This window comes from Telopea speciosissima, chromosome 1, assembly GCF_018873765.1.
Source record: "Telopea speciosissima isolate NSW1024214 ecotype Mountain lineage chromosome 1, Tspe_v1, whole genome shotgun sequence".
NCBI lineage: Eukaryota > Viridiplantae > Streptophyta > Magnoliopsida > Proteales > Proteaceae > Telopea > Telopea speciosissima.
The window spans coordinates 58,922,667-58,994,755 of NC_057916.1; the positions used below are offsets into that span (position 1 = coordinate 58,922,667).

General features: G+C 41.7%; 1 protein-coding gene across 4 annotated transcripts; it reads right to left on the reverse strand.

The window, feature by feature from the left end:
• Positions 1-22,562: 22,562 nt before the first annotated feature.
• LOC122648204 (serine/threonine-protein kinase prpf4B-like) lies at positions 22,563-47,786 on the reverse strand. 4 transcript variants are annotated; one of them, XR_006331034.1, is made up of 13 exons: positions 47,374-47,786; positions 45,452-46,857; positions 45,181-45,368; positions 44,832-45,049; positions 44,532-44,600; positions 28,614-28,686; positions 28,291-28,447; positions 27,894-28,185; positions 27,699-27,813; positions 24,058-24,221; positions 23,791-23,865; positions 23,178-23,604; positions 22,563-22,768 (listed from the first exon to the last, which is right to left on the reverse strand). XR_006331034.1 is itself a non-coding variant. In XM_043841459.1 (12 exons), the coding sequence occupies exons 1-12, from the start codon at positions 47,731-47,733 to the stop codon at positions 23,416-23,418; spliced, it is 3,306 nt and encodes a 1,101-aa protein (XP_043697394.1). In that variant the 5' UTR covers positions 47,734-47,786; the 3' UTR covers positions 22,895-23,415. The 4 variants fall into 4 exon arrangements, 3 of the variants coding, with proteins under 3 accessions (XP_043697394.1, XP_043697400.1, XP_043697407.1); XM_043841459.1 differs by lacking the exon at positions 22,563-22,768 and having other exon boundaries at positions 22,895-23,604; XM_043841465.1 differs by lacking the exons at positions 22,563-22,768; positions 23,178-23,604 and having other exon boundaries at positions 23,787-23,865; positions 27,730-27,813.
• Between the last annotated feature and the right edge of the window lie 24,303 nt (positions 47,787-72,089).

Here is a 72,089-nt window from a genome sequence, read left to right on the forward strand (position 1 = left end):
AGCAATGGAGGCTACAGGAAAACCAGAAGATTATGGATGGCATCTATAGCAGCGGTTCATAAAGGTAATGGTGCCAACCATCAATATACTCCAAAAACTTCCAGATTTAGCCAACGAAGACCCTATCTACAGCTTTCCTGGCCTGTATTGCTTCTATAGATTCCTTATAATAGCATATGAAAGAACATAAATGAAGAAAAAAGAAAGGTAAGGGGTCTGTATGCTTGCCTAAATTGCATGCATTGAAAGATCAAATTTGTCACAGATTTTTCTCCAGACTTCTAACATTTTAGGAACTTTTTTTCGCTACCTTAAAAATTAAAGGAATCGTTTACTGTAGAAGAAGTTCAAGTAAGAACCATTCTACAGTAGGATCGATTGATCCTCAAAATTGATATTCAATTGCTGGACAGAATAGGAGATCAATCACTTTGTTCAGCAGCAGATTTAATCCTTCAATTAATCTTCAGATCACCAACAGATTTCCATGCACAGATCGATTGAAAAATAAAACAGAAAAGGATAGGAGAAAACAAACTGAGCCCCACACTCTCTCCCTCAGATCTCTCACCCATGGCCTCTCACAGAGTCACAGGAACGGCCTCTCGCAGCCATCGCACAAAGCAATAATCAGATTTCAGTCATCTTTAATCGTTGGGGCTATATCAGCCCTCTTCTTAATTAATAGCTTTCATAAACAACGCCTCTTGCGTGGGAGATGGATCCATTACAAAACACAATCTAATGAAAATAAAAACTTACAGAATTGGAAATAAATAAAATAGTAAGCTGATGCAGATCCAAGCACTAGGAAGAAGAAGCCGAAGTCATGAGTTGGCTGTTCTTTATTTCGTTGGAGCCTTATTTTTCCATACTTAGTTTTTTTTAGTGTTTTAGGGTAAAACAGTCTTTTTATTTACTTAAGTGTTGCTTAGTTATTCCCTCCACGATTTTAGAGGGATAGGTTGTTTTATTTGTTTGTTTTGTTTATTTAAACTTGCACTCCTATTTAGAGTACAAGTATGCTAATTGTAATTAGGAATCAGATTAGGCATCACTAGTCCTCATCTGACTAGGATTGTATCTAGGATTTAGAACTAGGATTCCTAGTTCAAATCTGACTATTTGTAAGGCCCTTTGGCCCCCTCTTTTTATAATAAATACACCTATCGTGGGCAGGCTCCCCCACTACTTTTCTGCATAAAAAAATCCTTGTTTCAATCTGAGATTGCTGCCTGCGTGCTGCTGCCTCTGCTCCTCTGCGAGCTCGTATCCTTGTGGACTCAAGGTGGTGAAGGGTGGGTGGACTCCTGCGACTCCTTGCACTGTGAAGGTCAGGAGGCTCTATCAATCTTCAAGCTGCTGCCTTATCTCTGCATTACAGTAAGTTAACCTGCTGCACTTTGTTTTCTCCTATATAAACCTGATCTATACCCTTTCTCCCATCAACATTCGACCTCCATTAAACCTGCAACTTAATTCTGCCCCCTACAGCAGAATTTGAAAACCTATCCAAACCCTAACCTCTTTGCATCATTAGGATTCCCTAAACCTGCATATTAAAACCCTATAAGCCCCTTTCCTAAAATCTGCCCCCAAACCCTAGATCTCACAAACAGTCCATTTTCATAAGGCATCCTACCCGAAACCCTAGATTTCCAACCTCATCCAAATTCGATCCAACTTATACCATTAGACTTCTAGAAACCTGCACTTCAATACCAAATAAACCCTAGTTCGAAAGCCTAACCCTAACCCTAGTTTTTGGCCTAATTACCTATATCTGTCCATTTGGCCAGCCCTATTACATAACCTTGTTTCCCCTGGTTCCCAGTGGGCTTTGTCCTACCTAGGCTACATTATAGTAATTGAAACCTCAATAGTCTAAATTGCTATTTAATTCCTAGTTACAGAAAATTAGTAACTGAAAACTAAATAAATCTACTTAATATCTCTTAAATATAGAAAAAGAAACTTAAAAGATCTTGGGCATTACTCCTCCTACACAATTGACTTCTTGGCAGCATCTCTCTTCCAATGCAATTGACACAAAATATTTATTAAAGCTTCTGAAAATTCTACTCCACACAAGGCATATTGGGTCCCACAAAGTCTATTAAAAGATCTTCATATCTTGGATTTAATATCCCACGCCAAGCTGACCATGGGTCCCTTAGAATATGCTCCATCGAACTAACAAAACCTCGCCACATCATCAGACCAGGCTGCCTCCCACAGCAGTTTAATCCCACAACTACAATGGGCTGGTTTTGGGGCTTGTTCCTGCGGCTACACATGGACCTGTGATATACATCATTGTTTGCTTCATAGGAACAAAAGTGAAAGTTACTAACTTGACCATTTAGTACCAGTCCTCCGATGGCTTCAATATTAATATACAAGCCGCAAGTTTGGACAATATGAATACTATAGAGCAATCAATCACCAGTACGTTTCTTTACCTGCTTGGTATCATCTTTTGCATTTCATTTCTGAAATGTTTATTGTTTGCCTTGAATCCCTCCAAACTGGTCAGCAAGAGAAGATTCAACTAAAAGATATTTAGCTACCAGCCTGCCACATAAAACTGACTCTATGTTATAGGCACTGAATGGAGCCCAAATTTTATTGGAGGTCCAGTAAGAACTACAATAGTTTTGCCTCTGTTCAATTGATATTTTATGGACAGCTTCATAACAACAACAACAACAACAAACTCAGCCTTATCCCAACTAAATGGGATCAGAAACATGGATCCTCGCAAAACAAAGTAGGGAAAACTGACTAAAAGAAAGAGGAATGAAGAAATGAGAAATGAAAAATGAAAGTAAGAGGAAAGAGGAACATCGCAGGAAGTCAGGAAATCACAGCTAAATGGGATTGGCAACATAGATCCTTGCCCTCCAATAGGCTCTATCTGAGGTCATACTTGGTACAAGACCCAGACTACGCATGTCATTCCTCACAACCTCTCTTATGGTCATTTTAGGCCTACCCCTAACTCTTTTAGCTCCTTCAATCGGGATCAAATCACTCCTCCTTACTAGGGGATCCCCAGGGCTCCGTTGAACATGGCCACACCACTTCAAATGACATTCTCGAAGCTTTTCATTGATTGGGGCAACTCCCCAATCAGCTCTAATAAGCTCATTCCTTACTTTATCCTTTCTAGTTTTTGAGCACATCCATCTTAACATCCTCATCTCTACCATAGTTATCAAGGCGACCAAAGCATTTGAGGGCCTTCCTAAGCGCCTTGGTGATAGGGCGGCGCAAGGTGTCGACTTGGCGAACAAGGAGTTCTAGACTGCTAGTGTTCTTTTTTTTATATAACCCTTTTTACTTGGCACAAATAGCATATTAAGAATTATATAATTCTACTTATATGCTAAATAAATATTAAATAATCATACCAATGCAAGATATTCATCAGAAAAACAAAATCAACAAAATAAGTTCATCATACTATCATAGCAATATAGCATATAAATATGAAAAAACATTATAAATTATTAAATTCAAAGAAAAAAGGATGGTAAAATATGTAAGTATTTATTATACTTACCTCTATGATGCCAAAATGAGTGGCTCGGCCCTAAAGTCATCCACTATATTTCTACTCATGTAACCCTGTAATCAATAGTCAATACATAAACAAAGTGTAAGAACCAAGGTTTAATATTTCGTGATATATCGGTATCTCGGGCCTACCGAGATATCCGAAATATCGTGAAATATGCCCGAAATATTGCATTTTTTCTGCAATATTTCGGGGGTCCATCTCGGGGGGTATTTGGCCATATCTAGGCTTGAAACTTCATGGGCACCCTTATTTAAGCTAAATAAACACATTTAAACCATAAAATTGCAAAAACATGAATTCAAATTGGTGTTTTGGGCTTGCACCCTTGATTGACATACAGTCACCGACCCTAATGTATAAATAGTTAAATACACATTGATTCGGCAGTTAAAGACATAAAAGAAATGTAAACAAACTAATTAAAATTCATAAGACATAATTCATAAATCATATTCTCATAAACTCCATAATAGATTAATAGTCAATAACTCAAAAGTCAAAACTCAATAGCTCAAATGGTTAAAGCCTTAAAGGCAATACACAAAGTGTCAAGGTCACAACTCACAAGTTCACAATTCAGTGAAATCACAACTTACAACTTACAAGTGCTAATAATAGTTGTTGTGCCTCTCTAGATCAATCTCACTCATGCCCCGCTAGAGTCGACGTCCATTGTTCTCTGTTTGAAGGACATATGTGGACCAAGATATAGAATCGGAGAAGAAACGAGTGTAGTCATCCACAAGTGTCATGTAAATGGAGTCATCAACATACTATAGGTAACCTATCCTAGGATATATGCTAGGGTCACCAATCGATCCAGTCTGTGAAGAAAATGATCCAGTGTGATATGATGTCGGCGTCGGCGGAAGAGGCGTTGGCACTGGCTGCATGTATGGCTAGTGAGGTTGGAAGCTAGGCCCACTAGGGTATGCAAAGATGTCATCTACAAAAGATGATCCAGTATGTCCCTGGGACTGGGACTGGGACTGGTAGTCATAGTCCCCTACCCCACTAAACTGCCCATATGATCCATATCTATATCCACCGTAAGGTTGTGATGCACTATAATCCGATGACAATGGAGTGGTATGTGCGTCAAAAGATGGGGCACGCCAATGCCCAGTTGGTCCTCCCTCCCTATCACCCATACTCAAACTGCCAACAGAGCTAGATAGGTCATCAATGTCCATGTAATCAGATTGCAACTGTGTTTGTCGACCCCTACTACAGCTGAGTTGAGACCCTGTTTGTTTCGTCTTCAAATCAGCTAGCTGATATCTTCACCAAGTCGTTGTTTGCCCCTAATTTTCGCATATGTTGTAACAAGCTAAGCATGGGAGACCTATATGCTCCAACTTTAGGGGGAGTGTTGAGAATTAGGGGTAGTTTGGTCATGGTTATTTTGGGTTTTAGGGTTCTATGTTATTTTCTTTCTTTTCTGTCTTTATTTGTTAAGTTGTAATAGGTGGCTTAGGAGTAATTTCATAATAAACCCCTAACCAACTTACCTAAGAGATCTGCCCTTTATTATTAATAGAACCCAGGTCCTACGATAGAACACACAAGTTCTATCGCAGGCTGCCTTCTCTTCTCTCTCGGCAATGTGCTTCTTCTCTCCTTTTCTCTTCTTATTCTTCTCTTCTTCTCCATACTTCTACTGATTAGTTAGTGTCTGATTTGCAACAACTATAAAAGCAAACACTAAAAAAAAAGATGAAAGAAAATTAATCTTTGATCCAATCTTGGTTTGTAGCCTATTTGGCTCGAGTAAGTAAGCCCGAGGGATGTTTTACACCTAATACCTTAAATCCATCTAGTTTGAGAGTGATTGGCCTAAAGCTCGTTACAAGAGCCATCTAGAAAGCTTAAGAGGTCAAGACATTACACAGATTGAAGTAATATGTGTTAAATCTAAACCAAAAAAAAGAGAGAGAATAAAGCATGATAATGGTTGCATATATAGTGGGCTTGTATAACGCTTGGACATTATGGCTTAGCTTGAATGAGTGCACTTAAGTGCATAAGTGGAAATTGGTTGATTGTGGGAGAATTTCTTGTTCTTTGTTCAAGTTTGTGTTGAAATGGATTAGCAATCTTGAGGATCCTTATCGTTATCTCACTAATGAAATATTGTCTATTTTGAAGTGGATGAATTAAGCTGATTTCTTGAGATGGCCGAGTATTTTTTGTTTTCTTTCACTCGAGGACAAGCAAAAGTGCAAGTTAGGGAGTGAAAAGTGTTATCTAATTTATGATTTTAATTTGATATTCATGATTAAAATGATATCACTATGTAATTTTTATTATTATAGGTGAACAATGGCAACCTGGATATTTGAAGCATACTGGCTTAAGCCGTAATCACGTGTTTAAAAATATTTATGAGCCTTCAGAGATTCGGCATCAATGTTGCACGGAGATGATACAAGCTTAGGAAGTCAAATTAATTACGAGCCTGATTATGGGTTTAGAAGATATGAGGGAAGAAAATATAAAAGAATAAATAAATAAGGTTTGAAGGGCAAAAAGGGGATTTAGAAAAGGGCAATATAGTTTAGAAGAGAAGAGGGGAGAGTTAAATGTTACCCACGTCTCTCTCTCTCTCTCTCTCTCTCTCTCTCTCTCTCTTTTTGGTGATTATTTTTTCTCTCCCCCTTATTTTTCTCTTCCGGACAGGTCCCTCCCACCTAGAATCTCTCTCCAGCATCCACAATCCAACATAGCAGCCCCTTCCATCGTTCCACCATTATTCTTCTTTTCTCAATTCCTTTCTTCACGAGTTTTCAGGACAACATTGTGCAAAGATCAACACCATCACTTCATTCCCACCTCACCATTGCAGCACTCCATCAATCATGCATCACCATTCACCAGCATATCACGTTCCATGGGAGATCGTCTTGACTGCTGTGTCATGCTGAATAACACCATGAGTGGCTAAGTCATGTATTGTCTTTAGGTGTAGATGAAACATTGATTCTCTTTTAATTAATTTTCTGGTTTTAGTACACTTGATTGCTTGATGTTTAGATTTTTATTTTGCTGAATGGATTTTTATTGTTAAATCTAGTTCGAGGATTTGTCTTTGTGAATCATATTCTCTATTCAAGCAATGGTTTTTCCTTTCTCTCATTTAGGCTATCTTATAGATAGTTTTTTCCCTTCCTTTGTGTTTAGATTAATATAGAAATCCTCATATTTTTTCGCCCTAGCCATCCCCACAATCTTTTTAGCCTCGTTTCTGGCCTCGTTATACCTCTTTGTATCTTTTGTTTCTTTAGTCCGTTGCCATGTCTAAAAAATCTCTTTCTTGGTCTTGATGGCTGCTTGGACCTCATCATCCCATCACCAAGTCTCCCTAGGGGCCTAATGACTACCCTTCGCTAATGCAAAAGTCGACCTCGAACCAGGGAAACCAGTGGGAGATCGATTGCAGCCAGGATCAACACAATAAGGAAGAACAAATTGAATATAACTGAAACTTTATTGTTTTTTTTTTTTTTTCTGTTTACATATGAAAGAAGATGCATAAAAGGATAAGAAGAAGAATAAAGGGATACAGAAGGGGGGATAGGATCAGCTATCTCAGCCCATCATCCCCTCACCCAGGGCTTCTCACCCAAGGTCTCTCACCGTAGCGGCGTCTCAAAGCTTCAACCATAACTCTTTTCTCTTCAATCTCTGTCTTTCTCTGCTCAGCCTCATACTCTTATTTATGATAACCCAATTACAAAGCAACCCAATCCCAATCTAATTAAGAAACTATAAATCTTGAAAAGGAAACTACTATTTTATAAAACTCATTAAAATAGAAACTTAAGCCTACCTTCTAATTCTGAAATTAGAAACTAATCAAATTAGAAGACCGACAAGAATCTCAGAAATCCTACTCTAAGCCAGCTGTCAAGGTGGGCCATAGCACCATTCACGTGAACAGTACCACATGAAAAGTAACACGTGGTACTGTTCATGTGAACAGTAGTAACTTCCGGGAAAAAAAATTTCCTGCAATTTTCTTCTTTTTGCTTCTATCTACATCACAAACATGTGGATAGTTTGTCTGTTTCAGTTGGGTCGATTGACATTTTATCCTCCTTTTGATCCATCCAAAAGAGTCTTTTAACTGAATTCAACTTGATCTTTTATTTATTCATCATATCTTTTGAAGAACTTGAGTTTACAGTACAATGGTGTTTTGATAGTTGACCCATAAATCATTTGTCACCAATCTCTAGGTTTTGACCCCCCTCATAATTTAGTATCTAAATAAATTCTTAGCCACAAGGGACCAGATTGTAGAGGAATGCTTTTATGGGTATATTAGGATCCTGTGTAGATATCATATATGCACATAGTAGCAATATATTCATCACAATATGTGATCACTTGCTTTTTACTATTTATGATAGATAAATTTTATATTTTCATTATGTAATTATAGATTGCATTTAACACCATAGTTGTCTAGGTGTTGCATAGGCGTCCACGTCCAGGCGCCTACTTGGGTCCAAGGGGACAGCTCACCTTGTTTGATGCAAGAAAGGTGACCGCCTTGGACGCCAGGCATCCAAGGGAATGAGGCAGGCTAGCAACTTCCTTTTTCTATACCTAGATCGATGAATAAGAACCACGATGTTACCTCCTTGGATGCCTAGGCGTTGCCTTGTGACAACACGCTTTATATTTCAATAGTTTTTGGACATTTCACGTTGATTTGTGTTTATTGCTTTGTTTTTTTTATGAATATGCTTATATTATATCTTATGCAAGGTACTAAAACTCGGAACTCGACCCCGACTCGACCCTGTGAAAAACCGAGATCTCGGTCGAGTTCTCGAGATCTCTGTCAAGTTGGTGCTTTTTTTTTTTTTTTTTTTTTTTTTTTTTTAACTCAAAATATGGTTTCGATGGGTTTTAGACATAGTTTGGGTCTGAAACTTGGTATTCAGCCTATTTTAGGCCATTTAAACACAATGGCACTATCAGATTTTACAAAAACAAAGTCCAAATAGGAGTTTCAGTTAGTGTGAAACCAAGACAGACACTTGCTTATGCCAGAAATCAGGACAGACACTTATTATGCCTAATATCATTTACTTAAGATATTATTCATAAATAAGCAAATACCCCCTATTTGAATCCAATAAAAATAGTTAAAAAATCAAATTCCAAAAGGAAAAAAAGTCAACCCCTCCGTTCAATAACAAAAACTGGATTTCCAACGGTAGAGGCAATTTTCAACTTTCTAATGCTCTGGGATTTTTCTCAAATCTAAAAATGCCATAAATCTTAATGTGGTAAAACATTGCTAAAAACCAAAAGTGCGGTAAAATATTCATTTGTTTTGATGTCCAAAAAAACATTTTTCATTCAGAGCGATTTTGACAGCATTCACGCACACCGAATTAAGTTTGACGATACATAACTCCTTCAATATAAATCAGATTTAAGCAATCTTGGACTTGTTGGAAAGCTTAAATCTGATTTATATTGAAGGAGTTATGTACCGGTCAAACTTAATTTGGTGTGCGTGAATGCTTTACCATATTAATGATTTAATTTGGACATCAAAACAAATGAATATTTTATCGCACTTTTGGTTTTTAACAATGCTTTACCATATTAAGATTTATGGAATTTATAGGTTTGAGAAAAACCCCAGCATTAGAAAGTTGAAAATTACACCTACCGCCGAAAATCCAGTTTTTGTTATTAAAGGGGATTGACTTTTTTTCCTTTTGGAATTTGATTTTTAACTATTTTTATCGGATTTAAATAGGGGGTATTTGCTTATTTATGAATAACTTGAGTAAATGTTAAATGATATTAGGCATAAATAAGTGTCTGTCCTGATTTCTGACATAAAAAAGTGTTTGTATACCAAGAGATAGCTGTCTGTATACCAAGATTTCTCAGTATACCAAGATTTCCCACCGAGATCTCACCCAAATCTCGAGATCTGGCACTCATATAAAGGACTTTGGGTCGAGATTTCAAGATCTCGACCGAGATTTTGCACTTTTTTACCTCATATGATAACTTGACTTGACCTCCCAAAAAAACGAAATCGCGGTCGAGATCTCGCAAGTTCTCGAACTATGATCTTATGCTTTGTTTATTATATGTTGGCTTTCTCATATTAAGTCATTACTAGCATAATTATATCATATTGCATTATTATGGCTTTAGAAAAAAAATTTAAACCATTATGAAGCTATCCATCAAACTGGTGTTGGAGAAAAAATGATATTGTGGATGTCAAAAGAAAGGGAGATACGATTATATCCATCAAACTGGTGTTGGAGAAAGAGGTTGCAATATTCTTAGCGCTTATGCACCCCAAATAGGATTGGATGAAAGTAGTGAGTGCCAATTTTGGGATCACATGGATGACTTAGTGCAAGGGTTTGGTCAGGATGAATCAATTATTATTGGAGGTGACCTGAACGGACATGTTAGGAGTGATCGTAAAGGCTATGAAGGTGTCCATGGAGGCTTAAGGGTTGGGGAGAGAAATGAGGAGGGGACCTCAACCTTAGACTTTGCGGTAGCTTATGATCAATCCATTGTGAACACTTTCTTTGAAAAGAAAAAGGAAAAAAATAATAAGAAGCACTTAGTTACCTACAAAAGTGGGAATCATACCAGTCAAATAGATTTCTTCCTAACTAGAGTGACAGACAGAATGTTGTGTAAGGACTGTAAGGTTATCCCTAGGGAGAGTCTAACCGCCCAACATAGATTGGTGGTCCTGGATATGTGTCTCAGTACCATAGTACTATATCTCGCGATATATCGGTATCTCGGGCCTACCGAGATATCCGAAATATCCGAGATATCGCGAAATATGACCGAAATATTGCATTTTTTCTGCAATATTTCGGGGGTCCATCTCAGGGGGTATTTGGCCATATCTAGGCCTGAAACTTCATGGACAGCCTTATTTAAGCTTAATAAACACATTTAAACCATAAAATTGTAAAAATGTGAATTCAAATTGGTGTTTTGGGCTTGCACCCTTGATTGACATACGGTCGCCGACCCTAATGTATAAATAGTTAAAAACACATAGATTAATGAAATCACAACTTAAGTTACAAATTACAAGTGCTAAACTGCTAATAGTAGTTGTTGTGCCTCCCTGGATCAATCCCACTCATGCCTCGCTGGAGTCGACGTCCATTGCTCTCTGTTTGAAGGACATATGTGGACCACGGTATAGAATCGGAGAAGAAACGAGTATAGTCATCCACAAGTGTAACGTAAATGGAATCATCAACATACTGTAGGTAACCTATCCTAGGATATAAACTAGGGTTACCAATCGATCCAATCCGTGAAGAAGATGATCCACTGTGATATAATGTTGGCGCCGGCACAAGAGGCGATGGCATTGGCTGCATGTATGGCTGGTGAGGTTTGTAGCTAGGTCCGCTAGGGTATGCAAAGATGTTATCTACAAAAGATGATCCAAGATGTCCCTCGGGATCGGGATCGTAGTCATAGTCCCCTACCCCACTAAATCGCCCATATGATGATGATCCATATCCATATCCACCGTAAGGTTGTGATGCACCATAATCCGATGTCAATGGAGTGGCATGTGCGTCAAAAGATGGGGCACGCTAATGTCCAGTCGGTCCTCCCTCCCTATCACCCATACTCAAACCACCAACAGAGCTAGATAGGTTATCAATGTCCATGTGATCAGTTGCAATCGTGTTTGTCGACCCCTACGCTTCTGTTGTATGTATGTAGGGGGCCTCTCGAGGGGGTGCGGGGCACGGGGCACGTGGACCGTATCCGTCGTGGCATGATCAAACTGTGTCTCTCCAGTGAATCGGAGCGCTCTACAGTGCCAGATCCGGGCCTCCTGGCCTACCACATAATGCTCTCGCATGCCGTCAAATTCTTCACCAAAGATCACTACCACCAACATCACCACCACCAAGATTACCACCACCAAGATCACCATCACCACCACCAGATCACCATCATCATCATTCGAGGACTTGACCAGTCTTCATCATCAAGAACATTGCCACCAGTGGGCTGGAATGGTATGGGTAGGCTTCCCTTGCATGTATCTCGACCCTCGTCCACCATATACTCGCCCACATCGACCAATCAAGTTATCATAGGGTCGGGCCTACCTCCCTCCTCATCCAACACTGGCTCACCTCTATCCTCACCCAATCCACAATAGGGTCCTCATCGCCTCGAGTCAACTTGAAAGATGTCGCTAGATCAATGGTGCCCTCGTCCCTCATGTCCCATGCGATGGTTGCATTCAGCCTCAAGTCAGAGCGCATATACACCATGTCGGATAAACGTTGAGACCCCAATTTGTTACGCCTCTTGGAGTGGATGAGTGCAAAGGTACTCCAGTTCCTCTCACAACCGGATGCGAGAACATGTTTGGGCAAGGACTTTAATTGCTATTCTTCTTAAGTTTTCAGCCGATTCCCATACAACACCCACCATTCAGCTGCATTACAAGTTTACAACAAAAAAGACATGTGTCAAATGTTGTTTCTACTTTCAACTTTCAAATTTCAATACATATGTAATTTAAAACTCAAAAGAATTACTAGCATCACCCCGTGCTCTGCCTTGTATCACAGCCTCGGTTCCAAAACTTCCCAATGCATCCCTAAATACCTTGATCTACACCTACGTGGAAAATTAGTAAGTACTTCTTCACTACTTATTTGAAAGCATCAATAAGTTGAGTTTCCAAATGAACTCACCTCATTGTTGCAAATTGCTTCAGAGCACCATCCGGCTCCAACTTCTTCACTACTGTTTCACAAAGATCAATAAGTCGAGTTTCCAACCCAAGCCTATTGTTATATGATACTTAGGGTTCAAGTAGTATCTGAAATATGACATATAGAATAAAGGTATTGTCAAATGCATAGGTAATTAGTAAATAATAATACTATGAATTAGTAAACATAAAACAAATTTACTCACCAAATTTATGAATGGATGCATAAGTGATTCTCCCAACGAGCATTTATGATATCTAAGAAGTGTTTCTATCATGAGGAGCCACACTATAGACACTATCTTTCATCAAGTCTATTGCAAGATATAGGACTCGGCATGGTTGGGCCCTTCAGAGCGAGTCGAACATGTAGAACTTTAACCATCGGCTCCAAAACTTTCGCCACTTTGCTTAGTTTGGTCCGTAAGTCCTCGATGACATCGTTGCTTGTGCTTCCCTCCCATTTGCGTCTTGGAACCCTTCCATTCAAACCACTCCTCGAAGCAAACATGCTTCTCAACCCGCCTTCTTTGTCTCAATGCTTTTGAGGGCAATGTAGTTAGTGGTAAATCTTGTGATGTCAGCCTAACCAAGTCACCCCCACATTTTTCCCTCAATAGATTGAGTGCATAGGAGTGGTTGTAGACAAAGTTGGTGACTTGTCTTGCACTTTCAACCACAGCTTCACCAACTTTAACTTTCCCATATCTTTTAGCATTAAGTCAATGCAATGGGCTGCACAAGGAGTCCGAAGAGCCGGTACTTACTATTGTTCATCATCTTCTCACCGCCACTTAAGTTACTTCCATCAGTCTGCTAAACTGACAACATTCTCAATACCCACATCTTTTTCCACTACTTCCTTTAACAATCAGAATATATTTTGCATCCTTTATCTCTTTGGATGCATCCACGCATTTGAGGAACACTGTCCTCCCATCACAATAAACCTGAAATTGATGATGGACTTTCTTGAGACCAGTCCATCCATCTCGCCATTATAGTCACCCCATATGTCTCCCACATATTCCTCATCTCACTAATGTACTCATCAATCTCACTTTTTGTTCGAGGTAGATAAACATTCATTACCTCATATGGGGTGGGGCCCTGAATCCTGGGCCGCCTACCGTAATGGTATCTATCATGGTATCATAATGGGGGCCTTCGCATGTTTTTGGGATGGTATGGTATAGCATCCACTTAGCTATTGATTCTTTAACCAATCCCTTCATCACCTTCCATGCTCCTTTGATTTGGGTTGATCGCTTCCTTTCTTCTTATGCAATTTAGGATCGGATGTTGATGGTGTATCTGCATTGGTAGAGGTGTTGAGGCTGCCTCACACTTTGTGTTCTTTTAAAAGGATTCAAAGTTCTAGGACCTCCGAATCGCCAGCTCCTCCACTACCCCTACTCTTTGTCTCTGTGATCATCTTGAAAACTTACTCTACTCCAAACAGTCCGCTAAAATCCCTAGCCTCCTCTGCTTGTTTGTATGTCATCAGTGCATCGCAATGTCATCATCATCGAGGAGTCATCATCATCATCATCATCATCATTGTATCGTCTTCCTCCTCCCATCGAACTCCTCACCGTATCCTCAGTTGTTCTCTTATCCTTTCGCTTTGCACCTTCCTCTTCTTTCTTCCCCTCAAACTATCACCAATCTCCCTGGCTACTTCAAGAGGGACCATATGACAACCTACAACATCTTTAGATCTTCCACGATGTTGTTTAAGTCTCATCGGACCCACCTCCCATAAATTGCATGTGACAATAGTTACATATAGATTTTCTCTTATCCCCATCAACGGAGTACCATGTAACACGCAATGTCACCCCTATCTTGGCTGGCTGGTCTCTCTTGTTCCTCCGCCCTTTGTTGACTACTTTCCCCACCTTTTGCTTGCCCTTCGCACGTTGTCTATCACGATCCACCATAATGATATTTGTTTACCGAATGTAAGTAACACAAATAATTAAAAAACTTAGTGTAGATGCACTTCAATTGACACTTTTAGATTACTAATACACTTGTATAGTTATTTAATATTTTTCCCCTAACCCTTATATTTTTCACATAATTAAAACCAATTTTTTATATATAATGTTAATATAAGTATTGACCTAACACAACAAAACCAAAAATTAGTAAACATAATATACATGTAATGCATCTCAAAACATATAGAAATAACTTTCATATTTTTTCATTATTTTTTAAACTTAAAACTCATATTTTTCCTTATTTATTTCTGTTTTTTTAATTTTTTATATATTTTTCTTAATTTTCAAAAATTAAAAGAATTATTTAAGAGCAAAAAATAAATCCGACAATTGTGAAGCCGTAGATCGGCCATTGGTGTCTAACATATATTTAATTCATTACCATCTAAGTCATATTACCCCTAATTATTTCCTATTTTAGTTGTAGGAAAATGAATTTTTAAAACCAGAAAAAAATAAAAAAATACATATGGGAAAAATTTCGACACCGTGAGGTCAGAGATCGGCCTCGGTGTCTAACATATATTAATATCATCAACATCCAACAACATTTGTACAAAGTTTTTTTTTAAAAATAGTTTTAGAGAAATAGAATTTACCTTAAATAATGAAAATAGGTTTGGATAATGAGCTTAGATGACCCTCCGATATCTTCCCGGCGACAAGGAGCTTCAACAATGCTTGGATGAGGCTTGGAAGGGAGGAAGAAAAGCAAAAAATGAGGAAGAAGAGAGAAAATTTGATTTTCAGCAGCTCTCGGTCGTAATATCGACCAAAAGCTGCGAAATATGGTATAAAAGGGGCCTTAGTGTGACACTATTTGTCACTTTTTCAATATCTCGCAATATATCGTGAGATCTCGTGATATATCGTGAGATCCACGATATATCGTCGATATATCGTGATATATCGACGAGATATTGTATTTTTTTTGTTTCGGAAGTGTTTCGTATCTCGGACAATTCGAGATTTACGAAATATGGCGATATATCACCGATATATCGCGAGATTTTATACCACGCTCAGTACACAGAAGCATAGGAGGAGGGAACCTATGTAACCTAAGATAAAGTGGTGGAGATTAAAAGGGGATTCCCTAGGCATATTTACTGATAATGTGGTCAAACAAGGAAAGTGGGACTTTAAGGGAGACACCAATGTGATTTGGAACGAGATGATGACCTGCATTAAGAGCAAGGTTTAATATTTCGCGATATCTCGGTATCTCGGGCCTACCGAGATATCCGAGATACCCGAAATATCGCGAAATATGACCGAAATATTGCATTTTTTCTGCAATATTTCGGGGGTCCATCTCGGGGGGTATTTGGTTATATCTAGGCCTGAAACTTCATGGACAGCCTTATTTAAGCTTAATAAATACATTTAAACCATAAAATTGTAAAAATGTGAATTCAAATTGGTGTTTTGAGCTTGCACCTTTGATTGACATACGGTCGCCGACCCTAATGTATAAATAGTTAAATACACAAAGATTAGGCAGTTAATATTTAATAATAGTATTTAATTTCATCACATATCAAGTTAAAGCCAATACACATTGATGAGCACCATGATTCTCATAAACTACATAATATTCAATAACTCGCTTAAAGCCTTAAAAGCAATACACTAAGTGTCAAAGTTAGTAAGTCACAAGACTCGCAACTCGCAAGTCACAACTCACAAGTTCATAGATCAATGAAATCACAACTTAAGTTACAAATTACAAGTGCTAAACTGCTAATAGTAGTTTTTAATAGTTTTCCCCTAACCCTTATATTTTTCACATAATTAAAACCAATTTTTTATATATAATGTTAATATAAGTATTGACCTAACACCACAAAACCAAAAATTAGTAAACATAATATACATGTAATGCATTTCAAAACATATAGAAATAACTTTCATATTTTTTCATTATTTTTTAAACTTAAAACTCATATTTTTCCTTATTTATTTCTGTTTTTTTTTTTTTATATATATTTTTCTTAATTTCCGAAAAAAATAATTATTTAAGAGCAGAAAAATAAATCCGACACCGTGAAGTCGTAGATCGGCCATTGGTGTCTAACATATATTTAATTTATTACCATCTAAGTCATATTACCCCTAATTATTTTCTATTTTAATTGTATGAAAATGAATTTTTAAAACCAGAAAAATAAAAAATAAAAAATACATATGGAAAAAAAAATTCGACACCGTGAGGCTATAGATCGGCCTCCGGTGTCTAACATATATTAATATCATCACCATCCAACAAAATTTGTACATAGTCTTGTCAAAAAAATAGTTTTAGAGGAATAGAATTTACCTTAAATAGTGGAAAAAGGCTTGGATGATGAGCTTAGATGACCCTCCGATGAGTATACCGGCGAAAATCCGACAACAATGTGCTTGAACAATGGCTAGAGTGTTGGATGAGAGCTTGGAAGAGTGGAAGAATAGGCAAAAGACTGAAATTCCTTAGCAAATGCAGCTCTTGGTCGAAATATGGACCAAAATCTGCGAAATATTGTATTAAAGCCCCCCTTCACGTGACACTTTAAGCCAAAATACCATATTTCGTCGATATCTCGTGAGATATCGAGATATATCTCGATATCTCACGAGATATCGACGAAATATGATATTTTTTCATTTCGACCTGATTTCGCATCTCGGTAAGCTCGAGATATACGAAATTAAGCGATATTTCGGCGAAATATCGTGAGATTTTGAACCATGATTAAGAGGGTTGCCAAAGACGTTCTAGGGGAAGCAAATGATGTAGATTAAAGCATAAAGAGAAGCACCAAAATAAAATTCCGGAAAAAAAACTACTGTTCACACATTACTATTAATGTGAACAGTACCCAAGTTACAGTTCACATGAATGGTGTTGTGGGTCCATAAGCCTTGAATGGAGAAGTCCAAGAAAATTATTCTGTTGGCCCTACTGAAGATAGCAAGACCAGGTGATGTAGATCCTAGCCTCCTCGAATTGAAGAAGCCACCCTAAGCCTAGGGTTTTAGTAGGAGCCTTAGCTTAGTTTATTTTAGTTCTATACTTAGTTTTTATTTTGTGTTTTTAATTGAACCGGTTTAAATTGGTTGCATCCAATTGGTTCAATTGGTCTAATTTAAGTGAAGTGATCCTATTTGCTAAGAGGTTCTTATATCCTATTGGCTAGTAGGGAATCTTCTTTTATTTTAAGTAGTTTAAGTTGTTTTTAAGTCATTAGGACTCTATTTTGAGTCTATTTCAGTTCCCTAGTTAGTTTAAGTTACCTAATAGATTAGGGATAAGGTTAGGCCATTCCTTTTTAGTGTCTAAATCTATTTTTGAGTCTTTTATATAAGTTTGTAAGGGAGACCAGCATTACACACGAATTTGATTAATAAAAATTCAGCTTTATGCTTGCTGCCTTTGTTCCATCGTGGGTGTGCTTTGTGAGTAATATCAAGGTTACCTTGTGAGTAATATCAAAGTAAAGGGATTGGTGGATCTCCAATCGACTCCTTGCATCGAGAAGATCGGGAGGGCTGCTACTTATCTCCTTGCATCTTGTAGATCGGGAGACCCCATTATTCATCTTCAAAGCTGCTGCCATTGAAGATCTCTTCAAATCCAATAAGTTTGAATCTGAATTTTGTTTAAACCTTCTCCTCACTCCTACCCTAACTAGGATTCCTCCATAACTTCAAATCTGTCCATTACTTTCAAACCAAACTTTCAGCATACATCCCTTACATCATTATTGACACTCGATCCAAGTTTCATCAAACCCCCACCACCCTAAACCCTAGAATCCCCTACTCCTACTCCATTAGGAATTGTCTCCAATAACCTTATCTTGCTGTCCAACTCATCTAACCTACATCCATTCACTCAAACATCATAAAACCTATACCATTAGACTTCCCTACACCTACCTATCATTACCATATAAGACAACCCTAACCTAAACCTAACTTTCACCCTAGCTTTGCCCTAAATTACTAAACCCTAACCCAAGCCTTTGTGTGTGACCCCATTACCTTGGTTCCTAGTGGGATTACTCCTACCTAGGACTACATTACCAAGCAGAATCTATTGCTGATTAGTTAATTACTAATTTTGTTTTCCTTCCTTTTTAGTAACCTTGCTTGTTAGAAGGCTGGATTATAAAGCCTTAGGTAGTTTCTAATTCCAACTAGTTACTATTTTCATTAGTTGCTCAGTTTTATTAGTTGCTATTTTTTACTTTCTATTTTTGTAAGCTAACCTGAGTCAATAAATAGGCAGCCTTTGTAACTGATTGAGAATGAACTATTGAATGAAATTTTAACGACATTGCTTGCAATTGGTTATGGGAGAAAATCCCCTGTTCAACAGCTGAGATAACTTCGGGTGAGAGACCCAGGACTAAGAAAGTCCAACCCTATCTTTCTATCCTTCTTCTTCTACCCTTTTCTTCTTTATTTTTTAATCAATTATGTGTTTGGTATTTTTCTGCAACCTATCATTGATCGTACTGTAGAGTGATTCTTACTTGAACTTACTTCTACATTTAGTTTGGATTCTGCTGATGTCAGCTTGGAGAATTCTCATTTTACCCAGAAAGTTTAAACCCTCAAAAAGTCAACTAGTGCAACTCGGGGTAAACAATAAATAGATAAAGGCGTACCCAGAGCACAAGGCTCCCGCCACTACGGGGTCTGGGGACGGTCATAACGTACACAGTCTTACCCATGCTTTCGCAAAGAGGCTGTTTCCAGACTTGAACCCGTGACCACTTGGTCACAATGGAGCAACCTTACCGTTGCACCAAGGCCAGCCCTCCCTCCCCCACCCTAGATATCAAAACTAGATAAATCACATTTAAATCGATATCACAACTAGATAATGTTAGACAGTCCCCCCCCCCCCAAATCCTGTTAGACTTATTGGCAGTTGGCAGTGTGTAGCAGTGTGTACAGACTGATGGATGTGTTGTCATTGTTGGCAACAGTCCAGAAATTTTGTGGGAGCAAGTTGGAAAGGTTTGGCAGTGTCAGTACAGAGCAGACAGTGTGTTGGCTTACGTGGCAGTGTATGGCAGTGTTCAAACCTTGTTGTCAGCTTTTGACATCATCTGGCAGTGATTGGCAGTGTTTAGTGTTTGGTTGAGTTTGGTACCATGTGGTGCAGTAGTCAAGGGCATTGAGTGGCATTTATGTAGGTTCATGCAGATGAGGCAACTTCAGGGCCACTTTCAGCAGTCCAAACGGAAGAATTGGATATGCAACTGTGGAGCTGTAGATCAATGAATCATCTTTCCAACGCAACTGGAATCGTGTTGATCCAAGTCCATATGGTAAAGTTATGTTGGCACAGTAGATGGCAGTCAAGTGCCAAAAAATAAATAAATTGGCCACGTGGCATATACCACATGGCATGGTAGCCCAGCCACATGGCCAGCATAGCATGCCAAGCCCGGACACTATGCATGTAGCCTGGCAGCCCAGCAGAGCTAAAGCCACACGACCATGTGGCTAGCACGCAGCCAGCAAGGAGCCATGGCCACACCACACCACAAGCCCACAGGGTCATGGCACCAGGCCAGCACCATGAGTCATGGCACGGCACAAACACAGGAGCAGAGCCCCCGCACACGTGAGTTGCCCAGCCATGCCATGTCATGATGGTTGGGCGATTTTTGTTGTTGAAAATTTTCCAAGTGTTCGAATGAATATCATGTGTTCAACGATTTGCCTCTTAGAAAAATTTAAAATGGTTTCTCTCATGAAGCATTGCAATCTCAGGAAATTAATATCCATTTTTAAAGTTCCAAGTGTTCAGAGCATAGTTGTCCAGGTGTCACCAAGGCATCCAGGCGCCTTGGTCGACTTGGGCGCCTAGTTGGTGTCTCCTTGAATTTAGACCCACTCCAACGCCTTGGGTCGCATAGACGCCGTGACAACTATGGTTCAGAGCCATCGGATCAGAATAATTCCAATCGTGCAGCGCAGGATGTGTTGGGCAGAATTGATTCCAGTGCGGGGTTCATGGTTGGACGAGAACAGGGAGCACCGGTGTGTGGTGCCTTACCGAATTAGGCGTTTGATTGAGTGCAGTTGAGTGTACAGAGAAACGGTGAGAAGATTCTGTTGCCGCCTTCTTCATTGATCATGCAAAGATTGATTCGTGCACAGCGTTTCACAGAGAAAAAAAGCTGCAACACATGGAGTCTTGGTGTGGCGTGGGTGTACTGTATGCCTGCTAGAGATTCGGGTATGTGAGATCCTATTGGTTGAATTTTTCATAAGTTCTGCCAATTACCATGCGCATCTTGATCCGACGGCTGCGGTTTATTTGCCCCTGGAATTTCAAAATGCCATAACTTGGGCGTTTTAACTCCGGTTTTTTCATGAATCAAGTTGCTGTGTGCTCACAAGGACGAGAGGAACACTGTGGGAATGCATTGGACACCAGAAGTAAGATCAAAATTCCCAGAATTCACAAGAAAGTTTCAGCTACTCATTGGGGGCACTGGAACTACTTCAAATGCATTGGTGAGCATGTATTGAGCTAGTACGGAGCCCTAGAAGGTTGAGGCTTGGATGGTGGAGTTCTTCAAGTGATTAAGTCACTTTGGTAAACCCTAATCTCTCCCATGTATTTGACTAGGTATGGTTGAAATGTGCTGTACTACCTAGCTATGGTATTGAAATTGAGTGGGGGGTTACATATTATATCATTTTATCATTGTAAGGGATCTTGGAGTTGGGGCTCACAAGGTTTTTGATAATTTGTTTAGTAGAGAGCTAGACACAGTTGTAGCTGTGAGTGTTGGGAGTCGTAGCTGTGAGTCTTTGTATGATCAAAGACAGAAAGGGGAGAAGTCCTTGCTGTAGTTGCAGGTGGAACTCAGCAGAGTATTGATTATGTACTGTACCCTAAGGGGTATTGCTCCACGGATGTAGGCAGTTTGCCAAACTAAGTAAAAATTGTGTCATGGTTGTTGTTGGCTTACATAGACTAGCATTTGGTTTTGTAGGATGGGTATGTATCTCCTGGTAGGCCTGACCACTCTTGGTTGAAAGTTGGGAGTACATGTGAACTGTAACTGACAAGATTGGACAGCTCCAGCCAGTGGTGTTTACAATACAGTGATCCAAGTACAGCTTTGAGTACGTTACAGCGTCAGCCAAGCTTGCACAATATCAGCATTGCACAAAATTCATAGTGTGGGTTAAAATTTGAAAAACATTGAGATTCACCCCCACCCCCCCCCCCCCCTCTCAATGTGTTGAAGCCAGTTCAACACACCCCACCCCAAGGGGTGAAAAGACAAGTTATTGACAGGCATTAAGTTCAATAAAATCATTTGGATTAAGCAGAGTGAAGATTGCCAATTCTAATTCAAAAGACCAACTATATAGCTTAATTGAGCCAAGTAATGTGTGTCAAAGGATATTGAGTGGACATAAGCTTAGCTATATTAATCCAAAAGTATGCAAGATAACTAGAAACTAGAACCACTAGAAGCATTTATCTTCATGCGTAAAGCCTCCACAGTGAAAAATATATTGCATTTATGATACTGGGGAGAAGATTGACATTCTACAGATAAATTAAAAATCTAGCATGAAAAAATATCAGAAACAACCAGACCCATGACAAAATATGGTAAGTACTAAGATCAGAGAAGAGGAACTTACTGGAATTTCATGAACTGAGTATAAATGACCTAGAAAAACCAAAAAAACATTGTTATACACCACAGTTCAAAGGGACAACCCTCAATCTATGATAACCACTAGGAAAACAATGATAAAGTAATAAATCACAGATTATGTTAAAGAAAGAAAAAAAAAATGAAGTCAAATGCAACAACTAACCAAGGTGAAAAGTTCCACTGCAACAATGCAACTTCTCATCGCCAGTGCAAAAGCCTCCAGAACCACCAAACCATGGATCAGATGTAATGAAGTATAACAAAATAAGAACACATAGAACAAATATATTTATAAATTAGCCACTACATGAATATGAATGGTGACTAATCACCTTTAGAATTAGCCCTCCCCCACTCCTAATTTGGGATGGAGTAACAAGACGAAAAAAAACTTCATAATATGAAAAAATAAACCTCTATTTCTACACATACATGTACACATAATTCTAGAATGTGTACATGTAAACAGACATGGAGATTCTGATAGGCACAGATAAATGAACCTTTTGACTTCAATAAGTACAATTTTGCTGGTTAATTCCTATAACTAAGTCTGAAGACAGTTCAAGAACCTAATATTATAGTTTAAAACATGCAATATAGTTCCAAGCGTTTCACATTAAGCTGCCTAATAAACAAACCAGGGTACCTTCTTTTGGTAGCCTTCTAAGCATCTAAAACACTGATTGGTTGCGTCATAGCACTGGATCAAACCCTGAATCAAAGATAGAATTAGACTCTAGGACACAAGTGATTTGGTTAATTGAAAAGAATATAGACACAGAAATGCAATGTCCAAGAATCCAGTAAACCTTGAAAATATGAAATTAAAAGTAACTGCTCAGAAGGAAAGATGGAAGCTATCTGAAGGGATAACATTCTGTCCAGGCTATCTTTTCCAAAAGTAAAAGGAACAATTCTTACAGCCTCACAAAGTTTAGTTTAATAGGTAGCATTGTTAGGAATTTTCTAATGCACATAAAGCCTATGAAATTTTGCAGGAGACTGTTTTCAAACTTGGAACGAAAATTTCAGGGGGGGGGGGGTAAGATACAAATCTTCACAAGACCCATCATCAAGAGTGATTTACAAGAGATGAAAACGCCATTGGCGAGTTGTCTTACAATAGAAACAGAACCCATCCCACTGAAAGAACCGCCAAGAAGGAAGGTCTTCAGACCACAAAAATCATCTTCTTTGCATTTCATCACGCCAATAACTGTGTCGATCCTTTTGGGCCATCATAGAGAGATAAAGACAGAGAAACGCCCAATGATTAGAGAGCTGAATATAAATTGAGATCATACTGTACATGTATCTAGCTCAACAGCATTTCTGGGGTCATAAAACCAGCATCTTTGTTCACTTGCCCGTGATGAATGGATGAGTCAGTGCTTGAGATACTGTCATCCTCTTTTCTGGATCTAAGACAAATATCTTTTCCAGAAGATCTTTGAAATTCACCAACATCTTTGGATCCTCACCAGGAGAGCTTGTAATTAAGGAACCAATCTCCTTTGGCCTAATATTGAGAAGCAACCGATTTACAGTCTGCAAACATTACAAGGCTATATTCAGGTGAGGGCAATGATCCTTCTGTTTTCTTCTAGCTCTTTTTTTTTTCTTCTTTTTCTTTTATTTTATTTTTTCCAGGGGGGGGAGGGGTGTTGTAGCAAGAACAGCAGATAGTCACTGAAACATGGTAACTTTAGCTGTATTTGACAGGTGAATTCTCACCTTCTTTGTAACAGGATCTTCTTCAGTAGCATGAAAATTCAAATCTTGGTCAAAATGCTGATTGGTAAATGCACCCTGTAGAAAAAACGAGGCTGAAATCAGCACAAGCAATAAAAGAAAAATGTAATACTGTGTTTCTATTCAATAACCTAAGATAATAGGTAAAAGACACTAATAACAATGGAACCAAAACTGCTATGACGAAGGGTTCAAACACCCTCAATAGGGTTGCAAGGAATTTAACGATTAAAAAAATTAAATTTCAACCTTGCGAAGCATTTTCTTTGGAAAAGGACCCTTCAACTCCATGTGGAGACGCAACATGTCATTGTTTGACGGGCCTGGAAAAAGTACTTTACCAGAATAAAGCTCATACAAACAGCAACCAACAGACCACATATCCATGGGATGATCATATGGCAAGCCAAGAACTGCAGCAGGAAAAGGAATCTTATATGTTAAAATAATGGGAACCAATAAAAAAAAACAAAAGCAAAACATCTACACACACACACACACAACCCTCCTCTCTCCCCCCCCCCCCGGTCGGTGACGCACAACCTAGGCACCGGCAGCAGTGCCAAGGAAAGAATCAGAAGGAAACACCACAATTGGGTCTTCAAAACAGCCTGCGGTTCCAGATTCCCTGTGGCTGCTAGTTTCTTTGCTTTCTTAAATTCCGTCTTTTTTGTTGAATGCTATTCTGCTAGATCCCATCCTGTTCTAATTTATTTCAGTTTAGTATTCTGATTTCTTGCTTCTATTTATAGTATCAGTTCTGTTTCAAAACCTGAAATTTCTAATCGATTTTCAAATCCTGGTTATACTCAACTTCTAAAAATTATGATATTCTGAATCTGAATTTCTGTTACTGGTTTCTGGTTCCAAGTACTTGTCTGATAAGCCAATTAACACCTCAACTGAATACTGATTGGACACCCTAAAGTCTGCCCACCGATTCTGCAGTATTGTTGATGCAGTGCAAGACCAGCTTCAATAAAGAAAGGGCCATCGGACAGCACACGGTAGGGCATTTAAAAAGCCCATGATGGGCCTCTTAAGTCTATATTCTCAGCCTGTTTTGGGCTAATATGGGTTAAGTTATGTTAAGTCACTCAAGCTCATAACAGGCCCATTTATTTGAGTCATCAACTTAAGCACATAAGAGCCTACCGCCAGCCTAATGATGTCATTTTGTTCAAGATTTTGTGGGCCCCAGTTGTTGACTAGTTTGTTGCTTGGAGACCAAAGAGTAGTAGGTTTTTATTTATGTAATAAGCTACGTAGCCCATTAAGAAAGGTAAGAAGTTTTTTCTCTTTATTTGTTTTCCATCTAATTACTTTCTATTTCTTGTAATGCCTTTGGGATGTTATAAAGAGAAGGGAGAGATGGGTCCCATGACAAAGAAAAACAGTGTCTTCTCTTACGAAGCTTCGCTCCTATGGTGATGTAGCAGCAGCCAAAGGTGGTAAATCCTTTGAAGAGGTTGGTGGTGAAGCCAAGCCTAGGTCCTGGTGGTGAAGCCGGATCACATCCCTGTTTCTCTTATTCTTCTGTCCTATTACATATTCTGTCAACCAGTTTCCAGCAAGGTAAACCGTGACCGTCTCCTTTGAGTTTCAATTTTAACTATTTGATTTGGGTGACCTGTTACTACTTATATATTGCTATAACCATTCCTGCAGGTTTTCCTTTGTTGTTAGTCAACCACGGTTTTGCAGATCAGTTTCTTTACCCGATCTGTTGGTACTTTTATCAGTCCACAATATCAGTGTGTTATTGATCTTCCAACTATCATCCCTTATTGTTCGGTCCATTCACTCCATTGATTGTTCATTGATGTCCATTGTTCTCGCAGGTTTTTTGGTACTCTTCTGTTAACTTTCTATTTTGGCTGCAGGGAATTAACTTCATATTTCGGACAATCCAGCCCTTGGATTGAATCCTTTACCCTCCTCTTAGTAATTGTTCCTCCCTGTTAGTGCTTTGTGCGTCTTTAATTTGGTAATCATCAGGCCAGCCGATTGGAAGTTATGTCGGTTTTTGTTAGTTGTTAACTTCTGTCAATGGCTAAGTTTCTATTTCTGCTACGTGTAATTACAGCAGATCCCACACTTGGATCTGTTTGATTTTCGGAGGGACTTATCACCCTAGTAAGAGGATTATCTGATCTAAACTTCAGCCCCATTCAACTGTTGGATTTAGTTTTATTTGATTTTTCCTATTCTGCCATATTGTGTCTGGCATGGATCATTGTGTTTCTGTCCTGTGGGCATTGTGTTCTATTAACCTCATCTTATCAACCCCGAACACATCATTTGTTCAATCCTACCTGCAGAAAGATTCCTTAATGTAGTCCTAGGTAGGAGTAATCCCACTAGGAGCCAGGGTAATGGGTTCACCTAACAAGGCTGGCCGATTGGGACAGCTTAGGCTAATTAGGGCAGAATGAGGGTTAGGGTTAGGGTTTCGAGCTAGGGTTTTATTTGGTAATGATGTGCAGGTTTTTATGAGTCTATTGGTGTAGGTTTGGATCAATTTGGATGAAGTTGGAAATCTAGGGTTTCGGGTTAAAGGCCTTATGAAAATGGACTGTTTGTGAGATCTAGGGTTTAGGGGCAGATTTTAGGAAAGAGGTTTATAGGGTATTAATGGGCAGGTCTAGGGGGTTATTTTGGTATAAAGAAGTTAGGGTTTGGGAAGGTTTTAAAATTCTGCAATTTAGGGCAGAATTGAGTTGCAGGTTTTAGGGTTTAATGGAGTGGGGGAATGGAGGGGTTAGAGTGAATACTAAAGGCTAGGGTTAAGGTCGAGTGCGGGGGGAGTGATGTAGGGAATGTGGGCTGGAAGTAGGGTTTGAGGGTGAAGGCTAAATCTGGAATTATAAGGGAGTCCTAGTTGAGGAAGGAGTTGCAAGTTTAATGGAGTTTAGGTTAGAGGATTAGAAGAAGAAGGTTAAATGCTGAATTAATAAACTACTTACTTGAAAGATTAAATCTTCAATGGTAGCAGCTTTGAAGAACTAGAAGAAGGACCTCCCGATCTACAAGATGCAAGGAGTCGATCGGAGTCCACCAATCCCTTCACCTTGATATTACCCACATGGTAGCCTTGATATTACTCACAAGGTTCACTCAACAGAGCAGAGCAGCAGCTATGGCAGCAAACAAAAGCTTTTTCATTAATCAAATTCGTATTCAATGCTGGCCTCCCTTACAAACTTATATAGAAGACTCAAAAAATAGACTTAAGACACTAAAAAGGAATGGCCTAACCCAATCCTTAACCTATTAGCTAACTTAAACTGACTAGGAAACTGAAATAGACTCAAAATAGAGTCTTAATCCAGCCCAACTAAACAACTAAAACAAAAACTAATAAAATCACTTAAATTGAACCATTGGTTGAACCGGTTCAATTTAAAACACTAAATAAAAAGCTAAGTATGACATTAAAACTAAATATGGGAGCTAATCCCGTATGCAACCTATTTACTCATATTTTAGGCCCATAAAAGTGGCCTATTACATTAGAAACCCATGGGATCAAAGGCCCAACATATATGTAACCCAACCCTAGACTTATTCCTAATAAAAGAAGCCCAGTTTGGTGATAAATCTACATCATTCCTATTCCTCGATATTTTATTGGCCTGTTTTCCCTATCTATAATCTACTTGAGGCTTCGACCAAAATATCAGGTCAATCAGACTGGTTTGACAAAATTATAGAATTTCTACCAATCTGATTTGTTCCTTATTCCAACAGTTCCAGAAATCTTCTGGGTTTTCTAACCCTAATCCCTTAGGTGATTAGAAACCTCATTACCACCCCCCCCCCCCCAAAAAAAATTTTATATAAAATAAAAATAAAAAAAAAAATCAACGGATATGAAACAAACAACTTACTTATTTCGGGAGCACGGTAGAAGCGGCTCACAAGATATGGTGTGATCTCATTTTTTCCGGCAAACATGGCATTGCCAAAATCACAAAGCTTCAACACATTTTTTGCCTCATTAACCTGAAAGGGGACAATGAAGCTCTGTTAAAAAGTCACAAAAGAAAACACCACAATAGCAGAAAAAATAATTTAAAACTCACCACCATATTATCTGGCTTTATGTCGCAATGCAGGACTCCACAGTTCCGAAGATGCTTTAAGGCAATAAAAAGCTGTTTGGCATATTCTCTTACAGCTGTCAGATTAAGGCCAATATTACGACCAAATTTCTTTAGTACCTCACGAAGATTCATATGAAGAGATTCAAAAACTAAACAAAGATGATGCCGGTACTTGAAACTTGAGATAAATCGAACACAATGACGTCTACTCTCAGGATCTGCACCAGCTAGCTTCTTCGATACTATCAGCTCTTCTAAACCTGCCTTGTACCTGTGTATTGAAATAAAATTAACGGGAATTTGCACTATCCAGTTAATTTCAATATTTAGCAAGAACTGAAACAATCAAGATGCAGAAAAGGTAGCATTGACTCACATAGTGTCATTATTGCGTATGATTTTTATGGCCACCTCTTCAGGATCACACTTCCCAGCCTTGAGGTCCTTTGCACGAACTACAGTTGAAAAGACGCCTTTCCCATGAGCTGCAGTAACTTCATACCTTCCGTCAAGTATTTCTCCAAATCGGTAGCCTACACAAAAAAAATGTGAATACCATGACCAGAAGATGATAAAGTACAGTTGACGCAAAAGATAGATCAACTTGAAATCCAGTTGAAACGTGAAAACAAGGGACATAATAATTCTCCTGCCCACATCAGATGAAAGATAACAAACATATGTAGATAAAGGACGTACTGTAATAACCATCTGCATCATCCCAATTGTCATGAAGACCACTCCTTTCAATATGCAAACCATCTCCTTTTCCCTGCAAAAAATGTAAAGCATGAGGATAACTGTCTATGACATCAAATAAAAAGCATAGGGGGAGGAAGGAAGGGAGAGAGGGTGGGAGTGTAATGCAGTGCTAAACTGCTAATCTTGAACCAGCGAGATCCAATGAGAAAGCAGTTTACAACGGATTGCAGGTAAGGAATGAAACCAGATTTCCAAAGAATTTTAACAACAAAGGATAAAGGGACCAGATTCAGCCAAAATTCTAGTCAAAAGCTCTAATTGGATAGAGAAATATATCATATCAGAAATCAGGCTTGATCCAATAGTCAGATTTTTAGGATCTCAAGATTTCTACATAAAGAAGAAATTACCAAATCTGGGAAACGACGGAGATTTCAGAAAATCCAATTTAGAAATCAGTTTCAGAACACCATAACAGTTCTAGTGATAACCAGAAATAAGAAATCAGAGAATGAAAACAGAATTTGAAAATCAAGTTGACTGATGTCAGACTTGAATTAGGAAAACAGAAATCTGTCAAAAGATGAAATCTTGAAATTGTGGGATACTTTAGAACAGAAACCAATTGCAAAGTATAGAAGCAGCATTGAAATCCAATGGTTAGATTTGAAGTTTCAGAAATTTCTAGTTGGAGTAGGATTCAAGGGCCGCCTGGCATGCCCTTGCTAGCTGCCTTCCTACCCAAGCCTTCCTTATTTATCGGCATATTCAGGTCCATCCCAACTGCTGTCTCTGTTGGAATGGGACTGAAGATGTCGATCACCTATTCTTCACTTGCCCCTTTGCCTCCTCCATCTGGTCCCGTGTCCTTCGCCATTGTTGGCCTGGTCGGCGCACTCCTCTTCCCCTTAGCCGGGAATGGATTTGGATTGACATGACTTCCGGAGGGAAATCGATTTGCGACTCGGTTGGCAAGATTGCCTTTTGTGCCACCATCTCCCACATTTGGATGGAACGCAACCTTAGACGATGGACATCCAACTCCCACTCTTTCGACACGATTTGGAAGGCCATTTTTTTTATGTTTCATCTAAAGTTAGCTCCCTCCCCCTTTGTGATGTGAAGGATTCCCCAAGGAACAGGCTCATTGTTGTCTCCTGGGGCCTCCCTACATCTATTTTGCGCCCTAACTAGTCCCTAGTTAGGCTTTGTTGCCCTTGGACTTGTATATTCCCTCTTTTTTCTTCGTAATTATTTTCTTATTCATCCAAAAAAAAAAAAAAAAGAAAGGATTTTTATGGTAAGAATAGAATCATCCGTACTAGGTCAACTAAATGTTGCTACGCTCAGTCACAATCCACGGTAGCACGCACTAACAACGAATTCGCTCCAAAGCCAGCTTTTGTTCTATACCCATGGTCAGCCTAACTAAAATGATTCAGACAATCCCCCCCCCCCCCAGCGAAGGAAATCAACCAAAGGTAAGGGGTTTAATGCAGATTTTTCTCCCACTCATCTATCATAAATGGATCGGCAGGGGTGAGGGAGCGATCCCTTCTGGAAAGGGACGGAACACGGACATGTCGCACCTAAACATCGAAGATGGGATTCAAGCAGAGAAGGATTGGAGATGTCTTTTTGTGACAATAAAACCAAAACTCTTAACAATTGGGCGCTAACGCCCCGCTATATAGGGTGGTCTACGATCAGCTTTTCTTGCTGCATTAACGCGCAGTAGTTTGATTGCTTAGAGTGACATCATGGGTAGCAAGATCTTGAAAGAAGAGTTATGTCTTCCTTCCGACTTTGAACCTGAAGGAGGAGTGGCAAGAGTTTAGTTAGGCAGCAGTACTTCCTCATTGAGTTTCAAACCGCCTGAGAGAGAGAGAGAGAGAGAGAGAGAGTTGGTCATAGAACGAGGTCCTCTAAGCGACTAGCTGGCTTGTTTCCTAAGTTCGTAGTTCAAGTTTACCTTAAAAGCAGCAAACCTTACTTAGCTAGCGCTACCTTTAGAAAGCAAGTTAGCTACAGCTGAGCTGCCTTACTTGAACTAGAAATTGGTATGAAGAGAGAACAATTGTAGAAAAGACCTTGTTATCAATGGCAGAGAAGAGAAGAAACCAGGTCTGGGATACCAATCCCGTATACCAAGCTCAACAGCTCCAAAACTCTTACTAAAAATTCATATTCTTTACTCAAATTATCTCCAATTAATGGGGGTGTATTACATATATAAAAGCTTCTAAAATTCCTTTAATCACTCTCTTATGGGGCGTACCAAGTGCATGGGACTCCCGCAACTGCTGGGTCTGGGGAGGGTCATAATGTACGCAGCCTTGCCTCTGCTTTCGCAGAGAGGCTGTGTCCAGACTCGAACCTGTGACCACTTGATCATAATTGAGCAACCTTACTGTTGCACCAAGGCCCACCCTCTCTGATCACTGTCTTATACTGACTTAAAATGAATAGACTCAAAACAAAACTCTTAAAAGCTATTAAGTATCCTAATCTAACTCAAACACTTAACCACTAATCTCGTGTACTAACTTTAACCCCACTTTACGGACTAATAAATTAAGCTCATTACATAAATAAACCCAGAAATAAAAAGTTCAAGGCCCATAAAATCCAACCATAAGCCAAAATAAAGTCTTTTGAGGCCTAATTAGACACCCTTAACTGCATCAGAGTGAGTGAGAGAGGGAGAGAGAGGGGGAAAGAGCGAGCATTCACAATATAAGATAGACGAAGAGTTGAAATATAAAACAAATGGGGGGACAATAACTCCACTTCCACACTATTATGTTGTTGACAGCAAAAGCCAGAAAATTACCACCAACCCAAGGATAAGTAACAAGAAATTTTACAAATAGGCAAATAGCAAAAAGAAGTGAGCCAACGCGAGCAAAGCAGAATAACCCCTCAAAATTATGAAAGAAAAAAAAATGTAAACCAACAAAGGACTAAAATTTCAACAGACAGCTTAATCCTAGATATACCATTTTCAATTCTTGCTAGGGAATTGATGCAGTTCAGAAGAACATGAAGACCAACAGCAAACCAGGCCACTGGACTGGACCAAAAATGGACCAATATGTTTAATGAGGCTAATGAGGTTACCACGAAATATTTACTCATGGGTGGGGCAAGCTCTTCTATTCTGGTTCATGGTTTCTCTTGGCTATATGGTTCATCTGGGGGAGAGATCGAGCTTCAAGAAATAATGAATGGTCTGATTAATACACAAATGTATAACTCCCCAGGAATTTCAATTGCGCTTATATTCATCATTGTAGGAATTGAGTTCAAGCTTTCCCCCAGCCCCTTCTCATCAATGGACTCCTGACGTATACAAAGGAGTGCAGTTCGTTCCAGAAATTCCTACCTCTATATCTATCTCTGAGATGTTTGGATTTTCAAAATCCATGGACATGCAGAAGAGAAATGCTATCCCCACTCGAACCAAGGCATAAGTTGACCAATATGTTTAATTTTGTGTGTCCAAAGGGTTATATGGGCCATGGGCTTAGTATTTTTGGGTTTAATATTGTAATGGGCCAACTCTATGAGCCCAAATATGAGGGATTTGAGTCCTATAAGAGATTAGTGCTAGTTTCTATTTTAGTAAGTTGTATTCGTTATTTTAGTAGTGTTTTTTTTTGGGGGGGTGAACAAAAATTTCATTACTAAAGAGGAAAAGAAAGAACAGCCCTCAAATAGGAGGGAGGAAAACCAAAAGCCAAGAGCAGAAGCTCAAACAAGGGAGCCCGCGGCTATAAAGGAGATAGAGGAAAGACCCCTAGATACAACAATGAGTCTGTTCCTTGGGTGTCATTACAAGAAGAGGGAGCAACCAAACTAAGTTTGGTTTTAATTTCAAAAGAGATGGAATCCCAAATCTGGTTGATAGATCTAGATTTGGAGGTCCATTTCCGAAGATTATGCTCCATCCAAATATGATTGATGACAGCAGACAAAGCCAGCTTTCCAACCACATCGAAAAGGGTAGAACCTCCGAAGGTCATATTAACCCAAATCCATTCTTGATCAAATGGAAGGATCCTTCGATTTCTTGGCCACCATTTAGAAAGGATGCCTTTCCAGATAGAGCATGAGAAAGGGCACTCGAAGAAAAGATGATTTGCATCCTCAATCCCATTCCAACAAAGACCACAATTAGGAGGAACCATGATGTGCCGATACCTAAGGAAAGCTTGCGTTGGAAGGCAGTTGGAGAAGACTCTCCAGACCGTAAAGTTGTGCCTTGGAATGTGATGCTTGAACCAAACAAGTTTCCTCCAAGGAACAAGAGGATGGCGAGACCTAACAAGATCCCAAGCAGATTTGGAGCTGAAATTACCCGAAGAACTTGGCAGCCAAGAGACACAGTCATCCCTAAGGAAGGGTCTTCTGGGAATAGAGGGCAATAAGTTCCAGATACAAGTAAGCACTGGGTTTGAGGAACCAATGGGATCCCATCCATTAGCATTTAGAATACCAGCTACCAAGGCATTTCTAGGCAGCCCAGAGCCATAGATAGTTCTAGGGCTGACATGATGAAGGAGGATTCCCATAGGATGCCAATGATCTAACCACAAGGAGGTGGAATTCCCATTACCAATGTGAGATTGGATAGATCCAAGAACCAAGGAGCAAGATTCAAGAATTTTGTGCTAGACCCAGGAAGCATCCGAAGATATGTGAACAATCCAAATAGAATCCGAACAAAGGAGACCAAAATAGATCCAATCTACCCAAATACTTTTTGCTCCAGACACAATCTTCCAGAACAACTTGATGATGCCAGCCAAATTCACACCCTTGATCCTTCTGATACCCAAACCTCCTTTCACTAATGGAAGGCAAACTGAATCCCAACTGGCAGGTCGAAGAAATCCAGAAGCATCAGTACCTTTCCAAAGGAAAGAAGACATGAGGGATTCCAAAGACTTGATGGTGGACTAAGGCAATCCATAAATTCCAAACCAGTAGATGTAGGAGGCTTGCAGCATAGACTTTACAAGCACCAAGCGACCTGCATAAGAGAGAAGCTTGCCTTTCCAAAGTTGGAAGCCGTTTCCTCCAGCATAAGAGTGCAATGATGAGCCGATAATCTGGTCGGGATAAAAGGAAGACCCAAATATTTAACTGGGGGTTGACGATAGAGAAACCACATATTCCCTTCAAAGCAGCTTTGACCTCATCAGGAACCCCGGTTAGGCAAAGAAGGGACTTGAAGGGATTGCTCTGGAGCCCTGATAAAGATTGAAAATGCTGCAAACAGTTCATGATAGACTCAAAGGAGCTAATGTAAGCCTTGGAGAAGATCATGAGATCATCCGCGAATGCCAAATGGGATAGCCTGAGGGCTTTACATATGGGGATGGGGGAGATGAGCTGTTGAACAGTGCATAATTGGATTTCCCGAGAGAGGATTTCCATAGCTAAGGTGAAGAGATAAGGGGATAGAGGGCAGCCTTGGTGCACACCAACAGTAGAAGCAAAGTAGCCAGCCGGACTACCATTAACAAGCACAGAGAATCTGGGGGAGGAGATGCAACAATGAATCCAATGTATGAAGACCAGAGGGAACCTCATCTTGACCAAGACTTTAGCAATGAAATCCCATCTCAGAGAATCGAAAGCTTTGTGGATATCAATCTTCATAAGAGCAGCGGGGGAATGATTTTTTCTCTCAAAACCTCTAACTATCTCATTGCACCAGAGGATATTGTCCGAAATGCTCCTATTAGAGATGAAGGCAGACTAGTTTTCACTGACAAGGAGATCCACAACAATCTTGAGCCTGGTAGCAAGGATCTTGGCAATGAACTTGTAAATCAGGTTGCAGAGGACAATGGGCCTGAATTCCGACATCACAGAAGCTCCCTCCTTCTTTGGAATGAGACAAAGAAAAGTATGGTTCACCCCTGAGATCTGACTAGGGTTGAAGAAAAAACTTCTGATAGCTTTAATAAGATCTTCCTTTATGATATCCCAATCAGCTAAGAAGAACCCCATACTAAACCCATCTGGCCCAGGAACCTGGTTCAACTTGATAGAGTGAATAGCAGCAATAATTTCCTCCTCTAGGGGAATGGTACTAAGGGGCTGAATGAGCTCATTAGGAATGAACTTGTTGAGCAAATTATCAGGGATTTGACCAGCAGCATCCAAAGGGCCCGAAAAAAGATCCTTGAAATAATTCACAACCATGTCTTTGATCTCTTTCACATTAGTAATAGGAGAACCATCGGGAGCATCCAGCTGTAAAATGGAGTTGGAGTTGGATCTAGATTTGAAAGAGCGGTGGAAGTAGGCTGAGTTAGAGTCCCCCAGGTCTAACCACTTGATCCTGGACTTTTGCCTTAAAAAACTTTCCTCTTGGTTGAGAAGCAAGGATAACTCAAGGGCAGCAGCTTTTTCATCGGCAGCAAGTTGACTATTGAGATTATCCACTTGGATTTGCAACTGAATGGTAGCAAGCTTGTCTTTGCAGTTCTAGACATTCTGAGAAATATTGCCAAATGTGTTGGTATTCCAGACTTTGAGAGCAGATTTCACATTCCTAAGCTTCCTGGCCAAGGGAAGAAGGGGGGAGGAGAAAGCTTGAACAGGCTTGCCCCAAGCATCCTTGACAATGGTGAGAAAAGAGGGATGAGAGGACCACATGTCAAAGTATCTAAAAGGTTTGGGACCAAAGGAGTTATAAGGTTGAATGGATAAGGCTATGGGGCTGTGATCAGATATTCCAGGGGTGTCAAAATTGGCAAAGAAAGAGGGAAAGGTAGTCAGCCAGGTTTCATTCACTAAAACACGATCAAGCTTGCAATCAATTCTAGAAGTACTAGCCCTTTTATTGCTCCAGGAGAATGAAGGGCCAGTCCAACGGAGATCATCCAGTTATTGATCCAAATGGTTACCTCCCTGTTTTTCAAACCCAAATCTGATCACATTGAAATCTCCACCAATGCCCCCAAGGGAGAGGGCCTATAAGGCCAGCTATGTTATGGAGATCATTCCAAAGAGACTGCCTCAGGACAGAGCAGTTGAAAGCATAGGTAACAGTGAAAAAGAAGGAGAATTGGTTTAGACAGTCCGAGAAGCTTAAATGGATGAATTGGGCCAAAGAGGAAACCAAGGAGATTTTGATTTTTCAGGGATCCCACATCACCCATATATGGCTATCAGGGTGGTGGGGGTAGTTTGATAAAAAAGACCAGCCGGGGTAGCAATGGAGTTAGAGATCCTGGCAGCATTTTAGTAGTGTTTCTACAAGGGTTTTATAGATACGCTACAATCCGGTCATAGTTTCTATTTTGTGGAAAACTTAGATTGTAAGGGATTCCTCCTCCTATGCATGGGGGGTTTTCCAATTAAGCTTATTTTACTGAAGTTACAAATAAAGAATAGGGGATCACACTAAGCTAAACGATTTGAGAAATAATTAGCCTTAAGCTTGTCAGTTATGTGAGAGACGGAGCATGGTTTTGTGGGATCCAGAACTGCTCTACTATGGGATAAAGTAGGAAAACCTTACCGGGATGCCAATGTTGGAGTTGGTGGGATTCCTTCTCCACCATTAGGTGAGAGGCCTGACATATCCTTCCTTCATTCTATCTTCTTATTTTCTTCTAGTTTATATTCCTATACTCTCATATTACTATGTTCCTTAGTTGCTATTTTCATTCTCCTACTTGGCTACTTTCTATTTTGTTTACACTTGCTATTTCATCACTTTAGTTACTGTTTTCTGTTGTTTCTAATCCTAAGTTTCTATTTTAGTCAATTTCTATTTTCATAACCTCTTGATTTTTCCAATCTAAACTTCTAATTTTGGTAACCCATTCCTCACACCTAATAGGCCTTGTGGTCAAAGTTGCAACCAGATCTGATCATCCTTTGACCATGTTTCTGATATTGCTCTTTTGAAGGTTTATTGAGAAACATCCTTCTGATATCCTTTTTGCATGGATCCTAATATTTTTTTATTATCTCTTATCTTGTCTTATATCATGTCTTTCAGTCTAATCTTGTTCATAAGCATAGGATTAGATTTGCATCCTAGAACATCGGATCTTTGACGGGTAAGAGTATGGAGCTAATAGATGTTATGCGGCGAAGAAGGATTAATGTTGCATCCATTCAAGAAACAAGATGGAAGGATCACAAAGCCAAGGCGTAGATGACTTCAAACTATGGTACTTGGGAGACGAAAGCGGGAGAGGTGGAGTGGGCACAGTGGTGGATAAAGACCTTTAGAACGAAGTAGTGGATGTTAAAAGAATTGGAGATAGGATCATATCTATCAAGCTGGTGCCAAACAATGCGGTTATCAACATAGTTAATGCATACGTACTCCAGGCAGGTTTGGATGAGAGTGTTAAAATGCAATTCTGGAAACATATGGATGGATTAGCGCAAGGTTTTGATCAGGGAGAGACAATTATTATTGGAGGTGATCTTAACGGACATGTGGGCAGAGATCATAGAGGCTATGAATAGATTCACGGAGGATTCAGAGTTGGAGAGAGGAATGAAGAGGGGATCTCTGTATTAGATTTGTGATAGTGTTTGACCTGTGCATTGCAAATACCTTTTTTAAAATGAGAGATGAACATTTAGTTACCTACAAAAGTGGGCAGCATGCAAGCCAAATTGATTTTTTTCCTAACTCGAAGGACTGACACACTTTTATGAAAGGATTGTAAGGTTATACCCAGAGAGAGCTTAACCACTCAACATAGACTGGTGGTCTTGGATATGTACCTCAGTACGAGGTAACATAAGAAGGTGAAACAGGTTTGCCTTAAGATAAGATGGGGGCGACTACAAGGAGTTCTCCTAGAATCATTTACCGATAAAGTAGCTCTATAAGGAAAGTGGGATTTTAAAGGAGATACCAACGAGATGTGGACTGAGATGATGACTTGTATTAAGAAGGTTGCTAAAGAAGTCCTAAGGATTTCAAAAGGTATGTGTCCGGCCCCTAGAGAGACTTGGTGGTGGGATGACGAGGTTCAAGCAGCCATTAAGACTAAGAAAGATCGTTTTAAGAACTGGCAAAGGACTAACAAGGCAGAGGATAAAGTGAGATATTATGCGGCCAAAAAAGAAGCTAAGAAAATTGTGGGGAAAGCAAGAGCAAAGAAATATGATGGCCTCTATGAAAAACTTAATACAAAGGAAGGGGAAAATGCAATTTATCGAATAGCTAAAATAAGAGAAAGGAAGAGCAGAGATTTGGACCATGTTAGATGCATTAAGAGCGATGATGGTAGAATACTAACACAAGATGAGGACATTATGAAGAGATGAGGTGAATATTTTTACAACCTACTAAATGGAGCTACCGTGACTGATAGGATGGATTCGGAAGCAGAGAGGAATAGTCTTGTAGCCAACGCACATCATGGACATCTACAACGAGTTGGCTAGGCCGAAGTTAAAGAGGCCCTACAAAAGATGAAGGTAGGTAAAACACCAGGACCGGATGAGATCTCAATTGAAGTGTGGAAGAACTTAGGAGTTCGGTGGTATCTTGGCTAACCAAGCTGTTTAACAAGATTCTGAGTACAAAGAAAATGCCAGATAAGTGGAGGAAAAGCACTATAGTTTTGATTTATAAGAATAAAGGTGATATCCAGAATTGCGATAACTATAGAAGCATAAAACTAATGAGTCATACCATGGAACTTCGGGAAAAAATCATTGAAGCCCACCTAAGAAGAGAAACTGATGTCTCGGAGAACCAATTTGGTTTTATACTAGGGAGATCCACGACAGAAGCTATTTACCTTCTAAGGAGGCTTATGGAAATATTTAGAGCTTACAAAAGGAACCTCCATATGATCTTTATCGACCTAGAAAAGGCCTATAATAGAGTCCCTAGAGAGCTCATTTGGCATGTCCTAGGGAAGAGAAGGAGCTCCAGTAACTATGTGGATATAATTAAGAACATGTATGAGGACGTGGTGACAAGTGTCAGAACTACAGAGTGCCAAAGTAATGAATTCCCTATTACAATTGGGTTACACCAAGGATCAACTCTAAGCCCTTATATGTTTGCACTAATCATGGATGATTTAACCTGACACATCCAAGATGAGGTCCCTTGCTGTATGTTTTTCGCTGATGATATTGTTTTAATAGATGAGACAGTGGAAGGGATTAATGCAAAGTTGGAGTTATGGAGATCAAGCTCGGAATCATGAAGTTTTAAGTTAAGCAGAACAAAGATAAAATATATGATGTGTAACTTTAGTAAAACCAGTAGAGGTGATGAAGTGGTGAAACTCAAAGAGCGAGAGTTACCACAAAGCGAATGCTTTAAATACCTGGGATCAACCATTAACAAAGAGGGTGATATAGAGGATGATGTTTCGCACAGAATTAAAGTAGGATGGCTGAAGTGGAGAGGTACTTCGGGAGTGTTATGTGACAAACGCACGTCTGTTAAGCTTAAGGGGAAATTCTACAGGAAAGTAATAAGACCAGCCATGACTTATGGGGGCGGAATGTTGGATGCCTCCAAAGGTGTTGAGGTAGAGATTGTGAGTGGAAGGAAGCAAGGAGAAGCATCTTATCATAGGTAACCTTTCAATTTGTGTATTCTCTATGATAAGGGTATTAGACTGCAGGCAAGGTGCTTTTAACAAAACGCCATAGTCAATATATTGGGCTAATTGGGGTCATTTGCATATGCCATTTGACTGTATCATTTTGAGCTATCAAGTAGGTGCTTGATAGAGGGGCTGTAGCTCCTTTGTGGTGGGCGCCACATAAAGTTGGGGGCCAGTGCTCCTTTATAGCAGGTGCTACATAAAGGTGGGGGTTGGTGCTCCTTTGTGATGGGTGCCACATCAATCGGGGGTCGGTGCTCATTGCAGCGGGTATCGCAAAAAATGATTTGTATTATGCATTATATTTAGCTTAGATTTGGGATGTAGCCAAACAATGATTTGCACCGTGGATTTAGCCACTGGTGAACCATGTTTACTCTATGTTGTGGATGTTTCTGTGATTTGCTCTTTGTGCTTTGAATGTGGTCGTGTGGATGTGGATGAATCATGAATGTGTGCCAGCTCAACATGTGAGATTCCTCAAGGTGGTAAGAAGTTGTGTCACTGATTGATGTAGAACCCATGACTGGCCAGCATTACCAAAGGAAGGAGAAGAAGAAGAAGAAGAACCAACCCCACAATTTTGACAAGGCTGGTCTTTGACCAGTCAAACTCCTAGCTGCCTAGTTTCTAATTTAGTTGTCCATGCATGTTTAGAAGGCTGGATTATAAAGCCTTTATTAGTTTCTATTTCTAATTAGTTTCAAATTCCAACTAGATACTATTTTCATTAGTTGATAAGTTTAATAGTTACTAGTTTTTACTTTCTATTTTTGTAAGCTAGACTGAGTCAACAAATAGGCAACCTTTGTAAGAGATTGACAATGAAATATTGACAGAATTTTTTAGACCAATTGTTGCACTGGGAATTCCCTGTTCAACAGCTGAGATCGCTGTGGGTGAGAGACCCAGGGCTGAGAAAGCCCAACCTCCACCCACCTCTATCTCGAGCTCTCTTCCTTCTCTGATTTCTTTGTTCTTGCTGCTGCTATTTGAATACTTCTGCTCCATTGAGTTTGACTGCTGCTAGTCCTTGTTGCTGTGCAAGAAAACTCCTTATTTGCTGCTGGAGATCAAATCATATCTGAGTTTAGTCCAATCGAACCCTGCTGCAACTTGGTCTCCTCTGCAGAACTCGATCCCCCTTTGGAGCCTATTCTAAGATCTATTCCCTGCAGTGTTTTAGGGTTTTGTTCAACCCTTAGGGAAGACCACTCGATCTCTGTTGTGGCCCCTTTCACTTGCTATTGTTGCTGCTTCTGCAACCCCTTATTCGAACCAGGTTTGGGCACCCAGTTATGGTCTGCTGCTGCTTCTCCTATAATTCCCCTGTGACAACTACGTTTCTCTCTATCACAGCCTATTGTTTGAGACTTGCATTTGTTGCTGCTACTTCTGAATCACTACTAGGACTAGTCTAAACTCTCTTCCTGTTCAAGCTTTATTCTCAGATTTAATTGCTTATTTCCTTCTACCTAGCCTGAGTTTATCCACCCACTCAGTGACAGCCTGAGTTCAACATAGGTGAGAGAAAAACTGGGGGAAGAGTACTTTTGAAGAAGTTTATCCACAGTTGTGTCTCACCCATTATGTGGGAAAACACAAGGAAAAGAAAGTTGGGAGAAAATTGGTCATAATTGGCTTCTCCACTCTAATGTAGAAGGGGTTCAGCAAAGAACCATTCCAGTAAGATCGATGACAGGTTGCAGCAGAACATCAAAATAGCAATAAAACCAGAATAAGTAACTTAGGAGGTAAAGATCAAACCGGCCAACAGATGGCTACCAAACTTAGGTTGAGTGGAGGTGATGCTGATCAGGTCCTTCACTCCAAATTACAGCCAATTCTGATGGCTGAATGTTGAGTTATGAAGAGGACTTGAAATTAGAAACCAACCTTCAAAATAGAAGGTTAATGGAGAAACCAATCTGGCCAGCAGTTGGAGAAACCAAACAAAGTTGATTGGTGAGCAGGTTGTACTCTCCAGACGCTTCGATATGGCCCCAATAGGTTCAGTAGCTGAAGAAATCTAAAGTCTTTTGAAGTTGCAGCAAAATCAGCAGAGAAACAGAGCCTCGGGGTGCAATAGTCTTTCACTTGATTGTGTAAACAGCAGCCGCAATACTTGGTGTTAGATTATGGAATCGATTCAGGTCTTCAAGGACTCTCCAGCAGCAATAGTTGCAGACACAATAGACAGCAGCAAGCACACTCGATTGGGAGCAGACGAATAATAAAGAAGAGAAAATAGAATAGCCGGAAAGAATAAGGAGATTTGGCTCTCTCAGCCAGGCCCCCAGCCCTTCATGTCACACACATGGACAAGAGAAAACTTGCTCAAAACAATAATAATCAACTTCATTAAATCAATCTGAAGGCTACTAAGAGCCATTACATATATAGGCAGCAATACCTTGCCCCCATTGTTCAAAAACTCGTCTCAAACAGCCATCTTGACCAGATTGAGTTTTCTGAGTTCTCAAGATCTCGGCGAGACTGTGTACTTTTTTTTTTTTTTTTTGGAACCATGTTTTGGTGGACTAATGGCCACAGTTGGCTCCAAAACTTTAAGGGAAGCTTGTTTTAGTCTTAATAAACATTTTTAAAGCTTCAAATTGGGAAAAAAAAACAACCACCTGAGTTGAGGTTTTGGATTTGCATCCTTGGATGGCAGTAAAGGCCGAACCCTTAATGTAATATTGCCTATTCTACACATTGTTTGAATGATATGAGACATAATTGGCAAGTAAAACAAATAAATTATGCAATAATGGATGAAGACACATAATATTGAATAATTATTTAAGAAATAGTAAAAGATTTAAAGTTTCTATTACATTACTACAAACCACAAGATACAGTGAAGTGTTCACAATGCATTTTACCTAGACATCCAACCCAAGTACAATGAATAATAAATTGTTCACAATGCATATTACATAGTCCCAAGTCCCAACAATACAATACTATGACTCTGAGAGTACTGAGGAGGTCGAGATTCTCGAAATATTCGAGATTTCTCAAAATATTCGAAATCTCGGTCGAGTTTTTTGAAACATTGCATTCTTTTATTTTGCATGCTATCTTGTCTCGACCAGGTCGAGTTTTTCGAGTTTTCCGAGATCTCGGCGAGTTTTAGAACTATGCTTGCCCCTCAAGTAAATAGAAAATAGAAAGTAACTCGCTACCAAGTAGCTCACAACCAAAATAGAAACTACCTAAAAATCTAGCTGCCTTATCTCAAAATAGAAACTCCCATTTTAGAGAACCAAACAAAAATAGTAACAAACTGAAATTAGAAACTACCTAATATACTTTCTAAAACTGAAAATAGAAACTAAGGGTGTTTTTGGTATCATTTTCATTTTGTTTTTGGCCTATTTTTTTAAAAAGAATTCATTATTGAAAACCATTTTGATCAAAAAATAAAAACTGTTTGGTAACTACTAAACACAATAGATTGTAGAATGAAAAATAAGTTTGGCAACTACTAATGCAAATAATTTCAAGTGGCTGAAGGGATTCCCCCCTTCACCCATCTTCCTCCTTTTTTTTTATGTAACAGATCTGAGCACTAAGGCATAAACCTCAACAGCAAGATGAAAAAGAAACTCTAACACCCTCTCCGAAGCGAAGAAAAGCTCCATTAACAAACCAAAAAAAATTAATTTAGCTCATGTAACAATACATCAACTAATGGCAACCCCACTAAACTAAAAAAATTTGCCCCATCTCGTCCTGTTGGTTTTCCTTCTATAAGGAAAATGAGTGAGAACAGTATGTGATCTTCTACCGATCCAGATAAGAAATTGCAAGCAAGGTCTTCGATCATACAGAGTAAAAACCCAAAAAAAAACAAAAAAATTAAAACAAACCCCCTGAATCAACTTAATAGGATATAATCTGAGCCTCCAACAAAAAAAAATCGCAAATCCATCTCCAGAATCCCCAAATCAGCACAGAAATCATTCAAAGCCAGTGATTTTGAACAGTGGTGTAAAATGTAAACATGGACAGACTATTTGCACGAAATCAGAATTAACCTAAAGATCACCCGCTTAAGATCGAAATCAACAAATTCCAGGTCATTGAAACTTAGCAAAAGGGTTTGTTACCTTTGAAAAGCTTCACAGAGGGAACAAATTGAGACAAAGAGAGTGAGAGGGGAAGAACAGAAGTAGCCTCATACCAACACGCAAAATGAGGTCTGAAAGGTCGAGGAGAGACAATTTTCAAAACCTCAGGAAAAATTGTGGTTCCTCGTGTATCAAAAAGAAAATGAAACAATGGATCATGTACCACTGAGGCTTGTCGCTAACATCGATCAAGCGCACCTCACATGCAATTTTCTTCTCCTCCAGAGCTGTCTCTCATCACCACCAATAAGTAACATAATCAATCGATAAACATTACACAAGATTATACATTAGAGATGGGAGAAGGAAGGCTCCTGCAAACGAAAGAAAAGATGGGGACCAGCCACTCGGGAAAGTAGGAGAGGAGATGGAGAACAGCGAAGATGAGAGAAGGAGGTCGCAGGGCTTTGCAGGTAGAAGAAGAAGAAAAGAGGGGGCGGGAGCATGCCTTTCTAATAATAAAAGCAAATGACGCTTTTACCCTCGATTCTGAGGGCTTAAGAGCACGTGCTCATTAGACTAGCGAAAAAAATGAAAGAAAAACGTTTTTTGCCATAATCCATAATAGACTCTTGAGTCTATTATGATTTTGGGGGTGTTTTCATTGATTTTAAATAAAAACAAGTTTCAAAAATGATACCAAACACATGAAAAAAATTTAGAAAATGAAAATGAAAAATGATACCAAGAAGACCTTAAACTATAGCAACATTAGGATAGAATCTATCTCCACTTAATGGGCCCACAAAATCTTCTAAAAAATATCCCCACACAAGGGCTGTGACACTGTTCACGTGAACAGTGTTTTGGCCTCTTCTTCTTCATGTTTTGTCCTACATCACACTTCCTCTCACAAAGTGGGGAATATAACTGCAAATCTTGGACAACCAAACAACAATGATGAAATTTGTCAAATATGTTCTCTTGATTTTCCTGGTACAACCAAAACCTTTTTTCTTTTTTTTTCCCATTTCATTTCTTTTTCTTTTTTATCTTCTTTCATCCAAGAAAGCAACCAAACACAGCCTGAAAAAATCCTAGCCAAAGGCTCAAATATGCATGTAAAAACTACAAGAAAACCTCCAGCCAACCTTCTGAATGTAAAACAAAAAGAACTGGATGCAATTAGAGGGAAGCGGACATAAAAGGATGCTTACCATTTTACGAACTCCAGCAGGTGATTCTCCAAAAATATCATCGCAGAACATATCTGCTGATCTCTCACTCTGCACAAATTGGTGAAAATTGTGACCATGAAACACCAGAAATTAACATCTTAAAGTAATCTTAGTTATTATATTCAAGCTCAAAATTAAAAAGTAAACTATCTAAGGTCAGATGAGGAATCAAAAGAAGCAGGTCAGACAAACTTGGGATTGAGATTCAAAAAAATCAAGCTTATCCATGCACACAGGAGAATTAGAAAATATCCAATGTTTGAAGGGTCATTTACAAACCTTTGGAGTCCCATCCCCTAAAGCCCCAGCACTGGATGTACTCCCACAAACCAAAGTTCCATTATGCGGAAGCGATTTCCATACAGAAAATGTAGGCTCAGGAAAATCAGCATCTGGACTACCATTCCTACCCTCAGGAACGTCAGAAGTGGAATTAACCACTTTTGGAGGAAGTGACTGTTCTGCTGCCTTGTCAACATTGAGAGAGCCAGTCTCCTCTGATCCAAAGCATTTATGGGTTAGTATGAACAATGAATAAAAGCCACTAAGAAAACACTCATAAACTAAAAGAAAGCTCCTAAACTTCAAAATACAGAAAACACCATTAGCTTGGAAAAGTGGAAAACACCTTTATTTGAGGCTTGAACAGGAGGTTCAACCTGTTGTGGTGACTGATGTTGCTGTTGTTTATATTTTTCTAATATGGCTTGCCTTCTTTTTCTGCTCTCCTCCTTAATTCTGTCAACGTCATCTTCTTCTTGTTCTGCTAATTGTAATGAAACCCTATCTTCATAGTCTTCTTCTGCTTCTTCATCTCTAAAAATAAAAGGCAGCATATAAAAAAAAAGGAATTGTATATGCTCAGATACTACATCCAATGATTACATGACATTGTATACCTTTGTGATTTCTTTTCACGTCTTTCCAGATCGTCATCCATGATACAAGACACCTTTATTGGACCTTTTATTCCTTTCCTGTCATGGTAATCCTTCTCATCATGTTTTGAACGCCTAGATTCTTTAGACCTATCTCGACCACCATATGCACCTTCAAGACCATCATATCTATGTCTGCCCAATCTATCATTCTCAGTCTCCCTACTCCTATCCTTACCCCTAACTCTCTCCTCCTTCTCTCTCTCCTTCTCCCTCTCCCTCTCCCTCTCTCTGTCCTTGTCCCTGTCCCTCTCCCTGTCTCTGTCCTCCTCCCTAACCCTCTCCCTCTCCCTCTCCCTCTCCCTCTCCCTGTCCTTCTCCCAATCCTTGTCCCTATTCCTATCTCTGTCTCTCTCCTTATCACTCTCCCTCCCCCTTACTCTTTTCCTATCTCTGTCCCAAGTCTCTCGACTGCCATGCCTAACCTCTCTATCACTGCATCTGCTATAGCTCTGCTCTATCTCACCATCCCTCACCCAGTCTCTACTACCATGCCTGTCCTCCCGACTGTTTCTTACTCTTGCACGATCAGAATTATTTGTTTCCTTCTCTCGTGAATCAAATAGTTGAATTCGGTCATCATCTCGATGTGATTGCACACTTTGGGACCGAGATCTCCTGTCTCCCATGCTATCACGTGACCTGGACCTGTTTCTGCGGGCCTTATCATAATACTTCTCATGATATAAGGAGTATGACAACGTTTTGTACTTGCCAGGAGAAACTAATTTATTCTCATCCCCTGAACCATTTCTCACACCATCAATTGATTCTGAAGGCAGCCTGGACTCGTATCTTATAGAATTATGTAATTCTGTTTCCCTATTACTATTGATGATTCCACCACCACTGTCATTAGTCTTTCTATTTCTTCTTTGACGAACATTTTCTCTAGCAGCTGGTGATCCAGATCCTTTGTGTCGCCTTCTTTCCTCCTTACGGGATTTGTGACCAATATTCCCATTTTCACAGCTCACCCCACCAACCCTGGGAGATATATCACCTGGCATTTCCCCCTTCTTCTCCCTAGACCTGATATTTTCAGAGCCGGCATTCATCCTATCAATTTCCCTCACATTATGCTCCTTGTCCCTGTATGGCGAATGTTCAGTCCTTGAATCCCTTAGATACGAATCCTTGAAACTTTTCATTTCAACATCCTCTCCATCAGAGAGTACAGTCAGATAACTGTCAGAGTTGTTTCTCACATTCACTGCCAAATCGCATGCCACATCATCACTCCCCTGATAAACATTTAATGTCTCTGATCTTTGAGCATTTTTTTCTATACCATCACCAGGCAGTGAATTGAGGTTTGGCTCAAGTTCTCCAGATTTTCCAGGAGAGCTTCTCCCACCATGAATTCCCTGCCAGACAAATTAATAATAACAAAATCAATAGATTGTAAGTGAAATGTTCCCTAAACACACAACATGTTGCACATGAAAGCAGTTCTTAGAGATTCACAAATCATAATACCCCACTTCATTTTTAAGTTATGCCTACAGAAACCCCCACCTGAGTATGTACAAAACCCTAATGGATTCGGTTTAATTGGTATCCGTGAACCGCATCTTGGTGTAATTAATTTGTTAGCAAATACCAATAGGATAGCAAACTAATCATCAAAAACTGCAATAGCGGATATGCATTGGACGTAGTGAGGGTTGCCGGGAATCTTAGAGGGCATATAACATTCTTAAAAACCATTACAAAGGTCTCAAAAAATACCCAGATACTTTACAACAAATTCATGAGAACTTATGACATAATGAAACGAAAATAGTGCAAAAAGAAACAAAATTTAAGATTTCAAAACCCCCCATAAAAAACGAATTTCGATATGAGATGAAAAGAAACAGAAGGGGAATCGAAAAGCTCACCGGATCGCGATTACCCGATCTGCCAACGACTTCTTCCAGCTTAATCTCACCAGACTCAACATCGGAGTCTATTTTCTTTTTCAACACCTCCTCAGGACCGGCGCCGCGATCTTCTTCCTCTTCTTCTAGAATCTCCCCCTCTTCCTTCTCGTCGTCGGGACGTGAATTAGGGAAAGCAGTGTCGTCATCTTCGTACTTGCTATCGTCCCCATGTTTGCTGCTGCGATGTCGATGCCGACGTCGATGATGACTGCTGTTGCGGCGATGGTGGCTATGCTTCCGGCGCTTTGAATCCTCCTCTGCTCCTTCATCAGGAGACCTTCGATGCTTCTTTCGAGTGTCTAGTTCGTCTGTAGCCATGACAGTTGCAGAGAGTAAGGGGTTCGCTAACCGAAATGAACAACGGAAGGGCACAGATAGAAAACAAAATCGAAGTTGAGGCAAGCAATCGACTGTGCCGTTGTTTTATTCAGAAGCATAAGACGATGATGCCTATCCCGATTTATCCCCGAATTGGGAAATTCGTCCCGAGGATTGAAGTTGGGACCATTTCACAAACGAGACGTTAATTACGTTACTGAGGAAAAGTTTTCCTTCCGCCTGCAGGGGAGTAAGAATCTCTTCACCACTTTTTTAGGTAGTTTTATTAAAAATCTGTGAGAAAGTTTTCTGTGGGGCGTGTGTGCCCTATGCTTATACACATAATGGGGTCGGAATATGATTGGCCCACCCCCATGAAGGGCAGTCATGACCATTTGGTTGATGTTGTTGTGCGCACTCACATTGGCTTCACGCATGCAAGAATTCTTGCCCTAAAGATTATAATGGGGTTGGATAAACACTTATCTGTGTTAGCAATAATTGTTTCAACAACAACAACAACAACAACCATAACCTTATCCCAACTAAATGGGGTCGGCTACATGGATCCTATAGAGGCTAAGATAGTAGAAGAGATAACAGAAGTAAAAGAAAGTAGAAGGAAGTAAAAAAAAGTAAAAGGAAGAAGAATGAAAAATAGGAAAGGAAAAAGTCGAAGCAGTAGTCAAAGCAGCATCCCAATGAACATTCCCCTACAAGGGGTCGACTACACGGGTCTTTGTCTTCCAAACAACTCTATCTACGGTCACACTAGGGTCGAACCCTACCACATGCATATCCTTTCTTACCACTTCTCCAATAGTCATTTTAGGCATGCCCCTACTTCTTTTAGCTCCGTCAAACTAAACTGGTCACTCTTTCTTATCGATGCATCCCAAGGTCTCCGTTGGGCGTGACCATACCACCTCAAGTGGCTCTCACGAAGCTTGTCTTGGATTGGTGCAACTCCCAAAGTGGTTCTAATACAAGTATTCCTTACTCTATCTCTCCTAGTCTTGCCACACATTCTCCTCAACATCCTCATCTCCGCTATACTTATCTTATCTATGTTATTCTTCTTAACAATCCAACATTCTGCTCCATAAGTCATGGTTGGTCTTATTACTGTTCTGTAGAATTTCCCTTTAAGCTTAATAGGCATGCGTTTATCGCATAACACTCCCGATGCACCTCTCCACTTCATCCATCCTACTTTGATTCTATGGAAAACATCATCTTCTATATCACCCTCTTTGTTAATGGTTGATCCCAGGTATCTAAAACACTCACTTTGTGGTAGCTGTCGCTCCTCAAGTTTCACCACTTCATCACTTCTCGTGGTTTGACTGAAGTTACACATCATATACTCCGTCTTTGTTCTGCTTAGCTTAAATCCTCGTGATTCCAAGCTTGATCTCCATAACTCCAACTTTGCATTAATCTCTTCTACTGTCTTATCTACCAAAACAATATCATCTACGAATAGCATACACCAAGGGACCTCATCTTGGATGTGTATGGTTAAATCATCCATGATGAGTGCAAACAAAAAAGGGCTTAGAGCTGATCCTGTGTAATCCAATTGTAATAGGGAATTCACTACTTTGGCCCTCTGCAGTTTTGACACTCGTCACTACACCCCCATACATGTCCTTGATTATATCCACATAGTTACTTGAGGTCCTTCTCTTCCCTAGGACCTGCCAAATGAGCTCTCTAGGGACTCTGTCATAGGTCTTTTCTAAGTCGATAAAGATCATATGGAGATTCTTTCTGAAGGCTCTAAATATTTCCATAAGTCTTCTTAAAAGGTAAATAGCTTTTGTCGTGGATTTTCCTGACATAAAGTCAAATTGGTTCTCCGATATATCAGTTTCTCTTCTTAAGTGTGCTTCAATGATTTTTTCCCAAAGTTTCATAGTATGACTCATTAGTTTTATACCTCTATAATTATTGTAGTTATGGATATCACCTTTATTCTTAAAAACCGAAACTATAGTGCTTCTTTTCCATTCATCTGGCATTTTCTTTGTACACAAAATTTTGTTAAACAACTTGGTTAGCCAAGATACCCCCCCGTGCTCCTAAGCTCTTCCACACTTCAATTGGGATCTCATCCGGTCCCGATGCTTTACCTACCTTCATCTTTCGTAAGGTCTCTTTAACTTCGGCCTCGCCAACTCGTTGTAGATGTCCATGTCGTTAGCAATAATGGATTTTGATTTTGAAACGAACGCACCAGAGCCAAGGCAAGAGCCATCTTCAATGGATTACAACGATCAAAAGAGCTTGGTGCATCAATCATCAACGCTTGGACTGAGTGTAACAATTTAATGGGGTGGTTGACAGAAGGGATTGAGGATTTGTCGTGAGAAAGATTTTTCCATTTTGTGGGACGTCAGGAAATTGACTAAACTTTTCTCCAAAGTCGGTTATATTATAAAAGGGAAAGAGATCATTGTTTGGTCGTGTAGCGCTCTTAGTTAGTAAATTCGGGAACGGCAATTGCATGGGAATGGACACGTATGGCAATTAAACGAACTAGACGACAATAATACTTTAAAAAAATCCGACGTAATAAAACGCATACGGCAATAATATGATACATGTTTAATAAGTGTTTAATATGAACACTCTATACGCAAAAATACGTGCATATATTCACTATTAGGTGCAATAACATTTCTTTCTTCTCTTTTCTTTTCTTTTCTTTTCTTTTCTCATTCATATGGTCGCTCCCACAGGCATCCAACACCTTAAACCCTGTTGGCAAGGGTGCGTAGCACGGGTGATGAAACTCTAGCCCAATGCATATATATGGCATCGTATGAGTCGGGTGGTGTCGACCGCATCCCATTCTACGGGCTACCATAGGCCTCATTTCCAAATCGACTACGGCATATAGTCTAACAATCCACATACAACATTCAATGTTCATTCACAGATTCTAGCAGTCAACATATATTTGTTTCAGATTTCAAAGTTTATGCAATAAGTAAACAACATAATATTATTATATTATAATTTGTTTAAGCATATTAGTTATGTTACATTTACATACATGGTGTAATTTCACTCACCTTGGTCTAGTCCTACTAATTCAGTTGTTGGTTCAGTTCCTGTCGGTATCTGACTGTACACCTCGAGCACGGGATCAAATCCTAATTCATTAGATTAGAAATGCATGTCAATTTATATTTCAAGCTGTTTTGATAACTTAGCGTTGGTCTAGACTCACTGGTCTGACTCGGTGTTTAGTCTGGTGTTACTTGGAATTCTCCGAATCTTACACTAGGCTTTCGAATCCAAGTCCCGGTGTATAGCAGTATGGTCAGTTGTACATGGTCTAGATAGTCATATAAAACAATACCCAGGTCAATAGTTTAGCTAGACCAACCCTGGCATGGTTGTTTGGCCCTGTGGGGCCCACTTGGGTACCCAAGGTATGGATATCATTAAACATATGTGAAGAAGGGTATTTTGATCATTTACCACCTCCACACACAGTATATGGTCCATTGGTGAAGGCCCACAGAGGCTGGACAGCAGTACAACCCAAAATAAATCTCTAGGCGTTTCACTAGGTGATTGGGCCAATCGCCCAGAGCTTGTTTGAGACGAGTTCTGGACTATTTTCTTGGATTTTGCTGCATGGGCAGCCAGGGATCGACCATGGATGCACGTGGGATGGTTATGGACCACATTTGGAGTGGAATCCAATGGTTCCAATGGTTCTTGGCTTGGTTCCCCCATTTGGAAACCAAGAACTGTCCAGACAGCTCAGAGAACAGCAACCCAGACTGTGTTCTAGCTCAGAGCCACATTTTGGCCTGCTTGCAAGGGTAGTTCTACGACTACATTCATGGTAGGATGCTATCCCAACACTTATCTAAGTAAGGGCCAGTCTGCATATACAGATCCATGCCCAAACTGCCTGTTCTGGGTGCAACTGGGCAGTGTAGTCTGGCACAGAGATTGATTTCAGTTTCAGCAGTATATCAATAGTAAAATCATATGTAAAATGCTCAAATCTTACATACAACAGCTTTGCATGTGAGATCTGATGCATCCCAAGGCAGCCGCATGGTGTTCTAGGCTTTACTTAGCTAGATACACCATCTCAGAGCAGGGATCAACAAAGAAATGCAGAAGGCAGCAGCACAAGGTGGTAAGGTTCATTACCTGAGGATGGATGTGTTGCAGAGATAGAGTGCAGGCAGCAGCTCAGTGCTCCCCTTCTCCCTTTCCTCTTCTTCTTCTTTTCTTCTTTCTCTTTCCTCTCTTTCCTCTCTTTCTCTCCTCTCCTTTTCTGTTTTCAGTTGGGCAGTAAACGAATTATGTACTGCTCCCCTTCTATTTAAAGTGCTGGCCCCTACTGGGGGTCTATTTGGTTTTGGGCCCCAACTTTCAGAATGCATTTTTAACTAAATTCTAAGCCATTCTGGCTGCTCAGGTGGGGTCCACATAGTTCCAGAAGTGGGTTATGGTTCCTAAAATTCCTAAAATTCCCATCTACCCCTAGGGTGTGTTCATGGTCTGTATGGGTGGTCCCCACATGTCTGGAGTTTAAAATACACAATTCAGCTACTTTGGGCGATTCTCTGGGTGATTGGGCGCATCGCCCAGAGAATACAACAATGTTGTATAGGCCCTGTGCTTGCATAGGTGCTTGGCCCAGGGCTTGGGCTTTGCCCCAACACCTCACCCAAGGTTTAATATACATCTGTATAGGTGTGGGCCCCACATTTATGGGTAGGAGAGAGAATACTTGGGGTTGATATAGTACATCATGCTGTGGCAGTGCAACTACATGGGTCTGCAATCCATCTTCTGGCAAGTATATAGGAGGACATCCTCGGGGGTTCAACCACTGGAGCGATGCTCCACAGTGTGTTTGGGTGACTGGCCAGAGGTCCCTATCCTTCATTCAAAATTTTCAGTTAGTTAGGGGCAGGTTTGACATATACAATTACAATTATGCAGGTGTGTGTATGGGTATGTGCATATGAGCATCTTCAACTTGATTTCTTCTTCACGAGATGTTCTTCAATCTTCAAATAGTTTTTTCTTCAAAAGCTATTTATCTTGGAAATTCTTTACATGCTAGATCTCTTTAGGACTTGTGTTACACCCGCACCCCAAATATACCCCTATACCCTGGGGTAGTTTAGACCTTTACCAAGGGCAATGCCACGATGGCACTAGCTAACACCTGTAACCTCTGACTTAAAATATTATTAGGAGAGACCCCTCGAAGTCCTGGAAGTGCGGGTCAAATCCCACAACTTTCCTTGAAGTTTGGGCCCTGACTGTAGCATCGGAGTCACGAATGGACTCACTCATATAGAATCCACTCGAGGATCCGCCTGTGCTATTACTTGCCCTTTTGGATTATTTTCCTGTGGGACCCACACCCCCATGTCCGGACACCCTAATTGAACATTTGGGCCATATGGACCCCTGCCCTTACCATGAATTGGTTGAGTGGGCCATGAAAATGGGCCCACAAGGCCTAACTTAAAGAATTAATGGGTTTTATACACCCTAACCTGAAACCAAACAGACCTTAGAGGACAAATAGGTCCTATGGACTTAGACCCAACCCAAACACACCCTAATTAACTAATTGGACCTAATGGTCTAAGACTTGGACCAAACATGGCCTAAGACCTAACCCAAAACCCATTTAAGCCTAAGGGCTTAACTACATTCTATGGGCACCTAACCAAACACAACCTAAGGCCCATCTAACCCCTTAAAGGATAAGGAAACCCCTCTCATTTACTTATCTTTCCCCCTCCCAAGCAAACCGTGGAGGAGAAGAGACAAGAGAAGAAGAAGAAGGAGGAAGGAAGAAGAAGAAGAAGAATAAGAAGTAGAAGTAGGAGAGAATAGGAGGGGAAGGGAAGAGGATGGAAGCCATACCAAGGTGGCTGGCTACCCCACATCTCCTCCCTAAGCTGACCGGACCAAAGGGAGAAGAGAAAGACGAGGAGAAGAGATGGAGAGGATGGTTGGAAGGAGGATCTCACCAAGGTAAGACTTCAAACTTGGTTCTTCTCCACTCTCATTTCTATTTTGGTTAATTTCTTGAGCTTGGGCTAACCTAGGGTTCCATTTGAGACTCAAGGTAAAGCTCAACCCTAATTTGGGAGCCCTAATAATGCAGACCAAAACCTATTTGAGACCTAAATGTGCTGCATTGCAGCCATGGTTGGTGAAGCTTTGGTTTGAACCTTGAAACCTAACCCTTGGACCAAATTGAGACCAATCCTTGTAGGATCTTAGATCCATAAGGTGAGCCTAGGATATAATGACCTTAGGAAGGCTTAGACACCCCTCCCCTGTCCCTAAGAGCTAAGGGAGCTCCAAGCTTCAAGCTGGAGCAAAAGCCCTTTGAAATCTCAGAAGAGATTACCAGTGGTGGAACGACCGGATCCACCAATCGTGGCACCGTCCGTCAGTCCGCCCAGTATAAACCCTGTGAAATGGCCTGAGCAGACGAAGGCATGGATTCACTCTATTTGCCTCCGCCCGAGGCCAGTTGCTCTTGGATTTGTCTCAGGGATCGATCGGATGCAGGGGCAGACCCAAGAAGCACATCCGCCCGTTGATCCGCTCCCTTAGATGTGTCTCAGAAGTCGAATGGATGTACGACTGGATCCAAGTATGATGTTTCCTCCGTGGGTCCGCTCGCTCTATTTTTACTTTTGGCCTGAATGGAACCAGAGGTGGATTCACCTCTGCTGAAACCGTCCGTGAGTCCGCTCGTGCTGTCTTGGTTGAAACTTGATTTTAACCTTGGGGGCCTAACATGGGACCTTTCTATACATGCTTTAATGATTTCTTTTGTATGTCTAGGTTGGTGCACCGGTGAGATTCATGTAAACCATGCTGAATGGCACCCAATGCTTGGTGAGATTCATATCAATCACGCCGAGTGACACTCGACTTCGGTGAGTGGGTTCTGGGTGACTTTGTTGGATTTAAATATATATATATTTGACAATCTTAAGCATGCTATTATATAATTATAAGCATTATGCGCATTGCATTGTTATCCAAATGTGAACTGTTATGAATATGATAGTATGCTCACCATTGTATCGGGCTATGGTGTCGGGTGTGCAGGTGTCGAAACCCCAATTTATTTAATTATGAAATTGCTATATGTCATCCTGATTTGTATGTGCCATGCCGTGCTGGTACCCGGGTACTAGATGGAATGGGACGTTGATGCACCCGGAATATCTCTCAAGACGATAGGACCTGCATATAGTATATCTATGGCTAGGATGCTTGTTCCCTTATGATACGACCCTTGCCACAGGGATTTACATGTTGGATAGTCTGAGCACTTGTGGTCTATGGAGGTGGGAGAGGCCTGGACAGGGGTAGTGATGGCTATCGGGGTCTGCTACTAGGTAACGGGATGGTTTCTACCGGCGTAGGTCCCCATGTGATAGTTGAGGTTTCACTGGGGCGATAAGTTAAGTGACCCTTAGTGTCTCCCGAGTTATCATAGTAGCAAATACTTGATCGATAGAATTGTGTGCTAGGTGAAAAATGAATCTAACATTAGCATGCATCATTCTAATTGTATTGATTATGTGGTGTATGTGCATTCCCCTTTGCTCTCTCACTAGCTGGTGTAGCTAACCCCATTGTGCAACCCCTTTTTAGCTGTTATGCAGGAGGTACTACTTTGATGAGCACCATTAGATGCGAATCAAGTGGAGCCGGTGGATGTGACTTGGATGTAGATGTACACCCAAGATTGGGCAATTATTTATTATTTAATTTCTGTATTCATTCCACAATCATATATAAACTGTATGTTTAATTATTAGGAGAGATTGTATCGGTACAAACATTGATATTGTACTATGTTTTATCATTAGAGAATCGATGCTCTATAATTTCACATGATTTGATTTATTTTCGCTTTCGCTAACTCTATAATTGGAACGGTTTATTTCATTTGGTACGTTTATTTTTGTTGTCATAATGTGATGACAGGGTGGACTGTGGCTCAGGACCTGTGATTATCCCAGTTATACCCCTATGTGGCAAAATATCTTACATCTGGATGAGGGTGTGACGCCTTATCTTGAGCTTCCTTGTGAATTAAGCCTTGACACATTCGTCTTTACTATTACATTAAATCTGTTGACATATAGAACACAATGGCTTGTGCCAACTTGTTTATTATCATCAAAACATTTATAGAGGGAGGGAAGAATTTTCCCAACAATTCCTATTTTCCTTGTTTCGAGGCTCTTCTCTGACCCAATTTCGGGCCTTTGAGCCTAGTCCCTCTATCTAAAAATTGGGTCCCCCAAATCCACCTTCCCCGACCATTTTTCGCCCAAGCCCCAGAAGTCCTCTATAGCCTAATCACTCTACCCGACTTCCAAATACCCGCTTTACGAAGCTTTCCAACACCGTTATTCTGTCCAAGATCCTAGTACATGGCACTTGTGAGCTGTTACTCTACCCGATACCCGAGTGTCTGGGTTCCAAAACTATCCAACGCCATTATTCTGTCTGAGGTCATAGCATATGACATCCGTAAGCTGTTACTCTGTCTGACGAATGACAAAGCCAGTCTTTTGCCTCCACCTGAGTTGGAGGACACCATCAATCTTGTATAATCGCTTTGGTTAAAAACATACATGTATCCATTTCTTTTATTGAACTTTAAGTTTCATGACAATGTAGGCTTTTAAATTATTCTTGTGTAGTGTATATTAGTTAATGTAGAATAGTTTAATTTTATTTGACCAGTTTGTGCATCATTTTAGCCATACATGTGGGAATAGGACATTTAAAAATGGAAAATATTCGAAAACAAGCATCTAGTAGAAAGACCAGTTTACTCGGGTAAGGTGGGTGCCTAACACCTTCCCACTCTCGTAACCTGACCACTTACCCCGAATCTCTGACCAAACCAAACGAAGTCTTGTAACCTTTCACAGGACTACACCAATGGGTTATAGGGCGTAATCCTAGGTGGTGACTCCATTTATTTTAATTGTATGACCTCTATACCCCTATAAATCATAATCCAGAGAAGATGTATTCCTTCTCTCCCTCCAACCGACGAGCATAACATAACTCCCCGAGCCACGGAGATCGCATGCAGCCCCCAAACGGGAATGGATCCTCACAATAGGGAGTACTCTCGTCGTTTGATTTCACTTCAAACATGATGCATAATGCAGTTAGTACAACAAAATGGGTTAGCAAAACATGTTACCAATCAAATAATGCATGAGGGAGAAAATTCTTACATTCAACAGTAACATCTAGTATTGAAAGCTTGACCATCAATCCCCAGTGGACTTGCCACTGTGAGGATCCGTTCCTGTGGCGCACGTGATGCACACGGAGGGTATGTTGCTCCTTGATGGAGAGAGAAGGAAGGCGTCCTTTCAAGGTTATGATTATCAGGGGATGTGGGTCATACAATTCATATGAAATATATAAAATGGAGTTGCTACCTAGGATTAAGACCTAGGCCCCATTGGTGTAACCCAGTGAATGGCTACACGATTCCGTTTGGTCTGATCAAAGATTCGGGGTAAGTGGTTAGGTTACGAAAGTGGGAAGGTGTTAGGCCCCCACCTCGCCCGGGTAAACCGATCTTTCTACTAGATGCTTGTTTTCAAATATTCTCCCTATCTGAATGTCCTATACCCACATGCATGGGTAAATAATGATGCACAAACTGCTTAAATAAATTAAATTAAGAGTCTACATCATGCTGAAATAAAAGATTAACGGTAAAAATGTATACATGTGCGCTTTAAATCAATGCAATGCGAAAGACGTCCCTCGGCTCAGGTGGAGATAAATGACTGACTTTGTCCTTTATTGGACAGAGTAACGGCTTACAAGTGTGGAATCTTTGAGTCTTGGGAAGGATAATGGTCTCACGAGGTTTTGAGAGATGGGTCCCTGATTCTCGAACAAAGTGGCTATGCCATAGAGGATTCCTGGGACTCTGGTGAAAAAAGAGTCAAAAAAGTTGGGTACGAATAACCCGGACTTGGACAAGGGGACAATGCTTGAAAGCTTGGAAACGGGTTGGGGAAGAGCCCCGAAGTAAGAAAACTAGAAAATGGCGAATAATGGGCTCTATAAGGCTCCCCTCTCCTAGAAACTTGGAATGTGCAAATGAGGGGTGAAGGGGCTATTTATAGGCAAAAATGGGCTCTATGGTGCCGCAGTACAGTGTGTGGCACCACATGGCAGGGCCGCGAAAGATGGAGATAATGGAACCGAATGCTTGCGGGGCCGCCTGCCAGGCCACACAAGGTGCGTGATGTTGCACGGCAGAGCCGTGCAGGGCATGCAGTGCCACAAAGTAGGCCACTTAGGCTGCGATGCTACATGGCAGGGCCGCGCCTTGTATGCGGGGCCCTGCTTTATGTGGCTATGCCTTGTGTGCAAGGTCACACCCATTATGGAGCCGCATAGCGGGGCTGCGCCTATTGCGGTGCCGCGCTTGTTGTGCATACACGCTTTACAAGACGAATGGAGGTGTTTTTTGGACTTTTTTTTTGTATTTATGGGGGTGTTGGAGAAAGGGTTCCAGGGGACATTGTCAGTCATTCGTATCCATTTGTCATCATTGCTAGGAGTACTGACAAAATTCAGCATCTCCATGTACTGTTGTGTATGTTAAGGTACGATGGGGAAATCACACGCTCGAGGAAGCATCTTGGGAGAGTGAGGAAGAGATGAGCGAGAGATATCCTCATCTCTTTGATCTACAAGGTATGCCAATTTCGAGGACAAAATTTCTGTTAGGAGGGGGGATTGTTATACCTGCACCCAAACCTAACCTAAACCATGATTGTAGGTCCTAAACCTGAGATCATAACCACCCGTACCTTGTGGTGCATTGATCCAGTGGTCGAGTTTAATGATGTAACCCCACTGATGATATCTTACACACCAGCGAGGAGGCACATACCATCGCCATGCAACTGCACAGTACACTATTAGATGTATAGCCCATGGTAAGTACTAATTCTATTAAATTCTAAAGCCTTACTTAAACACATGACACAATAGGCCCAAGAAACATGTGGGAGAGGCTAATACGGGAAGACAATAACATTCAGAGTGACTTGACACAAAAATAGCAAGGGAACACACTCTGGTCGATTTGGATCGACCATTCCTATCGACCAAAGCTGCTGTACTGAGTCATTGGAGTCCCAGAAGTGTGGGGCCTAGTGTCACACATCGGGGATCTCCTCGCCATGTCCCAAATACCTAGTAGAGGTATTCCTCCGATGATTTGACTAAGCGGGACTTGCGTATCGGCCCATGTACATAAGAATTGGAAAAATAATGGGTTTTACAATAAAACACCCCTAGCCAAATGGACCCTAAAACCACTACCTATTTAAACCCACTTATTTCGAAAACCCATCCAACTGTTCAAAACGTTGAAGTAAGAAAGGGGAGGACAGAAGAGGAAGAAGGAATTGAAGGTGAAGGATGGTGGTTTAAGTGTCAATTCTAGAATTTTATAAGGGTATCCCTCATCCTCTCTCTCACTTCCATCTAAATTGAGTTCTACACAGACCCTTACTAAATCAAAAAATTCTTCCTTTTGATTAGCATGTTTGAAGAAAATCCAATTTGTGAAACTCACCAAATACATCTTAGTTCAAGCTAGTCTTCAACCTAACCATACTCCTATCTTCAATTTCTTTTCCTGGAATTAAAACCATGTATAATTTTGATCTAAGCTAGAGTTTGTACAATTAATTATCATGCATGTTAGTGTATTCAATTTAAGAGCCAAATCCCTCCATGCATGTTCAATCCAAGCCTAAATCTAATATTGTTTTAGCCTAATTTTTACCATTCCTCATCTGTTTTGGTGTTTGATGCATGTTGGAAATAAAGTTTTAATAAAATATGAACTCAACCCATCATGCATGCTCAATTCCCATTTTAAATCATGAAATCCCATCATCTAGACCTTGTGTAAAATACCAATTGTGTAAATTAGTCCTCTAATCAAATCCCCAGAACCAATTGGGAAGAATCAAGTAGAAACCCCCCAAAAACCATTCGAATACAGGTCGATCTGGATTGACCAATCCCATTGACTTGAGTTGGTCCTTAAATCAAGAAATAGGGTTTGATCATTTTGAGACCTTTGGCATTGTTCTTGAGGATAATTAGGATGGAACCACATAAAATTACCAAAAATTCCTTCAATTTTGTTGCAACCACTAAGTCAAGTTGATCCACTTTGGTCGATCTGAATCGACCAATCCCATCAACCTGAGTTGATGTCTACTCTATTTGAGGTTAACCTGAGTTGATGTCTATCCTATTTGAGGTTTGAACAAGCCTAAAGGTATCCTAAAACTCTCACTCAAACACTATTAAACATATATGATTGGTTTAATTAACTTTGGGCATAACTCTTTGCGTGACACAGCTTACTGAAGTACAATTGGAACCGATAATCTATTGCATAACTAAGTTCTAATCAAAGTGAGTGGAAATACGCCATTCATGTATGTGTAATACGTCTATTATGTTTTGTTGTTAGAGTTTAATGTGTTATTTCATTACTAAATTCTTGTTTTGTTTATATGGTGCAATTAAGTGAGAATGTTGAGATATTATGATGTGTTTGGATTGCAAGATAATTGATAGATTAATGTTGTAGCCGGCTTGGAAATGAAGATTATGGTGGCCCGTAGTTATAGGATGCGTGTGACACCATTCAATTCATATGATGTCATATAGAAAGCATGTGGTTAGGATGGACATATCCCCTATGCTACGACCCTTACCAACATGGTTGTAGGTGTTGGGTAACCATAGCTCTTTCTTGACTGAGGAGTTGTCATCTGCCCAAGAGAGGGTAGACTATGGTTATCAGGGGTCTACAAATGGGTGGTGTGCGACGCCATGATCTGTGCAGGTCCCATTGCAACAATTGAGGTCGCAACCGAAGTGATGAAGTGAAGAAGCGGAGGAAGTTAACCGAGTTGTTGTAGTAGCATCAACTTAGTGACTTAGACTGTCATGTTAGGTGGACTAGAGAATAAAACTGAATCTCATGCATTTAGGATTATTGTGTTGCATCTGCATGCATGGTTTATTATTCACTCATTGGGCTCAGCGAAGCTCACCCCCGTAGAATCTTTCTTTTTAGATGATCTTGTAGGTGAATGTGTCCCTGAATGGGAGGGTTCTTTCGAGGTGGAGGCTGGTGGTGATTGTAACCATCCTGATATGGACCTCGAGGGAGGTGATCCCTCTTATGCGGATGATTATGGTGTTTCTTCGGGATGAGACTTGATGATTTAAACTCTTTTTTTAATCTTTGAGAACATTATTTTTTAGTAGATAGGTTCTATTTTCTTTCTTTTTGTAAAGCTTATGAGGTTCTTTTGTAAGGATAACCCCACTGTATAAATGTAAAGCTTAAAGATGTTATGTTTACATAGAACAACACAAAACAGGATGTAAGAGCATTGATGGTCATGTAAATATAAGCCCTTTGGGGATAAACTTTAGCTTTCTGCTACACTCTGTTAAATTATTATTTCTTTATTTTGACTGTATGATTTTATGAGTATAATTATCGCTTCTTGATCTTAGAGATTTGGCGGATGTCGAACGATATATGGTCACTTACCAAAACCCTCGTAGGGGGTTGCTTTGGTGTGTGATGAACCCAAGATCATACAAGACCAATCATGGACGGCCACGTGTCCCCAGTCCAAAGAGAGAGAGCCAACTCAGACGCGGCCTCACAGGCGCGGCCTCCACTTTGGGCTCGACCTGCACCATGGGCGCGACCTCTCCACCATGGGTGCGACCTCTCCACCATGGGCACGACCTTTCCACGGGCGTGGCCTCTCCACGGACGCGGCCTCATAGGCACGACCTCCCTAGACAGGACCTACGCGGATGTTGAGGCACCTAGCCTATGATCCAGGCATCACTATAGACATACGCCACCTCCAGGACTCTAGGCTACTGCCTAGAGGTCACGTCACCCAAACGGACTCAAACACCAGAGGCGCTATGACCACACGCAAGTGTCTATCCACCAAGGATCCTAACACCGCCAGGACACTCCCTCCCATAGGGAGAGGGCCAACCAAGGAAGAGCCCTGCTACCCAAGGTCTCTATCCATTTTACGGCTCACTCGCCATCAAACTGGGACTCTCCACACCGCCATGCTCCGCTATAAAAAGGAAGGTATGCGACTCCATCAACCATCTTGAATTCTAATCACTCATCTGTTTACTTAGGAGATTTGACTTTGGCATCGGAGAGTCCTAGGATGGAACCACATCGGTTCTCCTTTGTCATCCCCTGGTTCTTTTGCAGGTTATGGTACTCAAAAGGACCACTAATGATTTTCTGACGCAACAGATTGGCGCCGTCTGTGGGAACGACGCTAGCCTTCACCTCTACTAGCTTATTTCCATAACTGATCAATAATGGCACCGCGAGGTAAGAAGACCGCTCCCTCCACTAACAATGCCTCGAGGGAGGGGAACGAATCACCTCCTCCAGAGAGCTCACATTGCAGGGTTAATGACCACATCTCCCACGAGGAGGAGATCCTAGAGAACCAGCAGGTTGAGGTAGTCAACCTCAACCCCGAAGCAACTGCTGAAACCGCCATGGAACCAATACCTAATCCCAATGCATCAGCCACAGTGGATCAGATCAATGACCTACAGCGCCAGATCCTCCACGACCAATAACTCTTCCTTGACTACCTAAGGCAACGTACGACATCCCACCGTCACTGGGTGGATCCCGACAAAAACAGAGCCCCAGGAGGTCACCTCTCGGCGGTGATAGGTCAGGGAGGCGCACCAGGCAGCGGGGAGAGCCCTCCCAACCTCTAAGGAGAACGGAGGACCTTCCGGCACGGTCAGATCAAGGGAGAACACCATCACACCGATCCATGGTATGTAACCCTGAAGGGTCCATTCGAAGGTCAGTGTTCGATGGACGACTCGGAGGAAGGTATGTACCAGAATGAAGCCGAACTTACCGCGAAGAAAGCCCCTCGTGTTCACGACAAGATTCATCACGGCGTGACTCTTCACCACCATGCCAACAGTCGAGGCAGGAGGGGACTTCCAGGAGAGGATGCGAACGAGGTCTCAGTGAACGACCAGTCAGACGTGAGGGATTAACACAGGATGAAGAGCTAGACAAGAGACTCCGAGAGTTAGATGAGAAACTGGAAGGGTTGAAGAAGCAGACCAAGGGAGAAACACACTCGGTCCTTGGACAGCACCCATTCTCAGAAGAGATCATGTCCGTCTCACTGCCATCCAGGTTCAGGTTATCTACCTTTGAACTCTACAGTGGTACCACCGATCCTAATGACCATATCAACTACTTAAATGGGATGATGACCCTATACGGTGGATTGGACGTGGTATCCTATCGAGCATTCCTTGCATCCCTCAAGGGTGCAGCGACCTCATGGTTTTCCAGACTACGACCACGGTCGATTGGATCGTTTACAGAGCTATGCAAATAGTTCATGACCCACTTCCAGAGTAGTGCCACGGTCAATCTACTGAACGTGGTATAGAACCCTAGGGAGTCCATCAGGGAATATGTTAGCAGGTTCACCAAGGAATCCTTAGAAGTCAGAGACCTGGACGACCAGACTCAGCAAGCAGCCTTAGCTGGGGGCATCAGAGACCTTGACTTAATCAATGACCTAGCGTATCATGAGACCAGGACCATGAAAGAGTTCCTAGAGCGATGTAATGAGTTCGCCAACATGGCTGAAGTACTGCAGGCTCGAAAGAAAGCGATTGAAGCACCGCAAGATAACAAGAGGTCAACACCAGATGACAGCAAAGACAGTAAGAGATCGAGGACCGAGCGTCGACAGGAGAAAGGCGATCCCCCGTCAGGCAGAAGCGACCGCCGCTCAGAGAGGAGTGAGAAAGCAAGCAGTCCAGAGTTCATGGCATTAAACACCACTAGGTCACAGATCCTTATGCAGATACAAGATCGTGACCTAATCCAATGGCCACGACCTATGCTAGCAGGACCTGAGAAGCTCAACCCTAACAAATACTGTCTCTTCCACAAGGACTATGGGTATGACACAGAAGACTGCTACCAACTAAAGAGGGAGATAGAAAGCCTTGTGAGAGCAGGGAGTTTGGACAAATACGTGAAGGGAAGACGTAATGGACATTCAGGCCAAGGAGACCGAGGTCGAGATCGAGAAAGAGAAGAACCAAGAAGGGAAGAAAGTAGAATGGATCGAGATAGAGAGAGAGGCCACACTGACGAGAGGAAAGATGTAGCAGAGCCAAGGGGCACCACGGGACCCCCCATCCTCACCATACTTGGAGGACCGGGGCAAGAATCAACCAGGAAGGCCAAAGCCCATGCCAAGTTCATGGGAGTAGCAGAGAAGCCTAGCAAGATAACAAAGATCGAGGCGGTGATCTCCTTCTCGGATGCAGACCTAGAAGGTGTGAGCTTTCCACATGAGGACGCTCTAGTAGTGCAGGTAGAGATAGCCAACTGACCCGTACACAGGGTACTAATAGACACAGGGGCGTCTATGGACGTGCTCTCACTCGAAGCCTACAGTCAGTTCGGGTTCAGAGACGATCAACTGAAGCCAGAGCCCACCTACCTCCATGGATTCTCGGGCACCACGGTCTCCATCAGAGGCACCATAGAACTGCCCGTCACCTTTGGAGAGCACCCGCTATAGGTGACCATCATGGTGAACTTTATGGTCGTCAGGTCCGTGGTGTCATTCAATGGCCTCTTTGGGCGACCGTCTCTGATAGCCCTTAGAGGTGTTGTGTCACCACTCCACCTGAAGATGAAGTTCCCCATCGACAACGGAGTAGATGAGGTCCAAGATGATCAGAAGAAGGCTAGAGAATGTTATCCCACCTTTTATGAAGAAGAACAATGGCAACACACGAGGGATGGCACTGTGCATGGAGAACTTGGTCAGTGGCCAGAGAGATGAACTGACAGAGAAGAGAGGAAGGCTAGTGGAGGACCTTGTCCCATGGCCACTCAGTAAGGACGGCCCTTCTAAGGTCATACAGGTTGGCTCATTATTGAGTAATGAACAGAAGGAAGAATTGGGACACCTCCTCCAAGCCAACACGGATGTCTTTGCATGGTTGACCACAGACATGTCAGGCATTCCCAGATCCATAGCAGAGCATAGGTTGCATGTAGACCCAACTAGGAAGCCCGTCCAGCAGAAGAGGCAAAATTTTACCCTCGATCGATAAGTAGCTATTTAGGAAGAGGTCGAGAAGTTGAGCAGAGCAGGGTTCATCAGAGAAGAAAAATTCCCTACATGGCTCGCGAACGTCGTCATGGTGCCCAAGCCTAATGGGAAGTGGAGAATGTGCGTCGACTACACTGATTTGAACAAGGCATGCCTAAAAGACGAGTACCCACTACCCAGGATTGATCTGCTGATCGATGCCACAGCCAGACATGAGGTATTGAGTTTCATGGACGTATACTCTGGTTACAACCAGATCCTCATGTATGAGGATGATGAATCTTGCACCGCCTTTCGAACAGACAAGGAGAACTAATACTACTGTGTCATGCCGTTCGGACTAAAGAATGCAGGGGCCACCTACCAGAGGATGGTCAACAAGATGTTTGAGGAATAGATTGGGTGCAATATGGAGGTGTATGTGGATGACATGCTCGTGAAAAGCGTCCGAGCCCATCAATACCTAGCCGACCTGGAAGGAGTATTCGCCGTGCTGAGAAGGAACCAGATGAAGCTAAACCCTGTAAAGTGTGCCTTTGGAGTCACATCACGGAAGTTATTGGGATTCATGGTCTCAGTTCGTGGAATAGAAGCCAACCCCTCCAAGATTAAAGCCATCCAAGAAATGGAACCCCCTCAGATTGTCAGGGAAGTATAGAGGCTGAATGGAAGGATTGCAGCCCTTCCAGGTTCGTGTCACGGTCAGGAGACAAGTGCCTGCCATTCTTCAGGACGTTGAAGAACCTCCAAAGTCCTAAAGACTTTACATGGACGGAGGAGTGCCAGAAGGCATTCGATGAGTTGAAGGAATACCTCAGGAGTCCACCCCTGCTAGAGGGACCAGAACCTAATGATGAACTACAGATCTACTTGGCAGCGACCCCCGTCCCGGTCAGCGCTGTGCTGGTAAAGGAAGAGAGTAAGATACAGAGACCCATCTACTATGTCAGGCATGTGCTGATTGATGTAGAAATCAGGTACACCAGGATCGACAAAGTAGCTTATGCATTGGTGATCGCAGCTAGGAAGCTACGACCATACTTCCAAGCCCATATCATCATAGTCCTCACTGACCTACCGCTGAAGAAGGTACTCCACAAACCAGATGTCTCTGGACGATTGATAGCCTGGGCAGTAGAGTTGAGTGACCATGACATCAGGTTCCAACCCAGGGCTACCATCAAAGGCCAAGCCTTGGCAGACTTCATCGCTGAATGAACCATACCAGAGACAAAGCCAGAAGCAGAGGAACCAGAAGAGTGTGATCGAGGATCATGGGAGATGTTCGTGGATGGTTTGAGTAATGCCATAGGAAGCGGGGCTAGCTTTATACTCACCAGCCTCAAAGGATTCTGAGTCCAATATGCTCTTCGAGTCACCTTCCCAGCATCTAATAACAAAGCAGAATACGAAACATTACTCGCTGGACTCTAGGTGGCCAAAGCCATTCAGGTCACACACCTATCCATCCAGAGTGACTCTCAGCTTGTAGTGAACCAGGTGAATGGAGAGTACTAGGCGAAGGATGATCGAATGGCGTCATACTTAGCACGTGTTTGAGAATTGATCGGGGAGTTCGTGAAGTTCAAAATGGTTCGAGTTCCAAGGATCGAGAATGGAACTGCTGATGCACTGTCCAGGCTAGCCAATTATGAACTCAGAAACCTGGCCAGTGTAGTGTATATGGAAATATTACGTAAGCCAACATACCAAGAGAAGCAGGTTAATGAGATTAAGGAGGGGCCTAGCTGGATGGATTCTATAGTCAATTACCTACAGAACGACGTCTTATCTGAGGATAAGGTCGAAGCAAGGAAGATAAGAATGAGAGCTACAAAGTATACCATTCTGGATGGAGTACTGTACAAGAGGGGGGCCACAACACCACTACTTCGGTGCCTAGGACCCAAAGGAGCCCAGTATGCCCTGGCAGAGGTACATGAAGGAATCTGTGGAAGCCATATGGGAGGAAGAGCCCTAGCCTATAAAATCCTCCGCCAGGGGCTCTACTGGCCAAGAATGCAAGAAGAAGCCATACAGTACGTCAAGGCTTGCGAGCAATGTCAATTGTTCGCCCCAGTACCCCATCTACCCCGCCACCAAGCTGACATCGATCCTCAACCCCATTCCCTTTGCCATGTGGGGGGTGGACATCTTAGGCGACTTCACAGCAGCATCAGGCAACCGCAAGTACTTGGTAGTCACTATAGACTACTTCACCAAGTGGGTAGAAGCCAAACCATTGGCCAAGATCACAGAGAATGACATGAAGAAGTTCGTTCGTGACGACATCTTCTACAGGTTCGGGGTACCAAGGATAATAGTCTTGGACAATGGAAAGCAATTCAACAACCCCAAGTTCAGAGCCTTCTGTCAGAGCTACAACATTGACTATCGACCTATTTCAGTAGCATATCCACAGGCCAATGGTCAGGTGGAGGTGACAAACAGAACACTACTAGAAAGAATAAAGAAAAGACTGAAAGGAGCCAAAGGGAAGTGAGTCGAGGAACTACTGAGCGTCCTATGGGCATACCGCACCACAGTAAGGACACCCATAGGAGAAAACCCATTCCGCCTAGTATATGGCATAGAGGCACTGGCACCGGTAGAGGTCCTCACTATGTCCCCCAGAGTGCTACACTTTAATGAAAGAACCTACACAGATGGACTGCGAGTGAACCTAGACTTCCTAGATGAGGTATATGAAAAGACATTGTTGAGGAACGTAGCCTACCAGCAACGAACAGCCAAGTACTACAACGCCAAAGTGCGAGAACAATTATTCCATCAGGGAGACCTAGTCCTAAGAAGGGCAAGCGCAGCGCAGCCAAGGAATGAAGGGAAGCTATCAGCAAACTGGGAAGGACCTTACATAGATTCCAGGCAGATACGTCCAGAGACATACCGCTTGAAAACTCCGGGGGGCAAGAAGGTAGACCGTACCTAAAACTCATAACACTTAAAGAAATACTATCAGTAGAAGTAATAGTAGCAGCATCACCAGCAGCAGCAGTAAAGCAGTAGCAGTAGTGGTGGTGGTAATAGTAGTAGCAGTAGCAGTAGATGGCATTACAGTTTCAAAGATAATTTGAAAAAGTTTTTATTTGAAGTACATAGTTGGTTTCGGGAATACTTGTCTTCTTTTACTACTCAATCGAATCACTGCCAGCAAGGCTCGTTGGCCACCAAGGTTCATTGACCACCAAGGCGCAATGCCATCAAGGCCCGTTGGCCACCAAGGTCCGTAGACCACCAAGGCGCAATGCCACCAAGGCCAGTTGGCCACCAAGGCCCATAGGCCATCAAGGCTATGATCCCACCATGAACAAGGGACCATCGAAGTGATAGAAACCAAACAACTATTGAAGATATGCCATAAAAAAGGTAAGAGTTAACTACACAGTCTGGAAAAGAGATCACAATAATTACAAATCTAAGTTCAAAAGTTCATAAGTTCCAGAAGCACCACACAAACAAAAGTCAAGAGACCACCCTTGGGGGAGTCATATCCTCCTTGAGAGGAGAAGCCATCTCAGCCTCAAGGGGACGTGCCACACCCTCCTCTGCAGGAACACTACCCTCGTCAGGCCGGATGACGCCCTCTCGGGCACCATAATACGCTCTCTCGCAGGAACATCAGAAGACATAACAACGACTGAGGTTAAAGCCGCAACACCCACAAACTGTGAGAAATCATAACCAGGTGTCTTCTCCAGAATATAGGTGGCCAAGTCCTGGATCCCTGCATCATAAACCCCCTGGTTCTCCCCGTAGAAGTAGTCCATGAGCTCTGGGGACCTCTGATACTCCTCCACAGCGCGCCTATGAGCCTCTGCTAACTCCACCTCATTACTTTGCCTCAGGTCTCGAAGCTCCTCCTCCAGGGCACGGATCCTAGTGGAACTCTCAGCCTCCCTTGCCACACTCCGGGAAGACATAACCCTAAGCTCCTCAGCCATCCGCCTCACTCGAACAGCGGCCTCCTCATGGGCAACTCGATGCTCCTGAAGTTCCCCTCCATGCTGTGTAGCTTGTGGGCCTGCTGAATCTCCTGGAATGCCTTCCCCTCAAGATGAAGTACAGCCTCAGCAGTGCGATGCTGGACCTGTGAACCACAAGAACATCAGAAGCCCATCACACAAAGACATTGAACACCATAAAGAGAAAATTAGGACTCACCGAAGCCATGTCCTGATATAGGGAGTGCACCAACACTTAATCACTCATCTCCCGCAAGGCTGAACGCTCATCGGGAAGCCTCCCTAGGTCCAACCACTCCCTAGGAACACCCTGGCACGTCAAGACAGCACCCTCCTGAAGCTCCCAAGGAAGCTCCAAAGCAGAAGGGGGTGGCGGATCAGCAGCAGAGGGATGTGACGGGTCAACAGACGCCCCAGCAAATGAAGAAGTTTCCCTTTGTGTGACGATAGGAGGAGGAACAGGAGGCATCGAAGCATCAGCGGCCGATCGTGGTCTCGGAAGTATGACCCGTGGACCACTCCTGGAACAACCAGATGCATCAGGACCACCTTTCCACTTCACACCAGCGATTACAGCAAAAGGAGGTCTAGAGGTCGTGGGAGCACTCCCACCAGAAGATGAACCCCCTGGACTGCCTTCTTCCGCAGGTTAGTGCGGAAGACATTGATGTCCAATCGAAAGTCCACTACATAGCAATGACCAAGGAAAATAATAAGCAAAGTCAGCATCCAATACGCTAATAGAGAGATAAAAGCATAAACATCAAGTACATGGAATGACAATCTTACCAGGACTCAGCTTCCAAAAAAATAGGAAGGCTTTCAAGTCCAGCTCCTGGACGTTGAATGGATCACGCCCCAGACATTGCCTGAGGGAGTCGCCCTCAGAATCACTCAACTCAAGACTACGATTGACCCTCTTGAGGTCAATAACCTCCCAGGTCGTCCACAATGAACATCGGGGGACCGTGGCAAAAAAGAAACGATCGTGCCAATACTTCACTGAACTGGTAATTCCCTCGAGGAGCTCCAAAGTGGCATAAGGTCCCTTGAGGACGCGATGAGCGAAGTGATAACATCCACCCCCCCCTTCTTCAATAGGTAAAAATACGAGAACAGGGGAATAGTGGCAGCACGCCCCATATGGGCGAAGTGCACATAAAAGCCCAAAATAACTCTCTAGGAATTGGGCAATACCTGCCCAGGGGTGAGGTGCTAGTGCTCTAACACTAACTCGACAAAACGAGGAATAGGAAACCATAGACCCTGGAGAAAGAAAGCGCAGTAGAGATAGATCTCGTCCACTCGGTGAGAGAAGGCATAATCGCTGGGTCCGGGAATACGAAGCATAACATCCGAAGGAATATGGTACTCCTGACACAGGGAGACCAAATCTGAAAGGGTCAGGATATTGGTAACATGACCCGACCTACTAGCGGGGTCAGCGGTAGCAGGTGCCTCCCCAGAAGACCTAAGACCTCTATCAAGGCTAGGGGTGCTGGAAGGTGCCCCTTCCCCATCACTAGCACTAGGAGAAGGCACTGAAGACGGGGTATCCACAGGAGAAGGCGACCCAGCTATGGCTCCTCCGAGGATCCAACCACGACCGTGGCAGGGTCAAAGTCACTAGAAGATGACATGAATAGCACTAGGGTAGATTACTTACTCAGAAAGTGACCTCCCCCAAAGACAAGAAGCTGACACCAGAAGGAAGAAGACCAGTTGCAAAGGTTAACCAACAAATCCATGAGAGGTAATTCACGAAGGGCACATACCAAAAATAAATAAATAAATAAATAAAATTTTACCTCAAATGGATGGGTGGACGCGACCTCAAGCAGGCGTAGCCTCAAACTGGTGCGGCCTCGAATGGATGCGGCCTCAACACGACCCAGGCGCGACCTCCAACACAACGTGGCCCCTGGCATGACCTCTGATGCGGACACAGGCGTGACCTCCAGTGCAGCCCTGTGCGCAGCCTCTGGTGTCACGGGCGTGACCTCTTGCACGGGCACAGATGGGTGAGGCCTCGGGCACGACCCAAACCCGAACCAGGTTGGGTAAGCTCAAACTTGGACGGGGGGAAACCTTGAACGAATGAATGCAACCACACAATGGGCGTGAGCAAAGCACCAAGCAAAGCACCAATCAAGCACTATGCAAGCACCAAGGCCAAGGGCCAAAAGAGAAGAAAGCTAACAAAAAGGTCACACTACTCTATGTTGCTTAAAGACAAACACATGATGGGCACCAAAAAGACAAAGGTCAAATGAGTGCAAGGAAGAGACAAGATTTCAAAAAAGAGGAAGACAAAAAGTACGAGAGAGATGGTGAGAAAAAGTAAGAAGTGAAAAGTGAAAGAGAAGAGAGATGGAAGGAGATATATATATCTAAGCACAAAAAAGAAGAAGAAAAAAGTGTAGGAGGAGAGGTTTGAACCTACAACCTCTCCCACCTCACTAGAAGATTTACAGGCAAGCTCCTCAAGGGAAGCTTATTCACGACAAACCCCACACTACATGAATACATTACTCTCTTGAACACTCCGTTCCAAGAGAGTGGGGGGAAAATGATGAACCCAAGATCATACAAGACCAATCATGGACGGCCATGTGTCTCCAGTCCAAAGAGAGAGAGCCAACTCAGACACAATCCGGGCGCGACCTGCATTGCAGGCGGGGCCTCCACCTTGGGCGCGACCTCCACCATGGGCGCGGCCTCTCCACCATGGGCGCGACCTTTCCACGGGCATGGCCTCTCCACGGATGCGGCCTCACATACATGACCTCCCCAGACAGGACCTACGCGGACGTTGAGGCACCTAGCCTGTGATCCAGCCATCACTATAGATATATGCCACCTCCAGGACTCTAGGTCGTCGCCTAGAGGTCACGTCTCCTAGACGGACTCAAACACCAAAGGCGTTATCACCACACGCAAGTGTCTATCCACCAAGGATCCTAACACCATTAGGACACTCCCTCCCGTAGGGAGACGGCCAACCAAGGAAGAGCCCTGCTACCCAAGGTCTCTATCCACCTTACGGCTCACTCGCCATCAAACT

Bases quoted from the DNA above. Each gene is read 5' to 3' on its own strand.
- LOC122648204 (XM_043841459.1), bottom strand. From the start codon at position 47,733: ATGGCTACAGACGAACTAGACACTCGAAAGAAGCATCGAAGGTCTCCT. The intron at 44,601-44,831 runs GTTTGTAAATGA...CAATTTGTGCAG, and splicing joins TAGGGGATGGGACTCCAAAG to AGTGAGAGATCAGCAGATAT. The intron at 24,222-27,698 runs GTAAGTTGTTTG...TTCCTGCTGCAG, and splicing joins CTACCGTGCTCCCGAAATAA to TTCTTGGCTTGCCATATGAT.